This window comes from Aulostomus chinensis, chromosome 5 (genome assembly GCF_037954235.1).
Source record: "Aulostomus chinensis isolate RoL2024-O1b breed Wild chromosome 5, RoL_Achi_v1.0, whole genome shotgun sequence".
Classification (NCBI taxonomy): domain Eukaryota; kingdom Metazoa; phylum Chordata; class Actinopteri; order Syngnathiformes; family Aulostomidae; genus Aulostomus; species Aulostomus chinensis.
The window spans coordinates 25,727,725-25,799,813 of NC_141324.1; the positions used below are offsets into that span (position 1 = coordinate 25,727,725).

At 41.3% G+C, this 72,089-nt stretch overlaps 1 long non-coding RNA gene across 1 annotated transcript; it reads right to left on the minus strand.

Annotated features, from left to right (window-relative positions):
• Window positions 1-1,201: 1,201 nt before the first annotated feature.
• Window positions 1,202-60,220, minus strand: LOC147261920 (uncharacterized). The gene is made up of 5 exons (XR_015115897.1): window positions 60,188-60,220; window positions 15,177-15,285; window positions 14,975-15,046; window positions 8,431-8,656; window positions 1,202-1,420 (listed from the first exon to the last, which is right to left on the minus strand). It is a non-coding gene; the product is annotated as an uncharacterized LOC147261920 (long non-coding RNA).
• Between the last annotated feature and the right edge of the window lie 11,869 nt (window positions 60,221-72,089).

A 72,089-nucleotide genomic window follows, 5' to 3' on the forward strand; every position in this document is an offset into this window, starting at 1 on the left:
TTGGATCAATGCTAAAAAAACCCAAACAAACCAAGTAACTCTGTGGATATCGGATGTTGCCAGTGTGGATGCTGAAGTTTCCACTGGTGTTGTTTTGGAGGACGGAGGATTTTGACCAGTTAATGTAATAATCTGAGGTGATGATGTTGATGGTTTTGGTTTATACAACAATTAATCATCGGCATATAAACTGACTTCATGGCTAAGTTGGTTTATCATATTGATACATCAACAGCAAGATGTTCTAGTTCAACACACTGAAATAATGGCTCAGTACAAATCTCACGCTTGATCGATGTGTATCAGAGAGATACTGTCTTACAGTTATGGAGGCACTTGGACCCGAACGCAGAGCCAACTCATAGACAAGAACAGAAGCCAGACAAGTGTGTTTATGACAAAAAAAAACCAACAATAACAAAAACAAAACACGGGAAAGGAGACTTGGAATAACTCAGGCAGAATAGACCCGATGAGCAAATGACCCAACAATAAGTGAAAGCCACAAGTGGACATCAATAGTTAATGAGAGGATGGACAACAGGTGGTAAAACATGAAGGCAGCCGAGGAACCGATCGCTGTAGAAACATTAGGAACGGGGCTGTGGTGACAAGGACTAACGACTTGACAGGACAAAGGCGCGTGACTCAAAAAATAAAAAAATAAAAAGGCTGGGAAACAGGCAAAGTGGCGCTGTAACACTGCCACAAATACACCAACAGAGAAGAGGACATGGAGCACGCGCATAGAACTGGTGCGACGTAAACAAGCACACTGTAATCCGCCATGATTGCTGTTGTTGGCAGGATTAGCGCATGCAGGTTAAGGGAGAGGCAGGACGATGGCGTCATCGTCTCAGAGGGGACGGATATGGGTTGGAAACATGGAAATGTGAGTGGCATCTTCAGATTCGTTTACTCTGGGAGCCGATTAAAAAAAATTAGCGTATTGGAGCACCCAAAATGCCAGTACCATGTGGACGCTACGCCAACATGACGAAAAAAAAACAAAAAAAACCCACAACTTTTGCGGATACTCCTAAACTCGTCTCCGTGTGGACGGCCCCTATAGCACAAGGACAGAGGAGCGAAGTGAATACAAAATAAAAATGGAACTGACTTGACTAATTAGTAAATAATCTAACTAATCTTGTTGTACAGTTACTGCTCAAGGCGAAATGGGTGAGAACTTAATGTTAACCAGCCAGTATGAAGTTCATCTCCAGGATTTTCTTCTCATGCGGAGTTTCACTAAATGCCTCAGCAGTCCTTTAACTCTGCAGTTCAGCAGCTCCCCCTCTCTCTGTCTGCTCCACTAGTTTACTTATCGCACCTTCTTTTAAAGCGAACACACACCTGCTCTGTCCTGCTCTCAGCCACCTTGACACGCTCCACCAGTGGCTGGCCGGACATCTGTAAACTGTACAGACAAGAAAAAAAACAACAACCAAAAACTTGTCTTACAAATAGAGTAGAAGTTGTTTGGAGCCAAAAGTTACATTTGCTGGAATCTCTGATCTAATCTCACAATACTGGACAAAGACTAGAAGGTCCACTAACACCCCAAAATGTAATACAGAGCTAGACAGATTCATTACTTCTAAAGATAACAAAGATGTTTCAAGGACTGGTCTTACACAGGCTCAGAATCCTGAACTGCTCTTTTTACAATGCAAGCTGTAACCAAATGTAATAATGTGGCTAGATCAGGATTTTCTGTGACTCCTTTCACTGTAAGAATGTTTGTGATTCAGCTGCTTCTTTCAACGCGGGTAGTAGGAGATGAATGTCGGAAGAATGTTTGTATCATTTTATTTCTTTGCCGTTTATTCAGCAGGTCCGTGGCTCAGGTAAGCACAGTACAACAAACGTTGGGTCTTGGGTTGAGCAACAAAACAGTCAGATAATCAATCGGCTCGTGTCACCTCCCATCCAGAACCTCCTGGTTTAATCATACCAAGGGGAAACCCTCCTGGTCCGCATGGCTGTATAATCATCGCTGAGTCACATCTTTGATTTGTCAGTGTGAAGGGAAAAAAAGAAAAAGAAAAAAAAAGTCTGAATCCTGAGCTCAGAACTTCTTCAGCTTTTGGCTGCTAAGCTTGCTTAAAAGCATGTTCATACAGATTTAAAAACAATAGCTTATTCAGGATGGACCTGAATATGTCTCCAGAGACTAAAAGCTGACAGCTTCTTGGGTTTGATCGTTTATCATGACCAGCCTCGCAATATCAGAGTCCTTCAAGGCCATTTAGTCCTAATGCGTGTCTCTCAGAAAGTGGTGCTTCCAACATCATTTTGATAGCACTCAAACCTGTCTAGTGCAATCAGCTTGGAAAACTCCACTATTGTCCTGCTGTACTGTATTATACCTCTGAAGTACTTCGCTACAAAGAGAGCCTATGTGCATTCATTATGTAGCCGAGTGTAATTTATACACACTTTCTATTTTAATGGGATGCAATAGTCAAAAAAACACGAGTTTGGGAGAGAGTAGTCACTCCTCCTGTCTGAATCATGAATGCTAAAATTTTAAGCTGCAGGCACCATGAAATGAAAGATAAATAATTTATTGAAAGCCACTGAGCTGACCATCTGGATGTGTCTGTCTTCCTCAGCAGTAATCTCACTGAATCATTTCCGTCATCTTAACCGTGTCCATCATCTTCCTCTCCATGCTCCCAAACTGGCTCCTCTCAGTTTGGCTTGGCGCTCAACACTTTGGCGCTCCTGGTTCTGCTGGTGAATATAAAGTTCTGGCAAAGCTACCAGAGACTTCACTTCCTCTGTCTCATTCTGAGTCCTCACCACCCTCTATTTTCCCAGACGCCTGCTATTTTGTGGCATTGCCGAGCTCTCCAGATTCCTCCATTTGGTCTTGGTGAGAACTAACTTGGAGCTCCGCTGAGAGGGTGGAGCTGTGGCCTCTCTCCAGCTACCAGGCCTGCCAGGATTCACAAGTCCTCCCAGTTAACGTGTCAGTGCCAGGCAGACAGGGTGTGTGTGTGTGTGTGTGTGTGTGTGGGGGGGGGGGGGGGTGCTATGGAAAAGAGGAAGTAAAGCAGGCAGTGGGATTTTTGGAATCATTTTTTGCTGTGACCCATATCCCTCCGTTCTGCTCTGAATGCCTCAATATAAAAACAACCCAATTACTGTTGACCCCTGCACCGCCTCCAAAACACAGCAGCAGCGACTAATTAAAACTGAAAGGGTTCCCATTCCTTCTTTTGTTTTTGCTCAGTGTGAGAATTGGTGTGTGCAGATATACTTGGATTTACGCAATATATGTGTGTGTGTGTGTGTGCGCATCGTTGAGTGTGTGGCAGTTGAGACAGAGAGAGAGTGAGAGAGAAAGAGAGCAAGATTGCGTGGGGATAATTGTGCTGAATAAATATGATTGTCCATGTGTTACCCACTTGCTCGAAGCAGGACAGTTTAATGGCAAAAGCAAAGCAGAGAATCATCCAAACAGCCTGTTTCTCTCTCTCTCGCTCACTCTCTCTCTCACCAGCCAGACCCTGGGGGCTCGGAGCGACGAGACATCAACCTGCCGATGTGTCTGGCAGTGACAGGAGCTTCCAATCCAATCTCTATTTCATTCAATTATCATCCCCTGCAACAGGCCTCTGCGTTGTTTGCCCTCAAGAGGAACTTGTGTCTAACCTCGGTAGCTACCGTGTTTGGTCTGCGCTGCTCTCTTGCTTCACCTTGACCAAAATCCATTTCTGATCAAACACTTGATTCATATAAACAAACAGTAATAGAAACACTCCCTCAGAGGGATTTTGTCACCTAACAATGAGCCTTCAAACACATTCCTTCTTATTAGAAACACACATGGAGAGAAAAGTTCGTCATCAATTGCTCAAATTAACAAATCTCATGAGATCCGGGGAAGGCAGCCTGTGATCTGTAACAAAACCTGGAGCTCCTCCATCCACCATGAATTGGTGCCTGCGCTTTATTGGCTTACAGAACCGTCTGAGCTTTTACACCCAAATGATTTCACTGGAGTGTTAACACTTGTTAACAGGAAAAAGTGCCCACATCCACTCAAAATCTATCATAGTGGCATCATGGCAACTGTGAAGTCGCCTACATATTCAGTGTCAGATGTCCAAGTAATTTTCTCTTGTTGGTCCATAACAACAATAATGGTAGTTATAATAAAAAATCGTATTGTTTCAGTAAAGAATGTACTGGTTTGCTCAAGGCCACAAGCTGCAGATGAATACAAAGATGCAGATAAATCTCACTTTTGATTGAACCTCAGTAAAGACAAGCTGTCATGTTGGGCAGATAGGAGACACGACACAAAGTTTATCATTCTGCAAGCACGCACTCTATATATCACACGTACTCTGCTTTTTATCTGTTTCTTTTATGATGTTGTCAAATTTAATTTAAAAAGATTCTGGTGCATCGGCTGGATTTGCTTCAGCCGGATGCCAATGATAGACAGAATTTTAGGTTTGTATTTTTTGCAGAGGTGCAATAACCAGTGTCTGCAACACTCTGCTCACTTTGTGCACCAGTGTGATATGATGGTGACCGACAGAGAGAGCAGAGATAGGAAGGGAGGCACATATACAGTACTGTAGGTGGGAGGTTCATCCAGATGCAAGGACAGTTCCTATTTGGTTGAAATTTCCTCTTTGAATAGACATCCATCCATCCATCCACCCATCCATTTTCTTCCACTTACCCTGTTAAGGGTCACAGGGGGGGCTGGAGCCTATCCCAGCAGCCTTCAGGAGAGAGGTGGGGTTCACCCTGGACAGGTTACCAGTCCATCGCAGGGCCAACACATAGAGACAGACAACCATTCACACTCACAGTCACACCTACGGTCAATTTAGAGAATCAATCAGCCTCGTCCCCTCTTGATGTCTTTGGACGGTGGGAAGAAGCTGGAGTACCCAGAGAACCCACACAGGAACAGGGAGAACATGGAGACTCCACACAGAAAGACCCCGGGCCGGGGCTCGAACCCAGAACCTTTTTAATGCGAGGCGACAGTGCAGACCACTGCACCACCGTGCTGCCCTTCATCCCAATCCAATTCTATTTTTTTCTTTTCCCTCCTTGATACCAATCTGCATTTGACCATCCTTCTCATCAGCCCATTTGACTGCTCAGTCTCCTTCAGCCTAGAAGTTTTGCAGCCTGTCAGTCAAATCAGCTACCTATGACAGTGATTTAGGTAAAATAATGTGGGCTGGATTGGGAATGGACAGAGAGGATGTATGTATGTATGTGCTCCTGTTAGTTTTGGTATGACGTGAGTTGGATTTTTAGCAGCTGCCAAGCAAAAGCAGACAGGTTTGTAGGTTTGATTACAGCCCACAGTCGCCTGTGTGTTGCTGCAAATAAAATATTACAGAAACCAGCTAATGTCTCTAAAGCTATTCATTGTTGGATGCTACAATTTTGCTTTTGTTACAGTTGCATTGAATTTAATCTGCCTCTTGTTGTGATGTCAGTGCACTTAGAGGCTTATTCATTACCAAAAGAAAAAAGGAACCTCAGACTTCATTTTACATTGTGCGCTGCTGAGTTGATTCCTTTCATCTCACACAAAAACAGTTTCCTAGACAGTCGAAAGACGTAATAGCGGGAGAGAAAACAGTTTTAAAGCACCTTACAACATCTGATTGTTCAGTAGTAACATCATTCATGAGAAATGAGGTTTTAGTGTGGTACTGAGAACTAATGACACCCCACAGAACGTACTGCTCATTCTAACCATGTTAGCTTTGCTCTGCCACTAATGCTTCACACAGGGAGCTGAAATCCCAGCATGGGCTAACGGTTAAACCTGTTGCTCGTTGCGTGTCTTCTGTTTCTTGAGAGGGAGGGAAGGCAAGATTGCCTGTGTGTGTCAGAGCGAGCCAGGCCCCCCGGAGCAAGGGGCTCTCAGAGAGCAGTGAGGACAGCCACATCAGGGCAGCCCACAGACAGCTGGCTCCGTCAGATGATGCATCGGCCTTGGCATCCGTATTGGCCCAAGTCCCTTAGCCGAGGGGCCTGGTGTTTCTGTGTGTGTAGCCATGTGTGTGCAGCATGTGTCGGTATTTGTTCTTCTGTGGTGCTGGGTATGGCTCTGTTGGTATTTGTCTGATACACATCTACATTCTGGGGCTGCTATTTGCATGTGAATATTTATTTACGAGGTATTCCCTATGTTGAGGGGACATAAAGCTCCCGACACGGTCCCCATGAGTCTCTATGATGAAATCATCATGGGGGACAAACTGTTGTGAGGTTAAGGTAAGTTCAGGTCATGTAAAAGTCAAGATTAGGTTGGGTCTCATTTCCTTGAGTTAAATGCTTGTGATATTTATGTGTTTAACTGATGCCACACTATCTCGCCATAGGTGCGTGTAGCCGCCCGAAGCCTGGAAGTACACATCATACCCCCTCCTTTGCATTTTCACACTGTTTCTTCATCTAGTTGAAGCTATTTATGACATCACGTTTATTTTAGCAATTACTATTGTTTCAAGCACACCAAGAGGATCACACAGTGGCATATAAGCTGTGCTGCAACGAGTGTAGTTGCAACACAGCCACACCGGTGCAGAGATGTAAAGAAAGACTGGCTTGTGGGATAGGATTTATGGCGACCCAGGACAACTATCACCTAAATCCAGCTTTACCTCAATTTAAACTTGCCTCACTTCAACCGCGAGCGTAACGACTTACTTAAAAAAGGACAGGACGGGAGAGGAGAAGTGGAGCTGCTTTGTCTTTTTAGCATAGAATTAAAACATTATGTGCTTCAACCACACTTCTCAATGGATGTCTCTTGTGGGGTCCTGCATTTTGGCTCCACAAAGCATGTCATTCCCCTCAAGTATAGCAGGTTCCCGGTTTTGCAGGCAACTAATTATTGCATGCATGCACGTCATTGTGCAAATAAAGATGTGTAGCCTGTTAATTATTTATCTTTGCTTGTCATGCTGTTTTTGATCAAAGTGTCATACAAATAAAGTTTCGCAGAATTAAACAGAATTAAAATAGTGTGTGTCTCCATGATTTCACGGCATGGCATGAAGCATCTAAGTGTGAGGCCATGGTATTGGAGTGTGTGTGCGGGCTTTTACTGTCAGGACTGATATCAGTGGAGCGAAGGATTATAAACAGAAATGACACGAGGCATTTACATTATCCTGGACTGTGTGATAAATGGAGTTAATTATTGTTGTCATCCTGTCTGCTGTAGAACTGTCCGGCTAGTTAGAGCTGCGGTGCTGGCCTGGTGGAGAGAGAGAGTGACTGTCCTGTAAATGAAAAGGTCACCAGTCTCACCCTAGCAACAGTTCGTGTGTGCATCACTGCAGAAGAGGACATTAAAGTCAAGGCTCGCTGCGAGGGTCCGGCCGCATCGCGATCACAGGAATATGGCGCATGTGTGTGTGTGTGTGTGTGGGGGGGCATTCCGCGACTTGATGTGGTGGTAAAAAGCTTTCATGTGCCAAAAATGCATCAGTCTCGTGAACATCAATATCTCACAGCTGATCACTGTGATTGTTGCTAGTATTTTGCCCCCCCCCCCCCCACACACACACACGCACACTACTCCATCCACAATCATGGCATCCTGTAGTGAAGCTGCAGGCTATAATAGCAATTTTAACATGAACCAATGTTGACTGACTGGAAAAATAGGCTGCGACTTGCTAGGAATTGGAAGTCTATAGTGGACCAATTACCCCTGTAGTGATAGCAATATACTGGTGTAGCTATGGGCTGGAGCTGCTGTGGGTGTAATTGATGTTGCTCGGTGGCTGCAGGAGAGGTTGGAGGCATGTAGACCACAGAGACATTTCCTCTAATAGACCCTGCAAGGGGTCATGGCACACACACTACAGACCAAAGCACTTACAACCTGACCGGCTCTTCAGTGTCTCCTCTAATACACACTATCACTTGTGAGTAGCAGGTTTGTTGTTGTGGTGGTGGTGTTGTGTGTGTGTGTGTGTGTGTGTGTGTGTGTGTGTGTGTGTGTGTGTGTGTGTGTGTGTGTGTGTGTGTGTGTGTGTGTGCAAAGCAATGCAAGTTTGTCTTCCTCTCAGCTGAAAAAGTCTGCGTGATCTCGCTCTGTCAGAGGCATTACAAAGTATTCTGATTGAGAATAAAATGAGATGATTTTGGGGGGGGGAAGATGTGCAGAGAATATTACAAGCAATGTTAATGTGATGTTTTGAGCGTGAAGTTTTAAATTTATTTCCAGGATGTTTGTCCTAAATGTAGAATAAAATTCTTTAAATACATTCAAAAATCGCTGAAACCGATTGGTCGAGTCTCGCCCGTCATCCACTGACTGTTGAACCATGTTTTTGTTTATTTTTTAGCTCATTAATTCATATTTTGGTGTCCCACATCCAAAAGACCCGAAACAAAATGACTCAGTATCAAATGACCTACCTGAGGACGAGCAGAGCTTCATCACGTCGATGGAGACTTGGCTGCAGTCTCTCTCAGGTGATCTCTGGCCTCACGCAGAACTCTCAGGAAGTCCTTGTCACATACAAAAGCCTCCTCTCAACTGCTTCCTCCTCTCCTCTTCCTCTTGTTAATGTTTTGATATTTTGAAGCTGTCAGTGTTGATTGTGTACATGCGACCGTTGTAGCAGTACTCCTTCATTAAAGCCTGATGATGACAAAAGACAAACTCAACCCTGATAAACAATACACAATCAGCAAGCAACAAGGATGAGAGGGAAGTTGTTGTTGTTTTTTTTTTTTAAAGAGCACCTTAATCCCTTCAATTAAAAGTTACAAAACTTGCTATGTGTGAAAATGTGAAATGGCTGCTATATTTCTTTGACAAATAGATTTGGTAATTATGAAATGCAAAATGGAATGACCACAGACTGGCTTGCATCTAATAAAGTATCACATCATCATTTGTACAACAGACAAACTATTTTGCAAAGATAACAACATAGCCCTGTTTTATGAGCACATGAATCATCTAAATATGAGTCCATGATGGACTGTGCTTACGTGGAGACTAATGAGCCACAGATGATAGATACGACATTCATTAAGTGCAAGCACATTTTGAATAACTCGTTTTAGAAAATGATTGATTTTCCTTTAGAAAACCTCCACCTCAGGGGTTTACAATTAACACGCTAACACTGTACCTTGGAGAGCATTTTACAGCTATATTGGTTGGAACACTAGTGAAGTTTCAATGTGTCTATGTAGGATAAAATTAAACCTCAAAGAGAGCCAATTAACCTAACCTTATAGCCATGGCAGATGTTTTAAAATTAGTTACATGTAGAGGAAATGTTCTTGAGTCACTCAAATTCAGACAGTCTTTGTTGGCACGAGGGATGATTTGTTTTTCTCCCGACTGACAACTGACACTCCGAAAGGGTTAAATACCTGCGTTGTATGAAAAGGAAACTTTTAGTTGCGAGTGGAACACAGTTGTGAACAAACTCTCATGTGGTCCTAAGCTGCGGTTCCTGACTGATAGAGGAAGTTCTCTGTGGCTGAGCCTGGTGTGGACTGCGGCGCCACTGCAGCGCTAGGTTAGGAACGCACTGGAGCTAATTAATTGTCTTTTGATTTATGACTCCTTACCTTCCAATATTTTATTCTGCTTTTTTAACCTATTCTATTTATTGTTTACTTCCTCTCCCAACTGTGCTTCTGAGAAGCAACATCTTATATTATCTTAAGGAGGTATTGTGATTACCTGTGTGTGTGTGTGTGTGTATGTGTTTCTTAAAAGCATATCTCAAATAAGGGGACAGATTTTGATGAAATTTAGAGGAAAGGTAGGAAACATTACAAGGAAGGCGTAATTAACTTTTGGACTCTGAATCAAATCCTGGATAATGAAGACTGTGCAGGACATAGCTATTAGCATTTCTTCTTAACATAAAATTCCACATGAAATGGCTAAAATTAGAATTTTTCGTCCTGAAGAAATCAAATTAAGTCTCCTCAAAGACCTAGCTTAAGCATAATGGGTGACATCATGATATTTGTTCAGGGACTTCACTTTAATCAGGGGGATTAACAGGCTATGGATCTTGTTTAGGATCGGTGGTCTATCATCCATCTAGCATCCTTCTGCAGTTGTGCTCATCTTTGAGTTGTTTTGGCAGTTGGATGGAGAGCGCCACAATCAAACAAGATCCCAGACAGACTTTCACCCCTCAGAGGTGATAAGGATTGGGAAGCTCTCTTTGAGGACAGAAAATTGTGCAGGGTGAACACGAGCAGTCGCGTTGCTTAGCACCGTCCCAAAGAGCTGGTAGCCACAGAAGCTCCAGAAAGGTCACACTGTTTCTCTAACATGTCCATCGAGTGCTGATCAACGTCTTGCAGTGACACGTTCTTACCTACTGCGGTGTAAGCTAGATATGACATGACATTTCAGTGAATGTGTCCTTCAGAATAAACAACTTTCATATGAGGGCTTCACATCAAATAACTTACACTGCACAATTTTATAGATTAGCTATCAAATGCTCAAATCCGGGCAACATTTCCTGGAGTCCTTTCTGACACTTCTGTTATTTCTCGGCGTTTCTCTCTCTCTCACATTGCCGTATAACCGTTGGAGGAAAGCTGCGTTTGTGCAGTTACAAGAACCTTTGTTCTCCTCACTACTTAAGAGCGTCTCTAATTTCAGATTTAAGACGTGTTGTGTCACAACCTTCGGAGATGACAGTTGAAAGTGTGAATGCGATTTTTGTTGACGTGACTCCTTCGTGAAAACAATTTCCAACAGTGACCTCATTGCCATATGTTTTGATATTGTTTGTTTTCAGCAGTTGTGGCAAGGAGAGTACACCTCAATTACCATGGCGTGCTGTATTCAAGCCCGCTTCGTTCTAGTCCTTCTGCATTCTAAACCGGTCGACTGCGCCTCATTAACATTTTACTGTGGCGGGTGACCCTGCCATTCATTTACAGACGATTTCTTCCTGACAATGTTTTTTTTGTCCTTCCTCTCACAGGAGAGCAGGACATTCTCTCTAGAATGTAAATGCCTTGTAAATCCAGAAGTAGGCTGGGTTGAAAGGGAGCAAACTACCTTCTCATGTTTTGTTGAGTGTTATTAAAAAATTCAAATTGGGGTGCTGAACCACAGGGAAAAAAAAACAACAACAACAACAACAAAAAAAGCCCAACATTGCCTGCAATGTTGGTGTGCTTTTTTCCCCCCTCCCTTTTCTTCCTGAGAACACAAAGTGGTTTTCTCTCAGCTAAAAAAGACATATTTGCTGGGTTTGGACTTGGCAGAAGATCTGGGCGACAAAGAAAAGGGATTGATTTCAGTCGTCTGCAGGGTGAATATGGAATCGATGAGTGTTGTGGTGCAGCCGCAACAATGGAGAAGGTGCACACGTCAATAAAGATGTCTGCTCGGGAATTCCTATGGATCCAGTCATTATCAAATAGCTTTGGTTTGCCTAATGTGTGCAGAACTAAATCAATTATTGTCGTGATTGCATGACCACACACTTTTACCATAAAATTGCAAACATCAAATTTCATTAACTTACATTAAGAATATTCAAGAGTTTTGATTTAGTTGAAAAATTCTACTGGATGTGCCTTCATTCTTCTTTTCAGCTTTATTACACTACTTAACCCACTACTCTTAGACACAATGTGACATAAAGTTGCTCATAAAATAAAGCATCGGTGAAAGATGGACACAGACAAATGCATCATTAGCAAAGTTCAATTCAAAAAAATAAAACATGACACAAATATCTACTTAATCATACATATTTTTACTTTTTTGACTTTAGAGTAACATTATGCCAAATCTTTTTATGCCCATTTTTAGTTCATCATTTTGGTGAGTCGTGGTAGAATGATGGTGAAGGCGCTAATTTCCTGCTAGCTTGAACTGCCAAGTCAGGACTCGGCATGCAAGCTGCGGATTCTCAAAACAGATATCCTAAGATTGACAGTCATGGAGGAAGCTCTCCTCTCTCCAACAATGAGACATTCAGCGTCCTGTACTTATCCATGTGGGTTCAGCAGAGGCCACGAAAGCTCGGTAAAACAACTTAATATTGTTTTTAAATTGAATTTTGTAAACGTGGTTTGCTACGATCTCGTCCACACGGTCGCCCCCAACTACAGCCACGACCCCTCGACCAAGGACAGTGTGTCGGTCTTCACTCACTTACTGAGCCTTCACACCACTGCTGCTGCGTGATGAGCCCAGTCCTGACAGGTTCAGCCGACAGATCAAACGTCGCACTATTTCTACACAACAAAATCGATTCGGAGAGGTGACATGACCGCGGGTGCGCTACCTTACTTAAGCTTTAAGTTTACATGGCACTCTCACTTTTATTTTGAGACGCAACACATTAGCCTCAAGCACACGGTGCATTCGATCTGAGATTACAGCTGCGTCAAAATCATTTCAACAACAACATGAAATTCCTGCACTAAGAATATTGGGCTGTGGAACGTTTGTGGATGTGGACATCCTCTTACATTACCAAGCTGTTTGAGTTATGTCTTCTTTTTTTTTTTTTGCTTTCATGAGCGTTATTCTCTCTGTACCGCCTCTTATTAGCTCATGCAGAGGATGACTGCGAGGTATCCTGCAGCACCTGTATTAGATAAAGCCTGCCGCTGCACGCCTCGTACTGCCATACATGATAAAAGATAACATCTCTCCCCTTCTTCTCAGTCTCCTATTACCGGCCAGCTTTCTCTTGTTTCCTCTGCTTCCTAAACCAAATCTCCCTCCTGGGGGACGTCGTCAGGCACCCAGTTGCTGGGAAACCAAAGAGGATTGTGGGTCAGAGAAATTATCCATTGAATACCAACAGCAACTCCTCAGCTCTTGCTATGGATAATGATATCAAACCTAAATCCAGGTAAAATGTGGTTTTACCTGATGTTGCACTTTTTGCAGAGGGAACGTGTTAATAGTGAGAGTTTTCTCACGTGTAAGTGGGACTTTTCTCAAATTTATTTCAACGTGTGATTCTGCTCCAAACGGGCATTTGATACCAGAGCTGTTGATGACAGATATTATATCATTACTGGAGTGGTGAAACTACTCCAATCAACACTTTATACTGATTAGACACCAACGCTTCCAGTGCACTTGCAAGGTTAAAATGTTATTTGTAAGTCAACTGCTTGCCACAGTATATTTGAACAATTAGTGACTCAACTGTTAAAATAAATGACTTGCTAGACACGAACGGAAAGTGAGGTTTTATATAACATTTATAATATAATATTTCAAGTAACTGCAGTCAACCTGTCCTGAATCAACTGTATCCACCTGATCTGAATCGCCGCGAGCAGCCATCCATCTCCATTCGATTTGACACGTCTAGCGATTCTAGTGTGTGAGATTCAAAAAAAAAAAAAAAAAAAAAGGTCTTTCAATAAATTTAAGTACAATATAATATTAAGCCACTAGTTGTGTCTAAAGGCATCAGTCTATTGTGGTCAGGCGAGGACTGGCTGAGTGACTCTGGCACTCACAATGCGCATCTACAGTTTTCAGGCTGAATTGAAAGTGACATGAGAAAACACGAGCAAACGTATTCTTCCCTTTCACACATTTCACAACTTGGAGCTTTGACAGAGGAGATTCTTGTAAGTTCACCTAGTTCACTGGACTACGCAATTGAGTTTAGGTGTTCTACTGTCCCTCGTGTGACACTCTGCATTATGACGGAGTATAATCGACTTATCCTACATTCAAATTATCTAACATGGCACAATAGTCATTAGTCAGTCTGAGTTTGCACTTTAAAGATGTTTTATTTGAAGATTCAAATGGTTCTTCTTTCTTCAAACAGAGCAATTCATCCAAGCCTCTGGAAATCAACAACCCTGTCTAAAATAATAGTGTCAAACGTGTCGATCTATGATTTATTTGTGCCTGTGGGGGGAGTCCAATCACGCGACATCTCATCACGCCATCACAAGTCTCCAACATTCTTACCAAGTCTGACACTTAACATCAAAAATAAGCTTGCCAGACCAGATGGTCATCCTGCTGCTTATGATTACTGGAGTCATTTAAGAAGGTAGCGCTTCCAACCTGATGAATCTTAACCCCCTTGTAAAGATTTACATTTGTATGTTCATGTAAATGTAATAAATTGTGTGAGCAAGAAATACATAAAACCTACAGCTGTGAACATTAACGCCCATGATGAATCTGCAACCCGTTACGTGTTCATTTTAATTTAATATCAATTGACTGCCACTTCCTCGGTTCAGTTTAGATGTTCATCGAGAGGCACAAGCGTCTGTGTGTGTGGCGTAGCGTCTCGCCGTGATGGCAGGTCTGACAGCGCTTTAGACAGCTATCGTGGTGTCGTTAGATATTTCAAACAGGGGTCACTGGTCTAGCGGTAGCCTAAAATCAACCAACTCCAAAAGACAAGCACAACAAATGTCAAATCCAGAAACTCCCTGAGATGTTTTACTACTCATCAAAGCTAAGATGTTGATAGATTAAAACACAGGAAAAATGGGTTTCTCTATTATCTAACCAACAGATTCAGAGAGAAAAAGCATAAACCAAAATGGTGGTATTTTAATTTTGCAATCGCTTGTAATAAATCAAAGGATATTATTGTGATTAGCTCAATTGAGTATTTTAATCAATATCCAGCATTAGTAAAAACTATTTGGAAAATGATTAATGTTACCCTTCTCGCTCTTGACAAGACTGTAAATGCCGATAGTATAACAAAAGGGTTCAAAATTAGTTAAGGCCACGTCAGACTTATTGTAGCTGATCAAATCCTCCTTTCAGAGAAGAGTGTTTTGATTAAAAAAACAAATGCGTCAAAACCCGAATTCATACTTTTTACTAATTGTCTTCATGATACAGTTACCTCAGGAAGGTTTTGCTACTGTTTTTGTGATGAAATAAAGCAAAATTTGAATTTGAAGCAGCAGTGATTCAGTTTTTGAAGGCGGATATGGAACTCACCTGCCGTGTGGGCCTTGTATGCTCTCCGGTGCAGATGACATTAAACTTCCTTTCACATCATTTTAACTGCATCTAGAAGACGTTGGTCACAGCAAAATGAGTTTCCTATCAGTGAAGGGTAGCAGATTATTATTTTGGTCATTGCTGTGAACAGCAAGAAACAGCAAAGAGACACTGTGTATTTACGTCCAACCTAACCTACCCCAATTGTTAACAGTCCACTTGAACTGCCTCAAAGATCGAACAGTTGATCTCGTTCGATAGGTTGATGACCGCTGCCCTATCATTAGGATCAGTTTTCAGGGTTGAAACTACATGGGAAACAAGAGGGGAATTACAGACCAACTAAATAAACCATTAGTTATTTCCAGACTTGTTTTCACTGACTTCACTGTGCAGACAGTAATAACATGCTGGGGGAACAAAATGAAACTCGGAGGAAAAAAAAAAAAAAAGGGTTAGCACTTACTGGAATAAGTGTAAAAACTATGCAAGTGGTTCTACAAGCTCCAAGTTCCAGAAAATACTGAGGACTTGGAGTGTCCTCAGGGGCTGGGGGGGTGAGAAAGTTGTAGTGGTGCATCCCGAGTTGAGAAGAGCAATCCAAGCACCGTGAAGAGAAATATTCATTAGAAATGTGTCCATCAAATAAATATTAAATACGCTGCACATGCTAAGTTATGTCTGGTTGTTGTAGCAAATTTATGAACAAAGTAGAGCTCTTTCAACTGTCCTCGTACATACTTCTCTGCGAGGCTACATCATCTTCATACTGGAGCCAAGGATCGTCTGCTGCTCCACTTAAGCTTTCTAATCAGGGGGCTTTAAATCGGTGGTCCAATCAAGGGACCCTGGCTCTCACCAAGCACAGGCGGCCCTCAAACACGTGACCACAGCCACTTGAAAAGAAACGGCCCCAGCTCGGCAGCGTGCCATCGCTCCCAACGTCTTTGTAATAGCAGCAATTGTGCCATTTACCCCACAAGATCCACTTTGCTTCCATTCGTTTGGCGCTTTAGTTGGGCACATTTGGGTCAACCGTTTAAACGCTTTTACCTCACTGAATGAGTGTTTGAACAAAGAGCTTCTGTATCTTTCAGCGCCCAAACTCAAAAGAGGAGCATAAAACCTCCAGAGAATCAAGGTCAGTTTTAGATAGGAACATGCTGCTGTAATCATTAAACAATGACAACTATGTTGCCTGAAGTCTCTTGAGAATTTTTGAAAGTTTTATACAGAGTTTCAGGTGAGAGGAAAAAAAAAAGAAAAGACTGAATATTCCCCTTGTGCAAGAATAATGACTAACTGGAGTTTTCTTACTGCTACCAGACCGTAACCATGAAGACTCCTACGCTCTAATTACATTGTGTGTGGATCTACACACACACACACACACACATTCCTGTGCTACATGTGTGTGCATGTTTTCGTGTGCACTGGACAAACTTGCATCAGCAGGAGAGGAGAGTGAGCATGAGCGAATATGATAATATTTGTCTGAGTCAATGAGTTACTCACTCGGAGTTACTAAAAGCCTCACAGCTACAGCGGGGGAGGCTTTACTTGTGTGTACTTGGAATGTACAGTATGTACAGATGGGGATATGGACGTGCTGTGTATAAGTGTGTGTTTGTGGTGTGTGTGTGTGTGTGTGTGTGTTCGGGGGGTGGGATTCGAGAAGGGGGCACTGCTTGGTGAAGCTGAAAGAAGAGAGATGACATGCTGTCAGTCTGAGTTGACGGTCACCGCTCAATGCTTTAGTGCCTCCTGACACTTTCTATTCAGACCAGGGAGACCGCCGAGCGCCCCCGGCATGCCAAGGGATCCGGCCTTTTAATTGAGCCTTTACCCAAGATTCATTTCACTGTGCACCTAGGGCCCCACTGGTAGCAGACAAAACCATGAGAGTGACAAAACTGGGCCTTGAATCGTTGGGGCTTTGAGGCTGCTGAAACCTAGACCTACATAAAAAATTAAAAAAAAAAAAAAAAGTTAACCTTTAGAGACATTATCCCAGTTTCGCAGGCGCAGAAACCTCACTAATCTGAACCTTCAGCACATGAAAGTAATTTTGTAGTCAGAGGACCCTATTCTAATGCACTAAGACCTTCAATAGCCAATATAGCTGCACAGTTAGAGCGGGAACCCCTGTGCTGAGGGATATTCTAGATACCGGACTGAGAAGACGAAGAAGAAATGACCTTGTATAAAACATGTAATATAAGATAAGAAGGTAAAGGACAGCAGCTTCCTCTTAAATGCAAAGATTTAGTGTGTTTATTATGTTTCATGTCCTCTTCTTAGGTTGATTTTCACTCTTTTCTTACATTTTACAAACAAGTGATTAACAACAAAAAAAAAAACATTAATTACCTGTTTTGCGCTACACGACTTGGCCACACATTCAGCTACTGGGACTCCTACTTGTTTGTTTATGAGGAAATATCTTCATGCTAATTGTTAGCGTAATTATATACAGCACATTCCATGAAGTGGATGCCAGATTACGCTACGGCCCATTTCACACAAGCAATCACTTGGAAATTCCTATCGAGTGTGAGCAGTAGTGGTCGAATGACGTACGGTTTTGCTTCTGTGTTCTTACGTAACTTCACTTCAAAAAGAGAACTGGATGTCTATGCGACTTAATCTCTAAAGCCTGTTCTGACAGTGGAGATGAGAACCCACCAAGAGTCCTCGCAGGCTTCATTAGCAGCAGCTGGAAAAGAAAGGATTCACCTGCTGTGACAGATCTCCTCAGACCTCTCCGAGCAAACAGCGTGCTTCATTATTCCCCTCCGACGGCGGCTCCATTGCACCAGTGTGACGACTGCCAGCCACAGAACAAAGGCTGCTAAATGAACAGAGATATGAAGTAACGCAGTACAAGTACTTAATTGGTGTACTTCAGGCATTTTTACTTTACTTGACCATTTATTTTTCTTGAAACTTTGAACATTCGATTCCTTACATTTGAAATACAAGCTTCTTACTTGAGGCTTGATGAACGATCGACACCAGCGATGTAAAAGACATAGTAAGAGAGCGGGTTTTGTCTGCAGGAGCAGATAACTTGTTCACTCTCCAAGAAGGGTGGCAGTAGTACACGAAAACATTGGTTGCCACTTGTCATAATGTATCAAGGAAGGAGATGATGTACTGCATACGTTAGGAAGGACTGAAGTACTTTATTCATGTCACATTTTACACATTCTTTTTCTCATTATTTAAAAAAAAAACACATCTTCCAGATTTAAGCTCACAAAAAAACTCATGTAAATAGAATTAATGCATGTTAAGTCCAATCAAAACCTATTATACATGATTGACAGATGGAAGGAACAGATGATTTCAAGATTTGATATTAACGATGAAATGGACAGTTTTGCAGTATAGGGACAGGGGCAATTTCCCTGGTGACAGACAGCTCAATAGTGATCCCTGTCTCTATGTCGCCGTGTGTGTTCTGACTCCCTGCCTGTTAATAAGCAAACCTCCCCAAAGGCACAGCTGGCTTCTCTGTTTGCCTTGTTACTAAGTTCTTTCCTATCAATACTAAATTTAATGGAGCTGCCAGGATGCAAAGTGCACAGCACAGGGATTCTGAATGCATATAAACAGTGTATAGATACGACCAAGTAGGTGCCAAGACAAATGCAAACACCTGTACACTTGAATGTAATGGCTCTGCAATGAATCGTGTATGAGCCAGAAATAGAAGCCCTTTTTTTTTTCCACCATTAGAATTATCTTTTGACACGACTACAGTAATAGTCAACTGCTGGCAGCATTATGAGGCCGTAAAATTGCACAGCAGAGCTTTGAACTAAATATGACTGAGCAGTAAAATGCACAGTAGTCTTGGTCATTTCTGTTGCTACTCAATCAAAAGAGTTATAAAACACATCATTTGTGTACATTGTGAAGTAGCTCGGGATCGTGGGGGTCTTCATTGCTAAATGGCCACCAGTGAGGGTGGTGAAACTGTCAGAAAGAAATCATGTTCATGAACGAGGTGATGGAGTAAACATCACATCTATTCATGATGTGTCATTTAACTGCTGCCAAAAGAAACATTTGCAGATGAAATGTTAAGTTGCTGACATACCATCAGATGAGCCCATGACCCATATAACCTGTTGGAGCAAAGGCAAGCGAATTCAGTCTGCAGTCACCCAATGTTGTTCCCCACGGTCAGTCGTCACAGAGCAGGCCCTCGGGCCTCCGAACAAGGCTGCCCCAAAATTGAATGGATTCCTCCTTGGCTCATTCTCCTTCCTTCCACCAGGCTTGGTGCAAATCAGCCACATCGATTTAGGGCATTCTAAAAACATGACTTCCTTTGCAGAGGAGGGGTAAATAATGCTATAGAGGTCAATTAAAAAACTCATCTTGACCTTGAGTAACATTCAAGAATTCTTCCGCTTGAACGCAGTAGACAACATAGGGGCTACATCAACTCCCAGAGGTCTAGTCAGAAATCTTACATAGCTGAGTCAACATGCAAACATCTGCTGATGGAAGAGGGCTAAATTAAGTAGCTGGTTAGCATTGCATTATTAACACAAGCATGGAATAAATTCAATTCCAACCTGATGATTGAGTTTGATGAAAGGTCAAATGTCACTGCAGTCATTGGGATTTATTGATTTCTGCTTATCAAAAATGCCTTTTATAAACTCTGACCTGCTGATGGTGCAACAACAGACGAGAGAGATCGAAATCCAGGGGTCACTGAGGTCACTAATGGTTTCTCCTCTGGGAACCGTGAATGCATACACACTGCGCGCTCACCGTCTGGATCTCTTTTAGGACAGTCTATTACTTTTGTCCTAGCTAATTCGGGAGGGTCAAGCTGCAGACCTAAAACCTCCCGTAACTACGTCATAGAGGTAACTTTGTAACAGAAAAATCCACTGATTCAACTCTCACCAGCACGGTAACTCTGTTTTCGTCAAGCCAGTACATTCAGGCCAGTATGATGCTAAATTGAAAAGATTTGAATTATTACTTCTGGAGCTGAATTTGCAGCCTCACATTGTAGTGAAATATAACAAAGTTGACCATGCATGCAGTTAAAGCCACACCTCTGACTCAGTGGCAAAAGTAGCTTTGATTGCAGAACGGCCAATTGTGTTAAACTGTTCTGCAGTAAATTAATTCCAGAGCTACTGTATTCACTTAAATTTTTTTTCAGATTAATAACAAAAGTGTTCTAAAGTAATTCAGCAAGATATAGTCACGCATTTCAATACAAATGATGCAGTTTCAATGGTTTCATCATTAAAATTGCTCAACTTTCCTTCCTTACACTGACAAATGATTTCATACCTCCACATGTAATTGTAAAGGTTGTGTGATTGCTTATTATATATCACAGTGCAGTATAGTACACATTTATTTCAGCAATCAGGGCAAATAGGAACGTTTTTCTTTGCAAATTGTATTTCAGTTAAGTAATGAAACTTTACTTTTTCATACCAGTGACTTTTTGGTGAGAAGATTTTTCATTATGATGAGTCATGAGCACGGCAGCCTGAGGTGCCGAGTCAATTCATGAGGCTGCGGCAATGACTTTTTTTTTTTTTTTCTGCTAACGGAAACAGGTCGAGCAAACTTCCATTTTCCTTCATTTTAGCAGTTTCCTTAAAAGTCGTGTCATCCATCCTTCCCTCCCTCCTTCCCAACCCTCTGCTATTGTGATTCTTTTACAAATGAGGCGGAGGAAGAAGCAGGAATGAGTAGTTACCTGCATGTGTTAGTGTAATTGGAAAGACTCCTTGACTTCTTCAACATCTTTTAGAATCAACTTAATCCTTCGTGTGCTCTTTAAAACAAAACATGAAGCACTGTAAGACCCCCTCCCGATCCCTGAGAGGACATTGTGTTTTGTAAGAAAAATAAAGGAGCAGACACAAACACACAAAGAGGCATTAATATTTACAATGTTGTGTGGAGGTGAAGATGATCTTTGTTGAGTGTCCCTGCCATGGCTATGATCTAGTGTCCTCATCTGACAGTGTGGAGACGCTGCCAGGCTGCCTCGCTATCCTTGAGGTGCTGCCCATCTCCAGAAAACTCATGCCAGCGGACATTAGTCTCGGCCTCATCCCTCTGTTTGGGATTTATACCCATTAATAATTCATTCCCTGCTGTGGACTTAGGAGGCCCCCTTTTTCCTTACTGCGCCATTTACAAGCTCAAAAATGATGCACGGTGGAGTTATGTGCAGAGCCCTTTTAGGAGCGAGGCCGTAGCGTTTAAGCTTGGAAGAAAGAAAGCAGAAAAAGAAAGACGAAATGAAAAAGCTTGCACTCGCTCCATCTCCCTTCACACGCACGCACGCACTCACACACACACACACACACAGAGTTGCTAGGCTACACCACAACTAATCACCAGGAAAATTTGTTCCAAACCGAATCTCTATCCTGTGTGAGGACATACAGTATTTACCCTGCAGGTCAGATTGAAGATATGGAAAAGAATACAATTGTAAAGCAAGCAGGATGGTTGTTTTTTGAATATACTTGTGTCCAGTGGTTAAGGATGATTTAGTTGACAATATGCCTAAATAAATCACCAATTCGGTGCTTATCAGTGTTCTCAAATTGAAGTTTAATATCCTCTGCTCCCAGCAATTTCCTACATCCCTGAGCCTTGTGTGCTGCCAACCAGACACCCAGGACTTGGATGGAAATCTTTCCCATCACCGTTCACCACCTTAGAGGGAGAAGATTATGAAGATTAGATTTGCCTTAAATAGATTTTTTATGGCAGCCAGAAACAATGCTATCTCGGAGTCACTCTATATGCAATTCACTCTGCCGAATGCCTGACAAAAAGCACTCGCCTTTCATTGTGCGTGAAGCATGGCTTTGTGTGCTGGTGATTGAATCTTGCAGGGGAAGTAATGGCAAATGTTATGACCACTGACGTAAGGGCATGGAGACTAATACTCCTCCCTGCCTTCTTCAACAAACCAAAAGTCTGCGCAATCTGTCTGCAGGCCATGAAATGCAACACCTGCAATGAACTAGTGTAAGCGCTGCATGGTTGTACGTGAGCTGTACGTGTGTGTGTGTGTGTGTGTGTGTATGAGAATGGACGTGACATGACACGCACATGAAAACGTAAGCGGATGCGTAACGTCTTTGTGCTTAATTTTGCTGCCCATTCAATCGATTCACCTGATGACAGTCTGATTTTACAAGCTTTTTTTCTTCAATGATTTCTTTTTTTCCAAGGTCACGCAAATTAAAGACTAGATTACTTTCATTCCAAAGCTTCTTAGATTAAAAGGAGCACTGGAGCTGTGTGATAATTATGTTTTATAGCTGATCAATTTTTATTGAAATTGTAATCACATTTTGTATCGACGGAAAAACAGATGCTGAATAAACGATGACAAGTGTCTCTGGTATTTACTGTAGACAGCCAGCAAACACAGAAAAATATGGTTGAGTTTGGAGACATTTACAACCATACATCACACGTTGTCACTTCTCACTCATTCAAACTTTTGTATTTGCTGCTCACACTATGCCACGGTTCAAAGTTTTTACACATTTACAGAGTAGAAACAACTGATCAGTCATGTGACTCCAGTGTTTGCATTATTAGAGCTCATTCAGAGATGCTGCCACCTCCCATTTAGCCCATTAAAACACACTTGCAAAAGCCCCTAACGTGGGCTTTAAAATTTGTTGTGAATTGGAGTTTTATTCCCCCTAATTTGGCCATCTCCATTAACCTTCTCTGAAGTACTACTTCAAAATGTGCAAATATGTTGACAGAGCCAAACTGCTACCGATACACATGCTGTTGTACGTCACAGTTAATTGGACATAGTTTACTGGCATTTCTTACAGTTATATTTTTAGAAGAAATGACCCGGGGTGGCACGTCTCAGAGGTAGAGTGGCCGTCAAGCAAATGAAGCATCGCTGGTTTGTACCTCACTCCCCCCCCCCGGTGACCATGTCCAAGTATCCTTGAGCAAGACACTCAGCCCCTAATTGCTCCTGATGGCCCTGTGACGGACTGGTGACCCGTCCAGGGTGAACCCCACCTCTCACCCAATGTCAGCTGGGACAGGCTTTACCCCCCCCCCCCCCCAATGGATAAGCAGTACAGAAAATGGATGGATGGAAGAAATGACCCAAAAGAACAAGTCCCACAATGGTAACGGGTCTAATAACTATTACTCATATGTTGCCATGGTGAGGGAGCTGTTGATTGTTTCTTAATGGAGTCTAACTGTGTCAGTCACAGAGGTGACTGGTACAACACCTATTTTCTATCCCGATGCGCTGGTGTTGGATGGTTCACTGGAGGCAGCAGGGTTTGTTAGTGTCCTGTGGAGGCAGAGACGGGTAGACATGAGCCAGTGAGATGTAATGACCCTTGCCATCAATGACTAAGCCCCACCAGCACCTCTGCATGGCTGAGAAAGTACACCTGATATTAATGACAGCAGAGCTAAAATAACCACCGTCACCTCACTCTCTTTGCTGGGGAAGTCAGGTGGCAGCTGGTGTGTGAGAGAGAGAGAGTGTGTGTGTGTGTGCGTGTGTGTGAGAGAGAGAGTGTGTCTGCACCTGTGTCACACTAAGACACAGTTTCACTGTGTGTGCAAGGAGCGTTCACTATTCATATCCAGAGGCACTCGCATGGAAATTTTTGATTTCATTCAGATGAGTGTGTTTTTATTCATTCTTGTCACTGTCACTTATTGTTTATTGTTAGAGTTTCATACTAGAATAACAAAAAAACAACAACAAGGCATTAGTCTACCGTCTTCAAGAATCTCACAACACTCAAACACACCACAGCTAAGAGGGAGACTTCAAATGTTTCAGCAAAGACAAAGTGAAGTTAATTGTAGAGATTATGCCTAAAGGGTTGCAAAAAAAAAAAAAAAAAATCATATTGAAAGGTTTGTTTATAATGGTGGCTGTCATTCCAAAATATAGTTGTGAGCAGAGATTATGGAGCCATTCAGTCCAGCAGGACAGAGTCGCCATGGCAATGTGATCAGATCATTTTTAAAAGCATTGTCTGTAAACACTGATAGCACGTCTTACATCATCTGACGTAAGATTGGTTGTAACTCAGACAAGAGCTCATTTTTGCTCCCTCCAAGTACAGATAAAACTTGTTTTTTTAATATTTGGTCTGAAGAAGGCATCTCAGGGCCACATGCCCAATTTGATGTCAGTTACTTCCATTTAGATGAGGGGTGGTGGATGAAATTTTGAAAATCTACTGCACAAATTGTGCCACGTTTGATGAAGACTAGAAATGCTTTATGGCCAGAGAAACATTTCTTTTTAACTATTTCAATAAAAGTCAGTATGGTTGACGGGACAAGTTCTCATGTGTAGTTTCAGGACATCTGAATCAGTTGTTTTAGGGACACACGTCAACATTTTATTAGCTAAAACACATTTCGTCACACAGGGTCTCTATGAGTTGCACACTTTGCAGTCTGGTGTCAAAACATCAAAGTGCAGCTGAGATATATGACCTCATTTCATGTTTGATGGCTTCTACTTCTCATTGGTTGTGACAGACAGTTTGATGTAGTTTGTGAGGTTTAGTCAGAGGACCATAGTCCCAGTTTTTATTTGATAGAAATTGGACAAAATATTTGCAAAAAAATGTCGTCATTTTTCGTTGAAACCAATACGGAGGGGAGCGTTAAACTTAAATTGACCTGAGAAACCCGATACTGCCTCTTTTTTGAACATTAGGCATACAATTCAAAAGTTAATGCAGCTCTAACTTTGACTCATTGGTGGTGCTCAAGGTGCAGATATGAAATTTGGTGAGAAGAATGGCTTTCACTTTCAGCAGGAGGAAGAAGAGGAGGAAGAAAAGGAAAAGAGGACAAACAATAGGGTGCTGCATCACCCCAAATACACAGAAGTGTTCACACTCTTTGATATTTGTAGAGTAATACAGGGATTCTTGGACACAAAAGACCATTGAGTCATCAAAAAAATAGGATGTTCTACCCCATCAAAACCTAATGTGTCCAACAAAATTCTGTTTTATTTTAATATCTTGTAATATCTCCAAGTAAATGACTGAGCTTGCAAGTGAAAGTCGTTTAAAAAAAAAAAAAAAAAAGAAAAGAAAAAAAGTTCAAGAACAGAACATTACTGTACAATCATTTACAGCTCACTGTCTTCTGGATGAATGAGGTAAAGCCCGGAAGCTTATGATTATCCCAAACCAAGAGAGTTCATTACTTCAAAGCAGAACCTCATTAGTTTAGATTTGCCTTTCAAGTTCACTTTCTCTCAAGATCCCCGAGTTTAACCGTTAATTACTGTTCAATTAATTAAAGAACCGTTACCTCAAAGGCAGGTAGTGATATACCACATATAACTGATCAGCTTATTTCCATAACTTTGAGTAATATCCCTACTGGAAATACTAAAGAAAAAATAATAGAGTACAGCCTATATCATCAGACTGATAGGGCACAGTAGGAGCAAATATTCCTACAGCATTCCTGCTGTTTGATGTAAATCTTGATTAAACATCACAGTTATTAATTTCAAGGCAGACCCTGGGTGTATAGTCAATTACTAGAGCTTTGTTTCAACAAGACTTATGTTCTCCCACAATTAATCAAGATAGTCATAAACTAAGGCGGGCACAAGGATGCCGACCGCCTTTCCTCACACAAGCAAAGAACTGGCCTGTGTCAAGAAGATACGGGAGAGTAAAAAGCAGTTCTTGGTTACATGTGTGACTAAATTCAAATGAGCTTGAGCTGCCAGATGGGAGATTTTGCCATAATTGTAGCCTCTTGCAACCCCCTCCCCCTCCCAGGTTGTAGAAAGGCCAGGTTGGAGAAACACGTGCCGCTTTAAAACAAAGATGTGAAAAAGTAGATGAATATACAAGCCTGCAAGCTTTCTTGGCTTCTTACTGCCTTCATGCAACACAAGTGAGCTGCAAGCTGTCGTGACAGTCCTACCTCCTTGTGTTTCATGTACACGACTGTAGAATGTGCTCTTGCTCAGCAGGGGAGACTGATTATGTGCAAAGATTAGATAAAGGGAGAGGGAGATAAAAACCTCAAAGAACATTTTCCCCAAATCTCTGCATCTTCGGATGCATCACAAGCAGAAGTGTGGGTCAGCGTGCCCCAGCTATGGAACAGCTCACTAAATCTTCTTTATCCTCGGATGGTGACTTGATGTGGCAGATTGGCTGAACCACATCCACTCATCTGTCTGTCAAGCACAATGACAACCTCTCATCTTGTTACCTCTGGCTTTCCTAATAATCCCACCACTCATCCTGAAGGCATTGTCTTTGAAAATAAGATATGCACTGAAATAAGGTTTCCAAAAGCCATGAAAATAATCTTCAAAACTACATCTCATGTCATGGCTCCTCTCAATCAAAACTCTCATTACCTTCATCTCTGTGAATGCCTTGAATGGCTTCTCTTGTTTTAATCATTTGCATGTGACAGGTTGGGGTGTATTAATTTGATAGATTCCCAGCACGATTGCTTGAATCACACTGCTGCCTCCAGGCAATTACAGGGTAAAGAACTTGACAAAAAGAGTCAAAAACGAGGTGTTATTTACAGGTTGCCATCAATAGATGAGTGGTTTAATTGTCAGATTCCCATCAGCCGCATTAGTCTGTCTGAACTGTCAGACAAGTAGAGGTAAAGTGCATTCTTCTTTCTAGGTAAAACGAACAGCACTTAACTGAGAAATGTTCATTTAATATACAAAAGTAAATCAAATCACAACCTCTCGCCCCCCCCCCCCCCCCCCAAACAAACTCATGAACAATAATTTGTAGCGGTCATCTACAGAGGGACAAGCAAGGATCATGACAGTTATTTAAAAAGGCAGCAGACAGCGGGGACCTCTCCTATAGTCACTGAACGAGTTGCAAATTGGTTAATAAGACATATCCATCATCAGACCCAAGAAAAAGAAAAAGATCTATTGATTATCTGGCTTATCTCAGACTGGATAGGGGTGACAGCAGGGCAACCTGGATGTCACTCTCCCAGGCAATGCACTCCAGTTTCTCCTGTGGGACCCCAAAGCATTCCCAGGTCAGGGGCCATGGGGCCTCTTACATGGATGTGGGACATGCCTGGAATACTTCCAACAGAGGACACCAGGGAAGCATCCTAATCAAATGCCTGAACCAGCGCAGCTCCTCTGGATGTGAAGGAGCAGTGGATCTACTCTGAGCCCTGTGCGAATATCTGAGCTCCTCATCCTACCTCGAAGGCCCGGCCACCCAACAGATGAAATTCAATTCAGCCGCTTGTATATGTGATCTCATTGGAGTTACTCTTGAATTGGAGATTGGACAAAGCCTCTTCTCCAGCACTAAGCTTTTCTCCAAGGCTAAGCGGTGTGATCCCTATGCTACTGGAATGGTCCATCTTTTTAAAAATGGGAACCAGAGCTGCGAGTTCCACATGAAGAGTCCTGAACCTCGATGTAACATTGAGGGGGTGGGGCAGCCAAGACAGCCTCATACTGCCCCAAACCTTAAGCATCTCCAGGGAATCTCATCCATACTTGTGACTGAGGAGCTGCAGCTTATCTTCCTCCTCCGCCTCGTCCTGGAGAATGTCAGTTGAGTTTAGGAGTTCCTCACAGGGCTCTTTCTGTTGTTTGATAAAGGGCTGTTTGCCAGTCAGGTTGTGAGTTCTATCTGCTGGGGGACAATAATGATTGGCAGTATAGATGACTTGGCTTCAGGCTACATAATAACTCAGGAGATGGACCGGCGGTGTGATCCCCTCCCTTCTCAGAGATTCGTGAAAGAGAGGCGACACTCCTCCACAGGACAGCAGGAGAACAAGACGAATCATACTGTTTTTCTTTTCATCTCTCGTTTGTTGTGCTGCTGCATGTTGTGAGGATTTTGCTGCATGCCGCTCATCGAGCTGAATTAGTGTATTGGGAGGTGTGGCTGAGTGGGATTTAATTCTAGATTTTGTGTTATACTGTATATATGATCATATCCCCCATTTGTCAAATACAATTTCAAAATTCTTGTCATTGAATCACTGAACAAACCATTCTGACAAGACTCACTGTGATTAGTATTCATTTTATGGAGTTAAAACATTTCAAAATGGATTGTACTTTGACCACATCCCCAGCTGTTATTGGCCATTGCATGAACATTGTCCTTTATAAGAGAATTTCCATTCATTGCTCAATCTATCAGTTGAATTTGCCGTGTTTCTGCGTTTGCCTGATCTTTATGATTTTTTCTAGATTGCCTCCATCCTCAACCCCTTGACCAGTTTCTGTGTGGACCAAGCAGTCTGTAGTCTGGCCACCTTGAGCCAGTGACCTCATCAACGTTCAACACAAAGGAACAGGAATGACAGGCTTTTCATTATTGCCCAGCTATTGTGCTAGAGGGGCAAATCAATTATAAAAACACGACTAACAGCAAAGATAACAGCAGTGTCCTCTATTGTGTTGGAACGAACTATCTTTTTTTTTTTTTTTTTTTTCCTCAAGGGTCTCTTGACCAGTCCAGCATCACCTTGGTGCAATTTGCTCCCCATCTCAAATCCCATTGCCTTTTGGAATTGGATTTTCCTGACTCATTCACACAGTGAATGGACTCTCCTTCCAGTGAGAGAAAAAAAGGGATTCTGTGTGAAATTGCCTGAGGAGTCAGGAGGTTTTGGATTCGTCAGGTACCTCTCCCTGTCCGCCATTAACCTTCCAACAGGAAGAATGTCCTCATTACAGGGAGGGACTGGGGGCCTATGGAGGTGCAGAGGAGGAAGTGAGAACAGAGCCGGGCACTGGAACAAGGAGGGGACATGTGAACATGGCCAGGAATGTTAGTGAGGAGGATTAATGCATACCTTGAGCTTAGGGATATGCAAATGATTCATTTAAATTGTTTTTGTAATTACACCACAACTGTGAGCAGGGGTGGAATGAGTTACAACTACTCACTTTACTGTGATTAAATACGTGGGGGGTTTTAGGGAGGGGGGTTTGTATTTTTCCACGGTATGAAAAGTAATAGCTACTTTCTGAGTCACTGCTGAGTAAGTCAGTAATTTGGTCTGAAACCATCAGACCAAATAACAGAATCAAATAAAACACCAGCTAGCAGTCCACAGTCCAGACTGGTTCACAGTCCACCTACGATTTGACATCCAAACATATCCTCTGCACTTTTGTCCCCCAATCAGGGTCCCAACTGTTTGCAAACAAGCTGACGGAATCCCTGAAAATACAGACAAAATTAAAAATACTGCACAAGGCAGAGAATTGGGGAGGCGACCACTGACCAGAACCACAAAGGAGATCATTTAAATGACAAAGACAGAGGAACCATGTCCACAGTCGGCAGAGAACGTTATTGTACAAGTTAATAGTAGGACAGGAGTTCTACACAAGTACGGAGTCTTTTTAGTTTGTTTTTAACAGATGTCATCCTTTAAACCTGTATGTGTTTTGTGTCAATTTTAGGGAATTCGTTTAGTTTGTATGTTGAGTTTCTGGTTCACGCTGTGCAGCAGATGGTGGCGGTAATGCACCAAAAGCTGGACCATAAGCCAAGCACCATACGAAAAAACAAAACAACCAAAAAAAAAAAGACAAGAGAAGAGGACATCCCTGCTTTATCTGTAGTCTCGCATCTCTTCATAAAACAAAGTGAGTTGGTCTAATTCATTAAAACTTCTGATCATTTATGAAGGAATTTACTAAGTCAATATTTTCTGTGCTGATCTCCTGTTTGATTCAGCGCCGGTTAAAAAGTAACAGCTGGCCACTCTCATGAGTTCAATAACGACTCTAATAAAAGGTATTACCATGTCCCCTTTTGAAATGAAAAAAGAACAAAAACAATAAAACAAGGCAAGTGAGAGCAACAAGTTTTACTGTGAAATTGAGGGTTTTACGCCCACCACAGTTTGCGGTTTTCATGATCTTTTTCTAATGCAATTCTTCCAAATGTGCATCAAAATACATTACTGAGATTTCCAGGGCATCACGAGGGATGGGCATTGTTGGGATTTTTGATGACGATCTGATTCTGGTTCCTAAAGGTTCCTTATTCTAACCCCACCCCCCCCTCCAAACAAAAAAAAAAAAAAAAAAAAGGCGAAAAATAGGAAGCCAAATGCATATTTAACAAAAGACACTTTATTGCAAACTAAACTACCGGTTATATTAAATGTTAAAATAAATTTTGGAACTTTATTAATTTCCCACTGTCGCTGCTCTCTCTAGAGAAGTAAAACCACACCTATGACTGCTTTCCCCGGTCCATGTCTTGTTGCTAGTTGGCTATCTGCTGCTAGCTCCTCTGTCTGCAGTGTTGAAAACGTGCTGTGTGCAGCATCGTGTAACGTAGGAACCGATAAGCAGAACCAAAATTATAATTCTCCACTCAATAATTTTAATTCAGCCCCAACTTGGAACCAAATTTCAGTATCCAACCCTAGTCATCACCAGTTGTTTCATTAACTGCATTGAAATACACAGTATGTTTCGTCTTATATATATTAAAAATAAAAAAAATAAAAAAAACAATCTCACTAGTAAAATAACAGTAAGCTATAAGCTGTTACACAGACTGTTAACCTGTTAGATTTTCCCAAAAACCCAAAGTAATTGGGTGTTTTCAAGATGAATGTCAGTTGTAACACATATTCTTTAAAATGGCGTGTATCCATACAAGGAGTCTCTTTCTGTGCTGAACAGAGATAACTAGTTGGCATGTAGTCAGAAACAATTATCCACAATAAATGTCTTTTATATTGCATTTTTTTGTAACCCACAGCTCTGACTCTGTCTGATCCTTAACACTCCCTTTAAACACACTTGTCTCTTTTCTCCCTCATCCCAACAACTTTGATCCCTGTGACCCATATCCATCGTCTCATCTCGCCTATGGGTTGTTTGTTGGTTTTTTTTTTTATAGATTTGATTCAAGTGTGTTCCTTACTCACACTAGCAATCAGTTGGCTGTTTGCCAGCCAAATGTGCAACCTGCTTTCACTGGAGGATGATTTTCCTGCAGGCTAGCTGTCACCCAAAGAGAAAGATAATTGGCGATCGAAGCTGCTAATTCTATAATCTTTTGAGGGCTAGTTTGCTCTTATCCCACCGGAAAAGTCCTGTCAGATTAATCAAAATTTTAGCCATCAGTGATGACTGTATGGGAGGCAAGCTGCCCCCAAACAATAGCTGTTTACCATCAGCATTTGTGTTGGATCCAGATTGAAACCAAACATCAGCTCTAGGACTTATTGAAGTTGACAGGATGTGACAGAATAAACAAAGAAGTTCAATACCTCTTCAGCGAAAAGAAAACCCACCCACGGGCATTTGTAGAAAATTATTGTAATTGTAGTCTTCTAGATTAAAAGCTAACATAAAACTAAATAGGTTTCATTTGAACAATCTAGCACTGTTATTGTCATTATTTTCTACTGCATATTTCTCCATTACAAGTGAAGTAATATGTTGTTTGTGTTTCTAGCGGTTCAATTTGCTAGGCAGGAGAAGAGTCATGGAGTGGAAGAGATGCTGTGTGTTTCAGCTGCAAAGGCAAAACATCAAGTTTGCACTCAGTGTTGTTCACTTCAAAAGCCTGTATGTTGGTTATTGCACCAAAATTCCACTGCAGCTCACGAATGAGTGAATGAGTATGAATGAGTTCATGAAAGAAAACCTCCATTCAACTCATACTTGGAATAGATATTTCAATAATATCGCCAATAAACATTTTTGTCATGTAAAGTCAAATAAAGGCTTCATTTAAAAGGCAAAGAAACGTGCATCCAAAAATAATGCTGCTGTTACTCCACCTAGCAAAGATTGTGTGCAAGCCTAAGCTGTTGCCCTCTGGTCCTGCTTTGACTTTTACTTCTCTCCAGCGCAGTGACTGTATTTGTGGTTTCTACTCACCGTGGGAACAGAATCAGCCAGCTTTATAAAGACAGTTTACTTAGGTTAAAAAAATAATAATTTTGCATTGTCTCCAGCAATGCAAATGCTAAATCTGACTCTACTCCTATCTATGGTTGTTGGGGTTATATAGGAACACACATCCAGAGGGAAAGGTCTTACTTTTTTTCGGGAGAGACACAAACAGTAGAGTTTCTCTCAGCGTGATAAAAGCCAAAGCCTCTCAGACTTCTGGCATGTTGTTTTTCAAGACGTATTATTTAAACGCCATTTAAGTCAGTAGTCACTGCTATTAATGTCATTCTAGGCTTCATCGTGGTGAGAATATGACAGGCAAATTAGTTTTATTCTATATATACGTAGAAAGCTGGAGATCTCTGTATAATCTCATCAAGAAGTAGCACGCATTCAGGCACACACACAGACACAATACAGCCACAGGCCCCCCTGGTACAAAACAAAACAGATGTAGGACTAATGACCCACTCACACACTAAATGACAGTTGAAATAGGTTTAGAGCAATCTGGAATCAGATAAATGGACCTAATCTCGTTCTGGTTGGGACCCTGGCCGGGAAATGGCTCCTGACACCTGAGACCCTGCTACACGTCAAGGCTCAATCGAGGCTGGCGGCGCGGGCCCATACATCTCCATTTTAGATGACAAGACACGTTCTGAGGCAGAGGAAATCCTGGGAGGGTCAGTTGTGGTTTAGTGTGAGATTAAAGGGAAGAGAAAAAGAGGTGATGGTGGTGGTCAGTATAAGGTATAATGTGTTTGTTTTACTAGATAAAGGTGACAAGAGCAATGCTTCTAGTTTAGGCCTCATTAGAGCAAGGCTTACATCTGAGGATGAGCCAAGAAGGGATAGCAGGCAATTATTGAAATCTGCAGGAGGCCATGTTTAATTACAGCACTCCAAAGTACAGTTTTTCTTTATGTTCTGGGATACAAACATGTACAAACCACTCAGATACTGTTTACTTTATAGTCTGCGATGATCAAGTTACTGAGCGATTCAGAGTAATGAGAATTAATGTTTTTAAAAAAGGCCAAACATCAAAAAAGTTGACTATTTTAGGTCGAGTGTGTGAAGCGTACTACAGAGATATGGAGGAAAGTGCACTTGTAATGGCAACGGTGATGTGTTCAGATGACACAGAAATGTCGTGATATTCAAGTCGACACCTTCAATCACACCCCAGACACACCTCATCTGATGAGAGCCAAGCATTTTCTGGCTGAACCCATCAACATGCGAGGCAGATCAGGCTGGAGATTGAGACGGTCAGTCCCGTGACGGAGTCCTCCGCCAGGTCTTGTTTCACTGGGATATCCACCACTGATACTATTAATTCTCTAAAAGGTCGATTAGATCCAGATCATAGTTAAGGTTAGAGTTGGTGTCGGGTTTAAAAGTAAACCATTCAGCAGTGAAACTTCAAGTCAATGCTTTTTGTAATTTGCCTTTTATCAGCAGTAGAAATATCAGTAGTTTCACTTCCAACATTTTTAGAAATGTCACATTTGCTAAGGTTGATTAAAAACACCAAGTACTTCATCTGCACAGCATCCAACATGGCCGTTACTAGCTGGCATCAAAGAATTTGCCCAAGTAAAAGCAATTCCACACAACTTCTCTTCATTTTTCACTGCAGATGACAACCTCGTCTTCTTCTACTGTGTTTGCGATGGTATATTATTTCCTACATCGCCATCTTCTGATGAATTTGTGCATTTCTCAGCCTTGTTAATTCGCTCCAAACCAGTTGATGGAAACATTTCTTTTCTTCACAGTTTACTCAAAATTTGCTTGACGGTTAAATGAAACGTGGTTGCTTCATTTGGAAATGACAGGTTGATGTCAATGTTTCAGTCACCTAACTGTTACTTCATACTTCATATCCACACTGCCCTTTTGTATTCCTACTGTTCATTTTTGTACATATACTGTCTATTTTGTACATACCACTACATGTCATTGTTTTTCGTATCATTTCTTTACCTAACTTATTTTCCTCCCTGTGCAGTGAGCAATGCCAACCCGGTAACAAATTCTTTCGTTTTTTTTTCTGCCTTGGCCAACAAAGTGAGTCCGTATGAAATGTTGCAAACAAACGGATCATATCACTCTCAACCCCCTGTCTCCTCTTTAGTCACCGTCCAGTTTTAGGCCAGCTTTTTAGTTGGTTTTAAAAGAACAGCTGGCTTGATGCCCGAGGTGTATGGCTGAACTCTGAACTCAATAGGAGCTAGTGTACCAGCTTTAGAGCCTCACATGTGGCCCTCCTGGTCATTCCAGCATCTTGGCTTGAAGATAAAAGTGACCCTGCTGTTGGTCCTACAGCAGCTGGACTTTGGAGAAACTTACCAGGGAAGATCAAATGTTGAACTTAGATTTAACTCACATCTCTGCAGTTCCCCCCCCCCCCCTTACACACACACACACACACACACACACACACACACAGTTTGGTTAATCATCTGTTGCTCCTTGTTTAATAATGCCATCTTTTTAAAAATTGAAGAGTTAGATATTTGTACTGTGAATTATTGCCTTCACTTATCAAAGTGTATTTTGAACTGCAGTACTGAAAACATCCTTTAGTCACCTATAAAGGTATCTTGGTGGTGAGAACGACAATTTTCAATTTGCACATCACAGGTGATAACTACACTATCTTTTAATTAATGCATTGAAAAAAGTACTCTCATTTTGTGGCCATTTATCCCCCGCAGTATTCTGGTGTCCGTGAAATATGTCACTGAATTCAAATGAAAGGAAAAGCATCCGTTTGCCTTGAAGCAATCTTTAATAGTTACATAAACAGCCCGATGTGATCATTTGTGCCCTGAACTTGATTGAAAATTGATTAAGAATCCTTTAATTTCACATCTGCTGCAGGACGCTGGGATTTAACAAGGTCAGAATCATGCAAATCTTACAGATTAATAAAGCAATAAATTGAGTGTTAAACTAGAATTCCCATCAGATGTTGTGATTGCTTCAGCCCTCACGCATCAAGCATACGGCCTCTGTTTATGAACACGATGCTGGACCTATTATGTTGTGCATACATTCAGAGTTGAACTATAGTCACCCCTTTTATTACAACCTTAGATTTCCATGAAGAAGCTGCAGCATTTTCCAGTTGTTCCATTTAAATAGCTGCTGTGTGTTAAAAGATACACATCACGTTTATACCATTCAACAAGGGGGCGGAGTTTGATAAACTTTCATTAGCTTTGTTGCCTTTGCGATTGGTCACACAGGAGTATGGACTCAAATGTTAATGGAGAGAGTGACACGTGGGGGTTATTGTGATTTATTCTTTTAATTAGGACGTTGACTGTTGCAGATTAGTTATGGCAATTACACGCTGATTTGAACATATGTAAAAACAACAGATCACTCTTCTGATGCATATTCCTGCATGTGTGGCATTATTAAGCATGGGAACTGCCTTAATTACAAACTAAATATTTTATAATGTGCAGTCTGCTGCACATAATGTGTAATTCCACCATTTTAGATGATATAAACATACAGTAAAACAGAGAGAGGTCTGTGATTGTCGGTCAGTTTTCAGTAACTCGTTAGCTTATGATGATGAAAAGTGGAAACGATACGCCTTCCAGCTTCACTGTGCAGTGTTTTTGGAGTGCCTAATGTACAACTGAGTATCATATTCCAACAAACAGGCAGATATGTTCCAGTTCCTCATTAGAGACAAACAATACCGGGACTCAAGACTGATATCACCCTCCAAGCTAATTGCAGTGGAACACTGAGCCGTCTGGAGGAAATGGACAACATATTCAGCTGCATCTCAAACCCCATCTACAGCACAAGAAGCAACTCTTTCATCTCTTTTGAAATAAAAGATGTCACAGAACTTTGATGTTTGTCTTCGGGTTGATGGTGTACATTATGTTTTTTGCACGTGTGCCCTCTTTTTTTTCTCGTTAGGGGGTGAGGTCCGCGTGCATGTGTGTTTTTGCAGATTTGAGGGTGTTTTCGCTTCTACAGTTGCTTTTTCTCTCATCTAAATGAGTTGACGAGTTTGTAAATTTCCATTGTTCTCTTCTTCCGCTTCACAAGGACACAAATCCAAGCAAACTAAAAAAAACTGGTCAATTTGGTCTAATAGAGCAAGACACTAATGTGAGGAGGTGGCCTTGTGTTCCGGACTGGTGCATAGTTCTACTACTTCCTGCTACACATTCTACTTTTGTCCTCCAGTTTGGATGCTTTGAAATGTCTAAAAATGCGTAATAGCTTTGTCCTCTCCTGCAACACCTGGTTGGAAACCTTTTAGGCTAACACCTGCCAATCATACTGACAGTTGTGTCTGGCCAAGGTCGGGTCACACTGAACAAACCACAAGACAAACAAATCACTGAAGTTGGTTTGGGATGGGACTGAGACCACTTCATCAAGGTCTCGGTCCTGGTGCTCACCCGAGGAGGACCTGCTGTGTTCACACCTGCTCAAAATAAACAATGTCAAAACGGAAAACAAACCAGATCAAAACAAAACAGGGACAGAAGATGGACCCAACAAAAGAAGTTAGGCATCACATCTAGAGTCCAATTGACAAGTTAGAAACAAATTAATATCAATTTTAGTTCAGCTCAATTTCACAGTGAACAAATTCAAGCGAAAAAAACAAAACAAAACAAGGACTCATTGACCGGACAGCTATATCAAGGATCAGAGACTGAAATGTGCTTTCAGACATTTTCAAAAATGTCCCTGTACCCTCACGTAACCCACCTCATAAATGGTGGTTTTATAAAAATACCTCAGCAGAGTTGATGTGATAACCTCATGTTATTTTTATTATAATATTTGGGATAATCATCCTGTTTAACTTGAATGCCGATGTTGAAATGTTCCTTCATTTTGTTCTGTTGTTGGTCTTAGAATGATATAAAGTCAGAGTTTCCTATTTCATTTTATTATCAGACACTGAATGGTCCAAGTTTAGATACGTTCTTGTTTTAGATGATTTTTTTTTACTACGCTTTTCAGCAGTTGTCAAACACTTTGTGGCAACAACCACTAGGTGGCGGCTGCGCAGTGCAGGGGTTTTCCCTCTCTGAACCTGCTGCAGAGAAAGAAACACCGCAGCTAATGCTCCTGAAGAAAATGGATTATCGTCTGAGTCTGGGAATACTTTTTTTCGTGTCTGAAATCTTTTATTTCGCTGAAATAGCTTTGATTGTGAGTGGTGACGCTGGTGATCAGGCGGGGAAGGTCGAGAGTGATTCATCCAATATCAGCGCTGCAGGAACGAGGAGCGCGTAACTGGTGGAACGAAGTGTTGGACGCTGGACTTGAACTCTGAGTTTGGACTCCATTTTCTTCTTTTTACAAGTAAGATCTGTCCATCACATGGAACTTAGAGAATTGAAACAAAAACTTGAGGAAACTCAATTTTTTTTTCTGGCCAGATTTGATTTTATTCTGTTTTATTCTGGGACATTTACAGGGGTGGGAAATTTACACGCTTGTGAAAATTTTGTTCAATTACAATCGAAAGAAAGGAAATGATACAGTGAGCGTGTATTTCTTTTGCGTGTTCTCTGTGTGAAGTCGATTCCTATCACGGCCGAAGATGAGCTTATAATAATCATAATTTTATCTTCACTTACGAACCGGGGCATCACTGGAAGATGTGGTGTCTCTAGACTTTCGAGATTTATTATATTTGTTCTCTACAGGAAATTGGTTACACTTACATCTTTCTTTACCACCAGGACAAATTTGTTTTGGTTGGATTCTTGCAATTGGGCCAGAACAGTGAGGGATTGTGCTCTCGCAGCAGTTGGAGGTTCCCATTTGGAAGCGGTGGTCTGGGACCCTTTGATTCAGTCTGCACCAGAGTAAGATCCCAGCTTCCATGAGCTCAAACCTCACCAGGGTTCAATTAAAACAGTCTAACTGCTGCTTTGTGAAAGCACCTTAGATACAACTGTCCAACTGGGTCTTTACATATAAATTGACATGCGATTATTATAATAAGTCTGCGTGAGTTCCACCAATTTCACGGCCATGACTCTTACGCAAAGTTTGAGGTAACAATGTATACACACAGACATCAATGTCGCTTTCCCCCCTCCCCACTTCATTAAAATTAATCGTATATCTCCAGGGCACAGAGAGCAAGAGAAGCGGGCTGAGGCAAGGATGGCTGTAATCTGACATTGATGTACAGCAAAAATGGAAGTCCTCGTTCACCTTCCCTTTGTTCCAGGGAAAGGGAAGTGGTGTGTGAAAGGGTGTAATTAATGAACCTACAAATAGCTCCAGTTTCATTTAATGACAATCTATGTGTTAAGAGGCAGTACCCTTTGTTACTGTGGATGTGTGAGTGCTGGCAACACTGGCTCCCAATAGAGCTTTGACAGGTAATTCTGCATTTTGAAATGGTAATGAAGCAGAATGCATCACTGGATTACACCTAAGGGACTAACATGTTGAGTGTCCTTCAGGGTGTAAAATTGTAATGCTCTTGATCAGGAACGAGGCCACTGGCAGCTGAGTGTTGGTGGGTGTGAAGGTCGGGAACTGTATCTGTGTGACTTACCCCAGAGCCTCGCCAATGCAGCCAATTTCTAATTGCTGCTCTAAACGGGGCAAATGAAGCTGGCATGACAAATTGCGTCAAAACAAGTCTGTAGCCTGGTGCTCAGTTAATTTCTGAGACACAGAGATGTATTTGGTGCCAGGAACTGCTCAAGCATAATAAATATCATTTCCCAGGTAGCAGCTAGCAGATGATGTATTTTAGTGCTCAGTTCTTTGCAAGACTGGCAGTTTGCTCCATGTCTCATTTAAACTCAACCTGGACACTGCAGGGTCTATACTGCTGCATATGATTGTCACTGACTTAAAAAAACAAAAAAACAAAACATGAATATGATGTAACAGATCTTTAAATTATTTCTCCTCCTGAGATATTTTACTTATTCAGGGTTTAATTTTTCGCTTCAGACGAAACCATATCTTAGTTTCTTATCTGTGAACCCCCCCCCCCAAAAAAAACAAGTAGCTGGCACCACCGCTGCTCATCTATTTTCACAATATGCTTATCTCAGTCCTTGAAAGATTCTCATTGTTCTTCCTCTAATCCTCCAAATCTGCTGCATGATTCAGAAGTTAACCACACGCTTGTGTGCCAATGCAATTCCAGTCTGTATTATCCTCCAACAGCAGCCGCACCCCCCCCCACCCCAACTCCCCCCTCCCCCCAAAACAATGCACCCAAAATGACTTCTTTTCTGCCAAACAGATGATAAAATGCCCAGCTGTGAGTTTTAATAATGTTCACTGGCACACACACACGCGAGTCAAAGGAGCGGTGGAAGATATAACAACGCACTTTGGTAAAAGGAAGCTCATTGTTTTACACACGAGCAGATATAGAAAGCATCTTTGCATGGTTATTTGTGGGAGCCACTCGGACTATAAAAACCAGCAACCAGACCAGCAGAAAAATAATACAGCATGCGCTTCTCCTAAGTAAGAAAGGGAAGATAAAGAAAGCTAAATAAGGTCTGTATCTTGCTGGCTGCCTCAGAGCATGTTATTCTTGATCCCTGACCAGACAGAGTCATTCAAAACATTTTAACACAATTGAGATGGATCCATGGGAATGTACTGGGAGGGGCCGGCGATAGTGGGAGTTGCACGTTAGCCTTCACGCTTATAGGAATTTAGCCATTATGGAAAAGGATGCTGGCAGTCTTAATCCAAAATCATGGCAAGCTGTGACATTCCTTTACCAATGTAGGTGCTTTTCAGCTTGGCCCCTAATCTCCAAAGTCTATTTTGGACATCACATTGGTCCCTGAGGCCCCCTTACCCGGGTGTCTCTCCATCTCCATCTGACCAACTGCACACTGTCACATAATACACTGTCTGACTTTAATTACTGTCTGGAAGTATCAGGGTTAAGGGTCACACATTCCAGTGGGAGCATCTGTGTGCACGTGTGTTCCTGTACATGAACATGCTTGGGTGGCTCCACTCAATGTGCAAGCATGTCCCTTGTATGACAGCCGGTGTATTGAGGGAAGTGCCGAATTCCACAACACATTTTCCCCTTCGCTCATCACGTACCGCACACCCTTGACCCGCATCTACATCAGCACCTCAGACCTGTTTTAGGAGTGCAAATGGTTTGCAAGGAGCCACCAGGAAGCACAGAGAATGTGACAGAGCTGTGATTACAAGTGTCTAATTTAAGTATGAGGAAAAATTCTGAAATGATATCGGACACAATTTAATCCGTCATGATATGCAACCCAAACCCAGAAAAGGTTTGTTGACCTTGAGGTTAAAGCTCTGCTATCCCTGGGGCTCAACTTATACTTTCCCTGACAAGAGACAAGATTAGCCAGCTGTACTAAAGACCCAACTGCTCTCAGCAACAGCAGCTAATTTAAACTCTTATCTACAAGTGATAAAGGAGAAATTATTTTCACATAGAGATAAAAGCCTGGTTACAGGCTTTAACAGGAAAATATCAGCACGAGTGTGCCAGGCGCTACATAAACTGTGACGCAGCTACATATAAAGAGGCTGATCACAGACAGGAATAAAACCAACACCTCAGTCAGTAATTTGACTACAGATATGATTGCATAAATCAGCTGGTGGCCTTTCATGCTCTTCTGTCACATGGAAGCCATCCGTCTGGCCAGACTATAAATTAAAGCAAACAAAGTTGGTTGTCGGGCCACCGTAATTGGGTTTGCTGTTGTTATATTTTCCTATCTGGCGAGTTGTTATGTGTAATCATAAAATTCAATGACTAAACATAATGGTGTTTTCATGATGGGAAGACAGGCAAGCGCAAGGGAGGATTTGAATGCGCTTAGCTGAGATTTAGCAGCTCTGCCTCCGGCGTTGTGACCAGCATCATTTTTTATTCAGTGTTTATTAAATGCTTAGAGTCGCCAGCGCATTTCCACATGGGCAGAAATAACATATTGTTGAATGCTGATGCGCTGCTCCCTGAAAACATAATCTAGCGACTGCGCAGGAATGAGCTGTTTATCATGGGATCTGTTGACTTAACTGACTCAGACCATTAAGCAGAACGATACTGATCACTTTGGGGTGGGGGTGGCATCAATATGCAAATGCTTAAATGCTTGCACTGAGGTGTAAAGCCACGATGTACATTCTACTCAGTCAGAGAGGATGTAAAGTTTGTAGGGTTGGCAATAAATCAATATACAGTACTATATCGCGATTTTTTCCCCCCAATGACATTCCAGCTGCTAATATTGGTATTTCAATATATTCTGAGGAACATAAAACAGGTCTAATTAATTGGACATAGAAAATTAAATGAAATAGTTTTGTTTCAGCTCATCTGTTGTATCTATATACTGCTATGTATTGTACACATCCTTGCCTTTGCCTTGCCTACAAGGTAAATTTATTTTCAGCTCAGTTCTGAAATTTCCAATACAATATGATGAGTATTGCAGTATTCATGGAGTCATATTGTTATAAAACTCTACCTTGACTCATGTATTGGGATTTGTGTAGTATCATGAGGTTCTTACCAGCCCTAAAAATTTCCATAATACGACAAACTGAGAATTTTCATTATGAATGTGTGCCCATCAATCACACTCCCTGGTTATTCAATATACAATGTAGCATATATAAAGCTGCTGAATTATAAATGATGCACTTTAAGTGAAAACATGAGGACACCTATTGATTAGGCCACTTACATGTGTCATATGACCCACAGATTATCACATGATCCGCACAGATTGCCTTACTCTCAGGGCTCCAGTGGCGACAGGGATGAGCAGAGGCCTGTGTTCTTCGGATTAAATGTGTTGATCCATTGATGAGTAATCCTCACAGCTTATCAGATTCCCTTGACCTTGACCACAGGCAGGGCAATATACAGCCGCTAATGGAAACGCCATATAGACGCATACAGAATTGCAATGCATGAGCATGCAAATGTTTCAATTAAGCCAGTGCACAGCTGAGTTATTGTATGAACCTGTCAAACAGAGTTGCGACTTACATAATCAACAATTATTTTTAATCTAATAACTGTCTGTTCCATTTAACATCACATTATAGTTGAGGTAAAAGATTGCTTGATGTATCAAGTCCAAAAACCTTTGATTTATTCAATTTAGAGGGGCATGAAACATAGAAAAATAGCAAATTTCATTAAAGAGACTGATGACCCAAATTGTTTCACAGCCCTCCAAATGACCCCCATATGACAACTGTTTTTTGAGTCATCAGCTGGAACAGAGGAGAGTCTTGGCACATGTCATTTGCAAATTCCAAAACCCCAATGCCACTACTTGACCACTCAGCGACCAACCAAACGGCAGAAATCTTAGGAAGACCCTTAGAGGGGAGGCAGCTCTCTACCACGGACACAGAAACCCAATAGACCCCCCCCCCCCCCCCCCAGGTACTGAGCAGATAAAAATAACTAAAATAGAAAAGAAAAAATGTACATGATATTAAACCTACATGATGATGGTAAAAAGAAAACACCAGACTGTTGGTAAGAGCAGCGATGTTACTGATGTCAAAGTCTGACACCCCCAACCCCCCATGAAGAGATTTTTCAGTGGCACCACAACAACATCACGCTATTTCTGCCCCTGGTCCTGACAGTCAACACTCATTATTCACATGACCGCAAAATGCCCTTGCTAGGAAAATATAAACATGGGAAGCTGATACACTAAATGGCAGTAATGTCTCACTAGCGTATTAATATTTCAGATTCATCAAAAGCGTAGCTGTCAACACTCTTGGCTGATTGTGTTTTACTACGCAGGTTTACAACAGTGATGACAAACAAAAACACAGAGAATTTTTTTTGTTTTGTTGCAGAAACCATCATAAAGGATCTGCCAGAACTAGAATATTTGTTCCTCAATGATACATCACTCCCTACATGTTTTCATGAAGCAGAGAGTAGCACGTGTCATTCTGATACACACAAGGGCAGGATGATAACAAAAAAAGTCCTGTCAAGCAGATATGGCACACTGTAAAGCTGCCACCTCTTTTCCTTATCCAACCAAAGCTTAGGTGTCTTCTCTCCCGCTGAGTTGCCTTATCCTCCTAAAGCATCTGTTTTGGAAGCCAGGCGGCTTAAGCAGAGATTAAAAAGGAGTGCTAAAGTTCTTGCAGGGATGGCACAAAACACAAGTCTTGGCTTGTATTTTGGCACCAGGACCTACATGTAAGGGGGTTTACAATTATCAGCGACACATCTATCAGGCAGCTGAGACAGCAGGTTTACTTTGACTTATCTCTACTCCATTTCCGTTTGGATCATTTGCTTTCGTTGACTTTACTGGAGTGTGTGTACTGTTAATGTGCCATTACCACTTCCACTGTTTTCAAGAAATGCTGAAGCAACCGGCTGTTGTAGATGGTGCTAGGACTGGCATTTATTACCCAATCAATATCTAACTTAATCTAATTTAGTGGGAAGTAGTGAACTCTTTCAGGTTCCCTCCCCCTCTCATTGAGCAGGCTAGAAAGGCCTCTCATTCTCCCTTTCTATTGCCAGGCTTTTCATCCCACAGACAGATACAATGTTCCCGAAGCCCTGCAGTGACTGTTCTCACGCTTTCTCCCTCTCTGTTGTGGAGAAAACAAAAAAGAGGGGTCTTTCCAGAGTGATTTCTTTCTCTTTCCACCAGTGTGTGTGTGTGTGTGTGTGTGTGTGTGTGTGTGCGTGTGTGGGTAGAGGGTGATGCTGGAGTGGGGGCAGCCATCCAGCCACCAGCCCTCAAGTGTAGCTGTTCTAAAATCTACCCAATCACAGCAACATGTGCTGGATGAAATCAGTGTTTTGAGTCAAAGTGAAAGGGTAAGATCTGAAGCTCTGCTGTAGAGCATGTGCCCGGACTACAAGCCCTGTTTAATCACATATTAAACACATACCATGTAACATTCCACAGTCTGGGACCATGATGGCTAATTCATCATCCTAGACTATTTTCAGGAAATATAGATTGCAGCAAAGCCCCCCCTGAGGGTCAGGTCTAACTACGTTTATTTCTAATTATCCTTCTTTCCTGTTGCTGTTGCTGATTTATTTACCTCCCTTTTAACCAATTTGTAGTCCCCTTTCATTTTTAATTCATACACTCTTCATTGCATCAGCGGTAATGGGGGCATCGCTGGACCACATGCTGTGCTACTACCAACTCAAACAGGTAATTCCTATGCAAATCTTACATGAGAAGTAAAGGCGGCAGACAAAATCCATCTCAAAATGTTTTAACATCAAAGACTGTTCGCGGAGCTCTGGAGTGGCCACGCAGAGCGAAAAAGATTATTGTAAGATATACATTGTTCCCAAGGTTTGATTAATCAGTAGCCAGACATGGAGTTCCAACTATTTGATTAATTTGTGATCATAAGATGTAAATTATTTCCCCTTTTGATAAATTGAGAACAACATGGCTATAAATTAATCAAAGCCTGGAATCTAATTATTTCTTTTGGCCACTGGGATATGTATACATGCGCGCGCACACACACACACACACACACATATATACATTCACATAAACATACACACACAAACATATATACATACATATACTCATATGTGTGTATATATGCCATCTGTAATCTTGTTGATTGGCTCACAGATGGCGTGGCTATCAGCTAATAACCTCAGCCTAATGGTGCCAGCTTGATGTGACAGTAGGGCACCGAGCTCAGGAGCAACCATCTATCGACCTGTAATGCTTAACCCCACCACCACCTCAAGTTTTCACACGTGTCAATTTACATTCATCAAACAAGTATAACAAATACAGATTTGTTCCAATTTCCACTGATTTCTTTGCAGAGCTTAGTGGATACTGATTGCAGTTCAAATTACCACTACTCACTATCATCAGCAAAAGCTGGTTACCACCTACGGTCATGTCTGAAAATTACATCCAGTGACATTGTAGTGCATGTCCCATTTACTTTTCTTTCTTTTTTTTTTTTTGCAATCAAGCCTAATCTCCGATTGCCCTCGTGGTTGGTTGGTTGGTTGGTGTGTGTGTGTGTGTGTGTGTGTGTGTGTGTGAGAGTCACGCCCCAAATGAAGCTGTCAAACATACAAATCAATAGGTTGGAGTCTGATATGGTGTGTTTGACTCAAAAGCAGCTACACGGAACCATTGTTCTGACTCCAATGCTAAGACAGACAATTCCTCATTGTCAGTTGGTGAGACATGACATTCACAGCACACCTCTGACAAAAGGACTTTGTGTCTTTTGCTGAGGACCTGAAAACTCTTTCAGGCAGCTGATTTTGTCATAGATAAAAACTGTCATTGCTGTTTATAGAGTTATTAAATAATGTTGAAAAGAGCAGTCACATCCTTTCTACAAAATCAACAAGACGGATTACAAGTGTCATGCTGTTTCCTCTCTGTCCTGCCTCCTAGAATAAAACAGTGAGGATATGTAACCAGTTCGTCATTATAGTCTCTCAGCTTTCAGCCACAGATTAAATCTGTGTTGTTTGAGTGCTGCTGAGAGTCTTCCTACATCCTTTTTTTTTTTTTTAATGAATTAACAACACATCAAATGTTTTAGTTGATATCTTCTCTTTTTTCCCCGCTTGCCCCAATTTCTATCCGTTTCAGAACTTGAAGGGTTTTCTACTCGCAGGGCAACCTTTGGCATAAACAACCTGTCATTTAATGTCACTTTAACGTTGACACTCCCCCCTTCTATTTTTGTGTCATTGTTTTCACGCCTGCACAACATACTTGACCTAGGTAGCTTTATTTAAGATGTGAGACAATGGATATTTTTTATACAAAGAAAATAAGATTAGCACCCATCCCACATATTCCCTTTATGAGTGCTTTAAGTACTTGAAACCTGCACTAATTCCCCATGCACAGTACAAAGATCAACCGTATACATAAACATAAATCGTGCTGTAATTATTTTTGTTGGATATTTTAGTTGTGATATGAATCATTGTAGCATTTCATTTCCAATGACAGAAGTTAAAGCGATTATGTATTTATGTAAATGCTTTGATGGTTTTGATTTCATGATACGTTGCTATAATTTTAAGAATAAAAAAAATGCAACTCTTGTCATTTGGATAAAACGGAGCTCTAGATTGGCTATAGAGAGAAAAAAATACAAACATCTTGTGGCCTCAAGATAGAATTTGGCCACTCTTGTAAAGGTTATTGCTGTTTTGGTAATATTTCAGTGAATTGTGCAGCCTTAGCGCTTGTTAAATCTTAAAAAAAAAAAAATTTGAGGCCACAGGTATTTGGAGAGATTTGAGAGATTTTTAACATCTTAATCTGGAAACTGCATACACAAGGCTTTTAAGCCCAAGTGCAGGACCACACATTTGGTCTACACACAGTTTCTGAGAGGGGAACCTGGGATCTCACCAAACCTTGAGTGATCAAACTTCAATACAAACCAACACAGAGGTGGGCTGCATGCATCAGTTTGTTGCACTTTGTTTAGCACCAAATACTCAACAGTGGATGAGGTCACGGCCGAGAGGACGGCCTCAGCAGGTTCTATGTTTTGCAGCAGGGCCTGGCGGTGCATTAGAAATAAAGTTAGATTGTCCTGAAAGGGGCTTGTGCGAGTTACGGCGAGCTGGTCCTGCTCCTGGTCAGCTCACGCTCATTGTGGGTCTTTGAGCCCATCATTGCTTTGCTGTTCCTTTCACAAGATTTATTTCAAAATGTTGGACCATCTGATCCAGTCAGCAAAATTAAGTTTCTGTAAAACTCTCACGCAACGATCATTTCTGCAGATAATCAGTTCCAACCAGACTCCAACTGTCTGGAGCAGACAGTGTGCACCAGGTTTAACTGTCAACGCACAACTTTAGTCAATGTACAGAGTTACTGCACTATCTCCCAAACACCTTGATGAGATGTGTAGTGACTTGGGTTTTTGAACATATTTTTTACATCTGGCATGTAAAGAAATCTAGATCAAAATGCTCCAGAGATGAAATGAAAGTACATCCATCTGTGGCATATATTCCACACTGTATACTGGAAAGGAGCAGCTGTAATATCTCCCTGTACCAGTCTCCCTATCCCATCTCTATTAATATGCAAACATCTGCTTCCTCTCTTTGCAGGGTGAAAATTTTAAGTTCGCTCAACAGCATCTGTAAGCCAACAGTCTTCAGCTGGGATTTGACCTGCTAAACACCCACCAGCTGTTGACCCTGTATGGATGGTGTGTGACAGAGCACCACTGGAGATGACAACTCTTACTACATTGGTCACTTAAGTCTGTTTTCCCAGGAATCTCTTTATTCATTATACCTATATTCCCTGTCTCTCTGGCAATCTGAGGAGTTGTGAAGGTCGCGCATTGCTCCTTGACGTAATCGTGTTGTCGTCCTTTCTTTCCAAGGTCACAAGCAATTGTGTTTCTGCCAAAGCTCAAGAGATTGAAGAAGAAAAAAAGCTTTGTGGTATCTTCATTGTACAGAACAAGCATGTAGAATGCAATACAAAAGGGGTTCCTTTCATTGGCCAGTGACAAACTGCTGTTCGTGGAACCGCAAGGAAAAATCAATACAGTGCAAATGCAGCCCTCTGTCCTTTCACACTACCACCTGTCCTCCATTCTGTCATTTCTATCTCTTTGGAGCATTTTGTCAACACTCAGACAAGCTCCACTGTTATCACCTCCCATTACTCTGCCCCAGCTTTCATCCACATGAGTTCAAGATTTAAGTGCAGTCCGTGTTTTTCATGTTATGGGACCTTCCTGCATAGATGTGTTGTCTTTCTGACTGGAGAGAAATTCTGCGAGTTGTACTGCTGTTGATGTTTCCTGCTGATCAGACGCATAATTTCTGGAGTCTCCCGCTGCGATGGTGATGAATATGATACCAATAGTTCAGGCTAGAATTCTTTGTCTTTTTGCATTTGAAACAAAGTTCTTTTGGCCTAATGTGCTTCAAAAACAAACCCTTTCCCCAACAGTTTGTCACAAAGATCACATCCAGTCCAGATATTTGGGATCACAGTTCACAAGACATGGAAAAGCCTAAATCTTAAATTCAATTCCAAGTGGCTTTAAAAAACAAAACAAAAACTGGCCTTTAGCTGTGGTAACCCTGAAGAAGTAGTTAGTGGGTTCATGAAATCCTCAGGTCAACACAGGAGAGTTGGAGAGTTTGCCATTGATTTGATGTATCATTCCCTCCTGCCAGACTTGCTGCTATTGGACATGCCTATGTGTTGTCATTTTTCAGCTTGGGCAGAGAGCACGCGCCGATAGCAATCCCCTCACAACTGAAAGGGACTGACGTCCCAGGTCACCTAGTATGTCTTATGTGTAGGGGCCTTTATGTTCATCAACCTGCACTATTTATTGGCAGGAATATGAAATGTATTTCATATAGTCTGACCAGAGATGGGGATTACACTGACTGACCAGAAATTTTTATCCTGGTCATGGCCTTTGAAATAGATGCGGCTTGAGAGAGGAGTTTTTCATTTAGATCTGCCTGCTGAAAGCTTTTGCTCAGCAATACAACAAGAGAGAGAGACATGACTATCACTGGCAAGCAGAGATGGGGTGACAAGGGCTGAGGTATGCTCAAACATAAAGCAAGACTGTAATTGCACAGCAGGAAGCATGTGACAACGTCTCTTCATCCACATTGTTTATGCATGTATTTCCAGCCCTGTGCTGTTGAACACTTTGCATTCAAAGTTATATAGGCAGCAGTCAGCAGGATGGACAGAGATGTGGATGCACCTTTGTTTCTACAAGCAGACTTGTCAGTTAAATGGTTATTTACCTGCATATAATCAGTACATGGATTGGTACCTGACTCAGGAACAGGAGACATGTTATGTACCGGAATACAATTTCCTGAATGCACCAGCAATTTAGCCTTTGTGTTATTGGACACTGTTGGTCAGGGATGCATTGTACGCTGCCAATAATTTTTGGTGTATTTCAACTTTTCCTGACATCGTCATTCTGTGTCCTCAAATTGTTTTTGTGAATGTCAATGACTATGTGTACTTGTGTTTACAAACTTGCTTGCCTCAAATTGCCCCTTCTGAGATGTATTTTTGATTTGAATTGAACTGAACTTTCAACGGCATGTTTTTCTGCAGCTTTTTCAAACTTCTCATTGTGATTGGTTTATGAACCAGATTCATTCTTTTGACTTTGGAAAGAGAATTTGACAACCAAAGTCCAAACCTACAGTACAGTCGGCTATTGTGCCAGAGTCTCCTTCTGCTGTGGAATATAGTTGACCTACCCTAACCTAAGGTTAATAATGGCATTTAGTTTCTAAATTTGAAATTAACAGGATGTGGGACTTAAGCTCTCAAAATGGTGGCATGAAAAGTACATTAATTCTTTCAATAAAAGTTTGACTATATTTAGATCTGTTCCTTGTGGAGGTGCTAGAAGGCATCAGACATCATTTTACCCTTTTATTCACTTCACGGTGTCTTGAGGTGCCACTTTGTAGGAAAACAGAAATGTCATACCACAACACTTTTGCACCACGGGGTTCCTCGGTTAAATGGCCTCATATTCCTTGGCTTGTTATACGACCGTGCAGAGCAATCATCACATAAAATGCATCCCATGTCTGCAGATGTGCCACCGTGTTTAACAGCTGGTACTAATTTCAGTGACCTGGTGGAATCCTTTGGTTTTCCCCGTCCACATGGTGGGGAAAAAGTAAACATTTATCTTGAGACCATGTCTTTTTTTTTTTTCTCGTGTGCAAGGGTCCATGTTTTATGACTCTTACATGGGCAGTTATCCTCAAATACAATTAAAACCATATGCACCAGACTTCTCAAGCCAAAATGCAGCTTGAACTTAGTTATTTGATGAATATATGTTGTATGCTGTTTAGTAATATTCACTTATGTGACACTCTGCTTACTCTCTCACCATGAGTGAAAGTGGAGTTTACTTGTCACACAGGGAGTTGCATCTCTTCATAACAGTACAAAAACTTGTTTGGATATATTTTGAGTAATGTCATGCTAGAGGTTATGAGAAAATTGCTTCTCCTGCAAATACTGTAAGTGTGAGAAACTTATTTATTCATAACTAACCCACATTTTAAGTATTTCCTCAGCTAGAATAAGGGAATGATTAATTTCTGTACTTTGTGAATGGTAAATGAACTCAAACTATGTCAAGTTTTTTTTTTTCTCTACCTTTATGCCTATCAAAGTGCTTTACAATGATGCCACATTCACACACTGGTGGTGGAAGCTGCCACGTCAGGTGCCAAGGCCTTCATTAGGAGCAGTTTGGGGCACAAAGTCTTATTCAAGGACACTCTGACTTGGTTCTCAGGAGACAGCCTTCTCTCTGGGACAATTGTTTAGTATATTTGTTGCATTTATCCTTGAAACCTTCCAAATGAATCAACCTTATTAAATGACCGAGACAGCTTGCAGGATGAAGCTGACTCCTCACTGGAGATTTATTTCTCCTCCCTGTGTAGCAGTGTCAACTGTTATGAGAAAGTGATTCATGTTTCAGATATTACAATAACTTCTGTCCTTTCTTTGACCTTGCTGCATGTTTGCCTTGTAATTGTGGTGTGGGAAACTTTGAAAAAAAAAAAAAAAAAAAAAAAAGCTCCTCATTCCAAGTCCCAGAGGAGGCCAGGAACCAAGGGAGTTTCCTTCTCAAACCACCACTGATCAGAAACCACATCAGAACTCATCAGATTTCTCTGAATCGCAGAAAAACACAACTCTAATTATCCTTTGAAATGTGAACAATCTGAAGACCAAAATAAGCTGCGGGACTTCCTATTTTTGCTTAAAGATCTGGTTTAGATTGATGGTGGGCTAGAGCTTGCCAGTGGAGCCAATTTTAGTGCTGTAACATTGGTGTTGTTTATTTACCCATGTGCTCTAACCACAAACTTCCCCCTCTTGTGTCCAATAAGTAGACTTAATAGCAAATGTATCTCAAAACTGTGCTATTTTCAGTCCTTTTTATTGGGTTTTATGGCAGAATGTTTGACCATATACTTGTTTGTTTTACACTGACAGGAAATTACAAAAAGCTGCAGCTCTTTTTGCTAAAACTCTAAGATTTTAATTTTTATATTTCATTGAGGAAATAACAACCTAGTTATATTACAGAGAATGGTTTGTTTTTGTTTTTTCTGTAAGAGGGACATCCAAGAGGATAAACACACCAACAGACAGGGCATCCAATCAATGATTTACAGTATAAAATAATTTAAATAATATTTCAAAGAGTACATTATTTACGAGCTTTATAATTATTCTAACATAGTTTACACAGTGTTTCATGCTAGTAAAATGACAAAGAGGTCATTGGATATTACCTTTATCATAAATCATTATAACAAGCTTATCCTGGATCTACCACAAATGATCCAATCACATTATTGCTGAGGTTCAGCAGACAACAATGCAAATCTTTCTTGTGTTTTGAGGTGGCGCATTTATTCAAGATAAACTAAAAACAGGACTGGTACAAAAGAACGTCCAAATTAAAAGTCCATAAACTAAAAACCTTCATGGTCCAAATGGGACTGTAAAAGTCTCCTCAAATTACACATTTGTGGCTCTAATTTACAGCTTATTATTTGGTTCAGTTGCCACCAAACTGGTTTAATTTGGTCCGATTTTGTTTGGGTTATTGACAGACAATAACTGCGGGATGCATGTAGCATGCATATAAACACCCTGGGCATATCAACCACAGCAGCTCCAGGGCTCTTTGACGTAGATGCAACAGGTCTAAAGTCTCTAGGTGCTTAGTCGGACTGCGATCTGGTTAATGTTCAGGTGGTAACATAAGACTTCTATCATATTTATACTTCTCAACAAAAACATGCAATGCCCTTCAGAGCTCTGAGGACAGAGGCGCTGCTATCCCACAGCAGACAAATCCATCCATCCATTGTCATCTTCCTCTTATTCTTACACATTAAGGGTCGCGGGGGGGCTGGAGCCTATCCCAGCGTCAACGGGCGAGAGGCGGGGTTCACCCTGGACAGGTCGCCAGTCCATCACAGGGCCAACATAGAGAGACGAACAACCATTCAAACTCACATTCATACCTATGGTCAATTTCGAGTATTTTATCAGCCTAGTCCCCAATTGCATGTTTTTGGACTGTGGGAGGAAGCTGGAGTACCGGAGAGAACCCACGGGGAGAACATGCAAACTCCACACAGAAAGATCCCGTGCCCGAGCCGGGACTCGAACCTGGAACCTTCTTGCTGTGAGGCCACAGTGCTAACCACTGCACCACCGTGCAGCCCAGCAGACAAATCATCAAGCATAATTAAGGAAACCAAAACTCAAAATTGAATCCTCTTTGTATACAGCAACTTTGTCTACGTTTGTAGCGATCACAACGCAGAACGATGGAATTGTGGTTCTAACTAGTTACGACTGCTACGGTGTAAGACAAAAACAGAAATACATGCAAACCTAACACTTAATTTCCTGAAATCATGAAGGAAAGAGCCAGACAAATGCATCTGGATGATTCTTGTACATGTACATTTTTGTCAGTGTGATTTAGAATGAAGGACCCAAATGCACCCAAACCATCCAGATACATTTCTAAAGGATCATTTGTCATGTTCCTCAAGTTTAATCTGTCACCTCTCTGTATCTTAGGTAAACTTCTGATTCAATTGCAATTTCAGAACAGAGAGTTATGGGTCAATGTTTGTGTGTTCCCTGCAGGCTCTGTCTGCAGTCTTGCTGAACCCACCTTGCTACTCTTTAATTCACTTTCACCATATGGATCATCAATTTTGAATAATGCTCTAGCTGAGTCGAGATACAACAGCCTGGAGTTAAATGCTGCCGTCTTGTTGTGTGCTGATTGACAGGTTTCACCTAAAAATAGCCTAAACATAAAAATGCCACAGACCCATTTGAAAGACACATAGTGCTTTTATACCATGAAATTTTCCAGCAGCGATACCGAGGCCAGTGAGTATATATTCTTATTTATGCCATCACGTTTTCTGATTAGGGCGGATGTGAAGTATTCTTCAGCGCAGGTAATGGATTCTGTCAGTGTGTTCGCATTCTGGCTACTTATTACTCTTCACACATTTGCCCATCAATATCAAAAGGCCTCAGTGGTGAACAAAAATACACCGGAATTTCAGCAACTTCCACAAATGTCTCAAAGAGCTCTAATCAAAACAAGTCAATATACATCACTGCTCCTGAGGAAAAATGGAGGCCTGCAATTTTCTGTACAAATTGCGTGGGGGGGGGGGGGGGGGGGACTTACAATATTCCTCAGAGTGCACATAGCGTCTCCAGTCATCACATGTTCTATAGATAGAGCACTGGTGTTTCATGGAGATCTGTTGATTGCACAGTACAGAGGAAGGGAACATAACAAGTTTTTGAATTAAGCAATATACTGCTCAGTTCTTCAAATCTATGTAACAGAACAAATTCTCAAGTAGCTCCAATCAGCGTATGCTCATGAAACATTTATATGACATCTTACGGAAAGTTATGCACAATTTTTCATGCATAATTCTTTGAATGTCCAGTAAAACAAATGCCTGCTCAAACCCCTGCAACTGGACCGTCAAGCAAAATGTCAAACATTCCTTTTATTCTTACTGGAAAATGCAATTTTTGAGAAGTTACACATTATAGGATACTGTGGTTAAGGTATAGTTAGGACCACTTGGTTAGACATAGAGAAAAAGAATAGTTTGGATGAAAATAAAAACATATACCGTACATAACAGCTTCAAAAAGATGGCTGCATAAAAAAAAAAAAAAAACGTTTTGGAAAGTTTTTCTTGCCAGAAAATCAGCTGTAAATGTCCTAATATATCACTAAAAACACCCAGTTCCAGAAAGACAAATGCAAAATTTCTGATGTTTTACTTAAGATATAATTTTTTTTCACCCCAAAAGTGGCTCTAAATGTACTGACGTTTTTCTTACAATACATGGTATTGATACAAAAATGGTTGGAAATGTACAAACCTCTTACTAAAAAAAAAAAAAAAAAAAGTATCAAAACATTTTATCAAATATTTGGCTGTAAATACATAATGTCTTGCAAAAGCACTTTGTTTTGTTGCCAGAAAGATAGCTGCTGTTACACCTGGTATTTATGGCAGAAAGGTGGCTGCAGATAACGCCTCGTTGAAAACACAATTTTATCAGCTAAAATGTACGCATATCTTGCTAAAAACACGTGGTTCTGTCACCAGAAAGATGGCTGCAAATGTCTTCACATCTTGCTCCGGACTCTGACCTTTGACTTGACCACCGCATTAGGAAATAATTGAAACATATGGAGGAGAATAGACGGCTTGTCCCACTATTGACCATTGCACAGAAGAATGTGAATGACAGTCACGGTTTCCATTGTTGGCATGTGATTGAGGTCATGACACTTTCTCATTAGATCTTATTTCATGTTTGAGCACTCTGGGAAATTGATTCATCGATGTGATGACCTGGAAGCCCACCAGTGGTGGTTGGGTCGGTGGGACATATTAAACAGCTGTTTTGTATCGCATGAGAGAGGAAACAAAGGCAGACTCCAGTGAGGAATTGTTTCCACTGATATAATCAAAACAACAGATTAAAATGGAAGTAAGAAGGTTAGCGCTGACGTCAAAAGTCATCAGTGACATCCTGCGTAATGTCCTGCACTTTGTGAATGACTCTGGTAAGACCAGGAGTTTGCGTCATCTTCTCTAGAGTGGGTACAAAAAAAAAAGGCTTGCCTTCTGCCAAGATGAGCGGCTCTGTCTCAATAAATTGTATTTTTGTGTCAGAGAGGCATGTGGGACCCTTGCCTAATGTAGCGTAAACGTTTCTTTTGTGGAGCCTCCAATTCATTGTATCAGCCTGTCAAAGCTAAACTGGGGGAAATCTCAGTGAGCAATGGAAACAGAAAGGGAAGAGAGGTCAGGGGGCTGAGCTTGTTCCAGAAAACAACATGTGCTCTTTTCAAAAGATAAAAATCTGAGCTTGACTGAATCTTGGACATTTTCTTGAGATTTTTTTAAGGGAGATACATGTGGAGTTGATTCAGTTTTGGGAATAATGGATGGAATTTTGGGGCTTCCAGTGAACTGAGCTGATATCAGGGGCCAAAGCTTCCCCTTCCTTTTATTGGGTTGCATTTACGGTCCAATTAGCAACTTGAGACACAAGAATGGCATTTGAATCTGACATCATCAGATTGAGATCAGGATCAATTCCCTTGTTCCTCGACTTTCATCCAAATCCAGTCACATTTTTTGACTTAGGCTGCAAGCACACAGACAAAGCAAACTGGAGTGCACTTGGAGCGCACATACCTCCGGCAAGGTCACGTCAGCCAAACCCAATGCAGGGAAGAAAAAAAAAGCCATTTTAAATAAATCTGCCCCAAATTGATGTGGCGTCTTCCTTGGCCTACTCTACCCTTCTGTCATACTTTACAAAATCCTGCTAACTGCCAGACAAACACATTCAATCCCATCACTTCCTTGACAGCAGTAATAACTGTCACATGATATCAGATGGGTTGAAAGATTGTATTTCAGTATTGTATCATTGTTTGGTTTGTTTTTTGCTTTGTTACCTGCATGGAACCCAAGCTGCTCACTTCAACAATACTGTCCCTTCTCATTCATATGCAGATATGTTAATTAAGTTCATACAATAAATTTCATGCAGCACAACAGGACAGAGAATGATAAGTCTTCAAACAACCTGAGTGGGTGTGCCCACCATTGCAGACAAATAGCTTACTCTATATTTCCATATCAAGACAGCTTCTCCATCTCGATTGTTATTTTTCAATATTGCAATGTCACGCCACAGCCATCAAATGCACAAGTATTATTTTCTACTTAAACCCATTTAAACAGCTTTAATCTGGTATTCTTGCTCGTGTTGGAGAAAAAGTCAATTGTATTTTGTCTAGTTTAAAACAACTATTCCGAACATGAGTCCCATTACATTTCCTATTCATTTTGCTTCCTACAGTCTAAATCAAATTCAACCTATTGACAAAGCAGATAGAAAGGCCTGGTAAACAAAATAAGATGTTGTGCTCTGCCCCCTCATTAAATACAACGGGTCCATTGAAAATCAACAATGTATTGATGGGAACATGCTACTTGTTGCCAGACAGTTGGCTTAAAAGAATTAAAGTTGAAGTACTTGCTTTTATTTTAATGCATTTTAAAGTCAATGACTTCACCATAACAGATTCTTTTTGCTGAGGATGAAATGACGAATCGTGCCGCCTGTAATATCACCAGAAGCATGTATGTGGTGACTCCAGATAGTCTAATGTAGGAAGAAACCCCATGCTGCTGGTATTCCTCCCTGTCCTTATTATTCCAATATAAAACCCATCAGCTTAGCTCGGAATGCAAGACAGCGTTCTTTGTTGTGGGAGATTGTCGCCATGCTTGGGACTGATATGGTTGTGTGCTTTTATTTTACCCAACACTCCAGTGGGTCCATTGTGATTCAGCAGTCATTATCAATGCCCAACACATGTCGGCCTGCCTCTAACTGTCCTAGTAGCACACTGACCACAACAGGGAACCAAACACACTAATCCACTGCGGCCTCCAAATGGATCCTGAACAATTGCTTGGCATTTCCAGCACTCACATGAGATTGCTAAGAATATGTCTTATTCTGCAGAAGGAAATAACGGGGACAACAACATATTTTCGCCCATTTCTGAATGCAGGATGGATTAATCTGATGATCCTCTCAGCATTTCAACAGCAAACACTTCATGGACATATACTTTGAAACATTAGTCATGACATATTTCAATCCACTATTATGAGATCTCTACATATTAATGCTCCAAGACTCGAGGGTTGCCCTTCACAATCCAATCGCCCTGTTCCTGTCTTTGCGTTTACTCACTGGGGAGGGTGTCAAAATTGAGCCGATTATTACGCTAGGAAATCAAGCCATCTGACATGTCGATCAATGGCTGCCTTGACTGATGGGTCTCCTATCTAGATGAACGGCCCCCTGGAGGGATGCTCGCTCTGACTCACTGCTGTTACAGAGACGGGGGATTAGGCAGTGCTGATTGTCAAGGTCGCCTCGCAGCCACAGAGATGATGTGATGTATCAGACCAAGCCGAAGGTGATGGTACAGCAAGACCTGACCACTGACTGAGGGGTACAGAAAATAAGGACTCCTCTTTACAAATGTTGAGGTTTTATGTATAGAGAGCAGGTTTTTCATGACAACTGTTGTTCATTAAAAAAAAAAAAAGACCCATGAGAGATCTGGCAAATGCCCTTGTGGTTTCTTGAAGACCCTCGGGGGCGAACTGCTCATTGTGTTGTCCTCCAGCGAGCACAGGCCAGATGTCCCTCATTCTGGAGAAAATATATGGGGAGAACTTGACACAGAATCTAGCCTGGAGATGTTTGGATTGTACACTGATAATACTGGTCATCTGTTGGACTTCAACATAAAGGTCACATGGAATAGCTCAAGTGAAGTCAGTACATTGAACGGATAAGTCTATCATACATACTGTATGCACACAAGGACAAGTTAGATAATACACAGAAAGAAGGATTCTTCTTTAGATGGATGCTAGGGGCTATAATGACAGCACTGTTGGTCAGCTCCCTGGTCTTTTACAACTTTAATCCATAGAGCCACCTCATTCTTTCTTTGTCCTAAAGAGCCATTACTGAACCAACATGCAACCGTAAGATGGTTAAAAATTATATCTGCTTAACATCAGCATGTAAGCATCATCAGTAGTGAGCATATGAGGATGCTAACCGTAGCCTCAAATAAGCATTGCCTAAAAGTCCTGATTCAGTTGCAAAATACACCTGTATTCAAAAAATTGTTAACTTAGACATAGTTGGCTTAGAAAACAGAGTAATGTACTGCAAACTATCATGACTGAACATGTTCAGGGCACATTCACTCATGCTCAATGTGCAGCAACATGCGCCTCCCTGCAGGATGAACCTCAAGCTAAATGCTGGACATTCTCCTCAGTGGAAAATGCAGTATTCTAAGAAAAGCAAAGCAGCAAACATCCTCAAGTTATTCAAGAAACATCTTTTTGTCTAGAGACATCTTAATCACAATTGTGTGGATTATCAATAAACTATATACATTTTACATGCAAAAATTAGTTCATTTTCCTCTTAGATAACTAGAAAACGAAATGGAGAATCATCTCGAGTGACTTTACAATTTACTGAGCTCATGTTTGTTGCATAGCCCAAAACTGTCAGTGCACTGTTGCACAGTGTTGCTGTTGCTGTATGCACTAAATTGCTGTGTTGCGTTAATTAATAAACACCATATTTCTTCATTTTCTGTCTAATTATCAATTGCAGGTCTAGGCCTATGATTAATGCATATTTATTCTCGCTTTAGCCTAGTTTGTATGAGTTTCATTTGTTACACGTTTGGTAATGTCAGAGGTAAATTCAGAACTGCAAATTTTGATTCAGACAGTTCTAGCACAATAAATGACACTCTTCACTTGACTCCTTTTATAATTTGCATGTATGGTATTTAGGGCAGAATGCATCACATCTGCCACCTGGAAAACTGGTGCAAAATCCTCAGTCATGGCTTTTTTTTTTTTTAAACACAAGCAGCACGCACAAAAAAAAATGTGTTCTGCTAATTTCTGCCGTTTGAAGTGATCACCTCCTCTTGGAATCCCCAAACCAGGACAGAAACCTTCAAAAATGCTGAGTGTCAGTGCCTTGATCTAACTGCATGACTGACAAGAGGGGGTGTTAACAGGGTGGAGAAGTAAACGCAAACTGTTTGAAGAGTTATGGTTTGGGACTCCCTCGGTTCAACTCGCTGCATCTGCTGCTTAGTAATTGACATGACATGAATTATACCTTATAGGATTGCTACAAGTTCAAAGCAGCCATCTTGGTACAAACACGGCACCGTTACAAATGCAAGCTGACACTACAAACATTTCTACACTCTCTCTCGCTCTCTCTCTACTGCATTCATTGTGAACGGCTCTTCCCAGGTGCTTATCCTGGTCTACACTGCTGCCGACCATGTTCTTTGTTTCTCCTTCCCCTTTCATTCTCCATCGAGAATAAATACAATTATCGCATAATGGGATCCCCTTTGATAAAAAGCAGTCTTCTGTCATTCTGTTGGAAGTGCCAGAGTGTTGGATGGTGAGAAACTCCAGGTTAAGTACTTTCTTTTATCACTCCTCCTTTTTATATGCAAATCAGCCTGCCCGCCCATCTATTTACTGTTGCAGGTATTCAGACAGGACCTCAAACCGTGCCAGCCGCAGACCGCAGCCTGCCATCCAGCGCCAGCATGGGACTTGAAATAGATTTGATTAGGTTTCAAAAATACGCCTTTGATCTCACGTTTGTTAGGCAAATGCAGCCACATGACAATATGCTTGAGAGGATGGAGTGATTCTGCTGGCATTTACAAAATAATGGACAATCTAATTGTACTGTAATGCTGGGTGTGCAGAGTTATTAATTTGTGAGAATCAGTGAGCCAGAAACTGGCTTCATTTGCATCCAGTTCTGACAGGTTGAGAGAAAAGGCAATGATTTGGCTTCAAACAAATATGCTGTTGCCTATAGATAATCAGCACTCTGCTGCTGCTGCGTGGCACAAACTCAGTACCTGCTGTCAAGATGAATAGACTGTCATTTTGTCAATAAATATGAAATGCAGGGCCAGAGGTTTTCAATAATTAGATTTACTATGACATACAAGAATGCTCATTGCTGACCACACTTCTGTAAATTCACAGTACTGGAACTGATTTGGTATTTTCAAGGAGCGAGGGAGAGAGTAAGTGAGTGAGAGAGCAAGAGAGAGAGAAAACACTTGCTTTCAGCTGCAGTCATTGAAATTCAGGCAAGGGTGCTGTCAAGAATGAGCACAGACAGACCAATATACAAAAGCATAATAATTCTAGCAATCTGACAGCTACCATTACAATCTTTAAATGACACACTTTTTGTCCTTCCCCCTTTCAAAAATGTTCACCAGTAACACCAGAAATGAGCCACTGTCATTTTAAATGTTGAATGATACATTATAAACTGCAATGACCAGACCGTGAGACAAGTATGTGTGTGTGTGTGTGTTTTATAAACATACAGCAGAATATATTATTACAGGCTATAGTGGAAGGAGGCAGGACTCACCACAGGGAGCTCAAATCAGGCTCCAGACCTAGTGATTGAAGTGAAAGAATTTTATATTAGGTACCAGAAGGACATAATGCATAACTTATTAATATGATTTGGGTAAAGATGGGATTAAGTAGCATTGAAGAATTTTACTGTTTATCAATTTTTCAGGAGTCCCAAACTGATAAAAGCCTTGGAATAAACCATAATGTTTTAGTAGTTGTAGTCAGAGGTCATGGCAAAGCGATGTTTGGCTACTTTGGTTAGATAAATAAAAGATAACTACTCAATTCAGAGAAATGCCGCAAATTTTCTGGGAGCTGAGCAACATTTATTGCACTCCATTGAGGGAAACATCCAGGAAAAAAAAAACATGCCAGGATCTACTGCACAGTTTCTACCTTTACTTTAGGAGACAGCGGGGGGAGGCCCAAGGCATAGCAGGCCCATTACAAGACCATTCAGTCACGAATATAAAAAATAAACATTTAAGTGTATAAGTGCAGTAACAAACAGAATCAACAGTGACAATTTAGAAAATTGCATACACACAATGTTCAGGCAATTCATTGATCTCCATATTAGCTTTGCCCGTCAACAACAGCCAGGCTAACAGCTGAGTCTGAACTAGCTTTAGCAACAGGTGTAAATAGCCTGTGGAGCTAGTTAAAAAAGCCTACCAGCAAAGATTCATGACCACTCAGACAAACAAAACAGTACATAAAACCTTCTTGCACCAACAGTGTGGTACAACGAACAAAACTTTTACCTGGTTTCCTGTCCTGCGAGGTGCTCTTCCGGTTTTAGCTGCAGCAGCTTTCACCGCAGAATCACGCCAAGCGAATCTCCCTCCGCCCGGTATAATTCATTAAACACCTTGATTCGTGCCGTGAACACACCGGAAGAGCTTCAAAATAAAAGACTCATCACATCCGACAAGGCAGTAAAAAAATATATGAGGAAGTGGTTACACCTCAAGAAATACACTATTTGGTGTGACTGAAGCCTTTTTACATTTTTTTTGACATATTAAAAATATATGTGTAAACCTATAGCTGGACAAAAGGTCTCAAGCTAAAATGCGTATGAAGACAGTTATATTTACTTTCTAGATAAGTTAAGTAGTTTTGTCCACCAGATCTCTCCTTTGAGATCATTTTTTTATGATAAGAAAAATAAAAACTATGATGGATTATGATCGTTTGTTGGTTCATGATAATCAGCTCCTTAAGGCTTATCCCCCCCCCCCACCCCCCCAAAAAAATGGAAATTTCATTTTATATGGCCTCAACCTTCTGCACATGTATGGATGTGACAAAGCGAAATAAGTACAAATAATCTTGTGGAAATATTAGAAACTTCTGTTTTAAAGGCACAATACCATCGAAAGAGATGTTATCAGTGGGTCTGATCTGCTTCCCTTTTAAGTGTTAACATATTTAAGTTGTACTGAGTAAACCATTAAAATGAATATCTGTGTAAAAGTCCATTATGTATTCATCCTGAACAATTTAGCATGTAATACCGTATGCTGTACGGCTGACTAACACACAGTGGCTACAGATAAAGTCTCTATGCTGACTGGCAGCTGGTTGTGTATTAACACTAACCTTGTTTGTCCAAAATAAGGTGTGAGCTGTGCTGTGATTGAACGCATAGCACAAGGTTACTTTTAATTGGCCAAACCCACCAAATCTACCCTTGTGTGACATCAAGAGGCGGGGCCTATGTTGACTGGCAGGCTTGCGTTTAACTTTTATAACACAGCTGAGACCGAACACAATTCGGTATTATTTAATCTGACAATGAAGCGTTTTATAGCTGCAGATCCTGATTCTCTTCGCTCCCATCTTCAATTAAGGCTGCATTCTACATCCATTATTAACTCCTTTATGCTGTTTTTTTTGTTTTGTTTTGTTTTGTTTTTTTTGACTAGCTGCAATACACTGGCACAGCTGGAGAGGCCTGGACAAAGATTTCATGCTGGTGGAAATTTTCAGTCTATTAAAAGAACTCTTCTACATAGGTAAACAGGCTGAGATTAGTAGCACCTGGCTAACTCAATTAAATTGTTGTGCTAGCACAATGACAGTTGAGGTTCCCTTCTCCATCCTCAGTCACGGGTAAACAAGAGCCTATTTTTTGCTCTTTCGGCATCAGCTCAGGCTGACTGGAAAAGCACTCCCCCCCCACCCCCACCCCTTTCTTTAAGCTTTTTCTGGCTGTAATTGACAACACTTGATGCTCAGGCTTTGGAGGAGACGGTGGATTTCCCTGGATTAGAGTGTGAGGGCCACAGTTATTCCATCCTCTGCAACTGGATTAAATCACTTGATTGGTGAGGAAGCTAAAGAGACGGCTGTGGAGAATTGCCAAGATGTAACATGCTCGCTCTGCATTTAAGGTGAAAGGTTAACCGTCCAGTCAAGAAGGGCTTCACACCATTTGGCCTTGACCACACGGGTCAGAGGATGGCGGTCATAAATCACACACCAATGAACTATGATCAAAGTGGAGAATCAGGCCACTTCACATCCTGTTTTAGCTGACAGCTGGAAAAGCAGCACATTCTTTCTGTATTTATCAAAAGGTAACACTTCTAACATAGGCAACAATTGACACGTGGGCATATCCTCTAACACATCACACAAGATATGCTCAAAGGCACCCAGGCCTTTCATTTATAGCCGATTTCACACAACCTTGACACGTTTCTTCCACATCAGTTCATGGTCTTACACCATATGTCCTCTCTCTCTGGATCGTCCTCTGTACCTCGGCCTCCCTCAGGCACAAGGATTTGAAAAGCCTGGGGCAAACTTGGACTCTGCTTCGAATCTCATTTCATTATTTTTAATGTAGTGGGCCACGTAAGGGTCCAATCCAGGACAGCACTGTTAGTACTTATGATCTACAACATATCATTTCTGGCTCAGGCAAAAAAGCTCCACTAACATCCACAGAGGCTGTAATGGTCCTACTGGGAAGCCTTTGACATAGCGTTCATGTCTGAGATATAAGCAGCTGAATCAAACAGTGATTTTCTGTGCTTAGACCATTTCATTTGAGCAGTTTCTGTAAGCTTTCACATAAAAAAAGAGAGTCTGATAAGAAGTTTCTATTATTTTCTAGCCTGGATATCAGCTTGTGACTCCTTAGCTTCATTTCGTGACTTCTTACTGGCAGGGCCTCATTTGTAATATGGACCACTGATCTGCTTATTTCTATTTCTCCCTTTTTTTCCCCCCGGAGGATCGTAGAAAAATGTTCCTTTTTTTTTTTTTTCTCCCCATAACATTTCAATAACTTTTCGTTAATAATTTAGACACATAACTACCCATGTGAAATCTAATATTCATAAATACATTTCAATTCATTCATAATCACCTTAAACCTTGAATAGTGATGCTAGTATGAGCCTTTTCCCACTATGATGCATTTACAGAGGCTCAGGGTGGAAAAACCTTCCTGCTGATAGTTTGCTCCGATTTGTCGTCTTGTTGCTTTTTTTTTTTCAAACAATTTGGAGTTGAGTGTCCACTGGAGTGTCTGATTAATCCAGGAATAATCTTGATTGTATTCCATTTTCAATAAAATTGTTGGTCTCTGACAAATGTCAGCATATTTTGATGTAATGGCGTGGAGAGTGCTCTCCATAAGAGATCTGGGAATCTTTTTTTCCTCCTGCAAGTGAAGCAGTACCACCTACCACTGCAGGCCCTCTGTCTTTGCTAAAATATTGTTCATCCGTCATGTGTTAAGGAGACAAAAAAAAGTCAGTGAAAACCAGTAGACTCCCATGACACCTCAGAGAGCCATTTTCACATCCACAGTCGCCACAAGTGATCACGCGGACTTGTTTTGGCAGTTCTCACACAGTCATTGTCTCGAGGGTGATGAACGGCGTCCATCAGAGTCACAGCCAACCACAGCCCAAACTAATTATCATAGTGGGCCTTGCAACCACGCATGCCAGGTTTCCTCTCTCCCCCACCGACATGAATTAGCCATTGACACGCAGCGCTCAGTGATAAAGAGTAAAAGATGTAATCTGATGATGGGGGGGGGGGGGGGGGGGGGTCTGTAGAAGAGGAAAGACACCACAAGTTTTTCCATGTTGCATTTCTTTTTTTCTCCATCTTGTGAGCCGGGGAGAGTAAGATATGATGTGGATCCAACCTCTGAGCCATCATTGCCTGTTTATGCCTCACAGAGCCAACATTAGGTGAAAATCTTCAAAGGGACTCACTGTGCTGCCACTTAAACAGATAATATGCTCCCCTATAAAAGGGCCATTCATTGACATTTAAATACCATTGCATCCCCATCATTCAGCACAATGCCGAGGAAATGCGGCTCTTTAATACCTCAATTTCTGTCGATTCTAGTTCTTAACTGCACCAAAATGTTGGTATTAAACTCCATAGTAATGGAGTATATAACCGCTCTTTCTCTCTTTTTTTTTTCCTTCCCTCCTCATTTCTTGTTGAGTCAGAGGAACTGGAGGAAAGTCACATTTAACTTTATCCTCCATGGTCCATCTATTTAACACTGTAAGCAGACTGAAATGGTTGGAGTGAAAGTGTCTGGGGAAATATCAGGGGCCGGGAAGACGTCCAATGATGCTGTGATTTATGGTTTCATTACTAGCAGGGAGAGATCCCTGTCTGGATCTCTGCTCTGAACATTTCTGGACGTCATACTACCTATTAATATCACTCACAACACAAAACACTTGTCAGGCCACCATGGCAGAGACCAATCAGTCACTCTCATCCTTGAGTGTCTTGACCTCACTTGTTTAGAGAATTAACAGATAAGCTAATTAAGATGATTATCGTATCCTCAAGCCTGATATTTTTTGTCTTAATCACTCATGTGGGCACTGTTAGGCCACATGTCACAAAACCCACTGAACCTTTACAATCTTTCCAAGCTGGGCAGGTATCACTTTTGGTTCCCTTCCTCTGGAAGCCATACCGGATGACTCATTTTTACAAAATGTGTAATATCTCATATGCCTTGATGGTTTTTATATGTTATGACACGAGATCGTTTCACTGATTAGCAGGAAACAGCGATTGAGGATGAGCATGCTGAGATACACCTGACAGTTGAATGTAACACTCACCGTAACAACTTAAATGTTGTGATATAATGATACAGTTTGCAGCCATTTTGAAAAATAACAATTATATTTACACAGGCATTCTGCAAGGCTGCCCTAAGTCAAAGAAGACGAGCGCAGAGCAACCCTGCTCTCACTCTTTTATCAACTTGTTTCAGCTTCTATGACAGTTCGTCGATCTGGTGGGTGGATGTTAGTTCCTGTGATGGACAGCTGGTTCATCCAATCGCCTGCCAAGTGGCAGACTTTGTTGATGGTTCAGTTAAACTCGCCGACATGTCAGGTTAGTGGCATGAACACAACATCTTTGTCGAGACAGAGCTGTGGCCTCACTGTCTCTTTAATAAAGACTACTGGCTGTTACAACCTTTTAGCCCCCCCCCCCCGACCACCACCACCGCCACCCCCATTCAGTGTGCATGCATTTTTTATTCAGACAGCAATGCGACGTAATATTCCTGCCACAAACGGGCTGCGTAAAAGGACCTAATGTCTGCTGAGCCCAGTTAGCTTGTCAAAATTCCACTTTATCACACAGCAAGTCAAAGTCAAAGAGGAGAGGAGGAGGAATATGCTAACTCCTCTGGAGAAAGCCATGTCTGACAAGTTGCATTTTTTTACCCATAAAACATTCATGCAATGAATCACTTAAGATATTGAAATACAGGAGAGTTGGCTGGCTGCAGAAGAATAGAGTCGTATTTTATTCCTCTGAAAACACACAGCCATATAACTTACTCTTAGAAATGAAAGCAGTGAAGAGGAATGCATAATAAAGCTGTAACAGGCTGAACAGGGATGATACATATTGGATATTCATGCAGAGCTATGACTTTGTTATTGATCGATGTATCAGAGTTCCTCAAAGTGCTGTCACTCTGTTGTAGCCACCTATAATCTAGCCATCTCGTCTAGACTTTGTCCTGTATTAAATTACACAGACCTTGTACAAACATTACAACTAAGAAAGATCTACAGGATTAAAATACAACTTTGTTTGCAAGGATAATTAAATGTGCCCATATTCATAGACCCGTTGTGACAGTTCATTCAAAGTCGTTGCTCCAAGCCTCACATTATGCCCCATTTCACACATGGACTCATGCATCTATACGTGCTAAAAGGTTAGATATGTTAATGAATATGTCAACTCTTATTATGCATATGCAGCGGAACAACAAACCTGACTGTAACAAGCCTTTACACGCGCAGACATTGGTATCAACAGTTACAGTACACATTATACACATATACACATACACACAAATGATATTTATTCACACATAGAATGTAATTAAATGACATTTACAAAAACACGCGTGTGAGACCTGTATGTAAACACATCTAAGAGTAATAAAATGTTGCATGTTTAAATGACGATTATTGATACGTAGTTTATAAATCAAAATTATGAACGTATTTTGAGCAAATATTGATCAGAAAAGGATGTCTATCACCAACCCATGATTGCTCAATCATCAAACATTTATAAACAAACCATTACTACATGTTTACCCGATGATTTGCTGATATATTATGAATGAGGGCTGTTCCAAGGCTGATAAATGATGTGTGAACGTAATACTGAATCTTTAATAAGCCATGTGCATTTTTATCCTCTTAATCTAAAGTGTGAAGAATTCATCCTACGGTACATAAACCATCACTTTCAGATTTCTCGCACCCGTTACCGCAAGACTGCATCTTCTAAAAGATTTCATGTAGTTATGTTTTACATTGTGCAATTTTAATATTAAACTGTTTATGTTCAAAGTAATGTCATACTTTTGTGACTCAGTGGCAGACTTTCTTAAATAATGCAGCAATAACGAGAGATAATTGTTAAAAATTTTTTTAATTGTGAACGGTTGTGGAGATCAATGGAATGTCCGGGTATGTTACTTTCTTTTTATTTTTTTTTTCAATCAATGCAACACAATCACTTTAATCTTCCTTTGAGTGTGATTGCTCATGTTAAACATTTGGGAATAAGTGCAAAAGTATGCAAAAGTATTTATAGATTACTTTCAATTCACACATCATTTAACAGATGAGGATAAGACATCCCTCAACAAACCCTTCAGCAGTCATTTACTAATAATTAATTCATTAATATTGAATCAACTTTCCACTTGTGGATGAATACAAAGTATTTTTGAAATTTGAATGCCGTTAATTAACCCTTTAAAAAGTTATATGAGTGTTTTTTCACGATTTGTCAGTCATAAACTAATGGCTTATGCATGATTTATTAAATCTGTCAACTTTGACAGCAACCTCATTTTTTTCATGTTGTTTGTCTGTCAGCACGATTATGGATAAAATATGAGACCAGTTTGCATCAAACAAGTTGGAGAGCTGGAGAATTGGACAAAGAGAAACCCACTGAATTTTGGGTTAGATTTGTTACAGCGGCACCTGCTGGCCAAAGGAAATGACTTGTTTTTTTACAATTTGGTGTACCCCTCCCACGGTCGACCAGATCCATCTCAAATTTGGTCGGAAATGTTTTAAGAACTGGGTGACGGGTTACTGGGAGTTTTTTCACAGCTGTGTTACCATGGTGAGGCGGCCAGGAGACTGTTACTGGACTCCACGTGATCAGATGTTTCCAAACTTCATGCTGGATAAAAGTCCCGGCTGAGTTTCAAAGCAGCGCCTAGTGGTTGCAGGAAGTAGGTCTGATGTAACGTCACAGTTACACTGTGTTGTCTAATAATATATCGCAGGTATATGTTCTCTTGCGCCATCTAGTGGATCCAGTAACCGATAGTTGCACCACAGTGCAGCACAAGTCTGCTCCTTCATGCACAGTGAAAATATGATCAAGTTCAAGTCTCTCAAGCTCTATGGAAAAGCCACACCTCCTGATGTGTGTATGCATGTGTGTGTGTGTGTGTGGGGGGGGGGGAGTGGGAGGGAGTGGGAGGGAGGGTCCACCTGCCTTCTATAAAGTATTTCCAAAGGCAAGTGTAGCTTTACATATTTTACATGGATGTCTCCGAGTTGTTGTGAACAGGACTGAGCTTTCTGTCTCACAATGGACTGTATCTTGTGTTAGTTTGTCAGCTTCAGGTGAACTAAATGTGAAGTGCCATCAAGCGAATATTCTGCTTTGACTTTGACAAAGACAGGACCCGACCCTCACTCTGTTTGTCACCGCAGGCGCTTTATTGATGCTGACACCTTAGCCTAGGTTCAAAACCTCAGAGGAGCATGACAGATATCCTCAGTGGAGATGTAACCGTGCTGTGGAAGCAGACTCACAGTTCGACTGCAGAAATATCTCTTAAAAAACTGAGAGGAACAGCAGCAGCAGCAGCAGCAACAGCAGACACACTCCTCTCTGATCACACCACAGAGACATACACACTCCTGGGAATATGTTGTTGTGTTACAGAATGAAAATACTAGAATAAATTCAGAGTTTTCAAAACAGCCAAGATCACTAAATGGTTTGACAAGTATTAAAAAAATATATGTGCATCCGATGCATGTTCATCCCTCCAGTTGTGTGTCAGAGACTTAGAGATTCTTTGTAGAGAGAGTCTTCTTCTCAAAGCAGTAAAACCACATTAAAAGGCTCTTTATAGACATGTTTACATTGACTTGAGTTGCATCATGAGATGAACTTTAGCCCATGACTTCTGTAAAATAATTGAAACTTAAATTGAAAAAAACAAAACAAAAAACAAACATATCCACTTGCTCATCACCTTGAAGTGCCTTTTGGAAACGAGTCAGATGCCATTTACTCATAGTGTGCAGTGTTTTTCTGTAAAGTGTGGACTGAGTTTAAGGCACGTTGTTTTTTTTAATTGCTGCATTTTTCATCAAAGTGATGATGAACTTCTCTTGATTTACACTGAGTTTTGTCTGTTTGCATGCGTTTCAACTATTTGCAACTCTCAGGGCCGCTGTGACGACCCTGTTTAATCAGCACACATGCAGCTTGATAATTATATATCATTATCTTGTGACACTGACACGGTTATAATGTGTGAACCATATGTTACACGCTGAGCAGCTGTTAAATTAGAGATTTCTGCTTCAGATGGTGACAATGCAGTTTCATACTGTGAATTTGGTGCCTCACACACTATAGAGAGTCACATACTGGACTCATTTTACCAACGTCAACAGAAAGAGAACAGCTATGGAGGCTAGCTGGCCAGAGAAGCTGTTCTATGACTGCCTGGGACTGCTGAAGAACACTTTTTCTAGAAATGAGTCATCAGTCCTTCACTGTGAACAAATCCTTTGACACAAGGTTATGTAGGTTTTCCTCATTCCCTCATTTAGCCCAGAGCAACGGATCCCAAAGACACTGAGGACATGTGTTGGCATACTTCCTTGTGACAGCTCCATCTGGACGCACCACACGGACCCATCTCATGATCACAGAGCAGGATTCCCTCTTAAGAACCCACTGCTCCTGTATTGAAAACTGACCAGCGTGTACTTTGATATGCCTTTAATCAGGATTTCCTCTCCTTTGATTCCAAGAGAGAGTTGATCTCCATCTCTGTGAAATATACAAGATATGGTATTTACTTCACACTGTGTGTGTGTGTGTGTGTGTGTGTGTGTGTGTGTGTGTGTGTGCGTGTGCGTGTGCGTGTGTGGTGGCAGTGGGCTTTGATTGAGAGATGCAACAGTGGTTATAGTGGGCCACATTGGTGGGGTTTTTTTTAGGCTCCTGTCATCACTGCTGGGTGGCTGGTTATCTCTTGGTAGTGGGTGCAGTGCAGGTTTCTATTATTTTTGACTCAGTTCCTCCGACATCAGCCCACTACACTGATGTCAGAGGAATGTGCAGCAGAAGATAACAAAAGCTGTTGACAGACACACACCGGCGAAACCCAAGTTACAGCAAGAACTGCACAGCGTTTCCAGTTCAACACAAAGTGGAAGCTCTATTTCCACATATGTAACAACTTGCAGCATCGAGGTTATGCAGGCTGTTCTCACTCACTGATTGTACTTATACCTCAGAGGAGTAATCTGTATATAATGCTCCCTTAAAATGGGGTCATTGGTACAGTGTACTCATTCATATGAACTCCTTGCTCTTGTGGTATTCAGGACCTCTGAAGGGAAAATTTGCTGAGAGCTCCGAGTTCACAAGTCAAGACTTCATATTATAAACACTCTTAGCTCAGGAGCTCGCTGTAAAGGCAGCGCACTCCATGTAATGGTGAGCGGGGAATGAGACGTCAGGACATTTGAAGCCACATTTCTGGCAACAAAACCGGCTGCTTTTAACCAGACGTGAGGACATTTTCAGGTGCAGTTCTGGCGTCAAAAACGGGGTGTTTTTTAAGTCACATTTGCAGCCACATTTCTGGTGAAAAAAACCTGACATTTTCCACTGTTATTATTCATATGTATGATAACAACCATCTCTATTGCATTTTCCAGTGAGATGAAAAGGAATATCAAGGATTCAGCTTGACATTCTCGCTGCAGTTGAGCAGACAAGCATTGTCCCACTTGGGCTTGAACTCATGACCATAGCAAGGGAGGTAGATGAATTAGGGAGGAGGCTCAATCCCCTGAGCACCACCGGTACGTTTCCAAAGGTGTTGGGAAGTGAAGCTTTACTCTCTGCCCATCACTGGACCAGCTGGCTCAAGCGCACTGATCACCAGTGTTGCCAGTACATTGGTAAGGATTATGCACCAATAATTACATATAACATTTGAAACATCTCATCCCAATGTTTTATGAGGATACGCTGCGTTACGTTGCTGTCCCAAATAGATGGAGACCCGCAGGAATATATGACTGATGGCCAGTGAGCTGAGACCTTTGGTAGATGCAGATACTCAGTGTGAATGATGGCTCTGACCCGCACATCCATCATTCACAATGTGACAGAGGGGGACAGCAGTCGTAACCTGCAAGTCTCTAACCTCCATCCACCGCTGGCCTCTTAGGAGAGTCACATCTTCACACCACTGGGGAGAGAAGACAGTCCTGTTGATCAGATCCAAACGTGTCCCTTCTGGATTCTGAACTGAGTTTTTTTTTTTTTTTTTTGGAGAAGCTGTGGATGAATGATGCCCTCCCAACTGAGCGCACATCTTATAGGATGACGCAGACAGGTAATTTGACAAGCACAGTGCAAACAAAAGTGACACGGTTCAGGTAATACATTCATGTTGTAAATGTCTTCCATGAAAACAACTTTGCAATGTTGATGCATTTATTTACATGATGAATCACACCACCATCAGCTCAGAGGGTTCAGTGAAATTACATCCACACAAGCCAAGACACAGTAGGCTGCATGCAAATGAAACAAGGAGTATTAATCAATGCTTTATTTCCTGTCACTAAGTGAAGCATTAACTGTTGCACTATTTCAGGAACATGACATTTGAATAAATGTTTGATTAAACAGGAATAGAGTACATGCATGTTTGTCAGGATGATACGTCACAATCTTGGGCGAATGCAAATCGCATTTTACTCTGCTGTTAATAAGGGAGGAGTTGCTGTGTGTGGCACAAGTGGAACCACTTATAGACATGCCAACACATTGTTTTTGATGCCTGTCAAAAGCGTGAGAGGAAGAACAAGAGGAATATTTAGAAAGGCGGGTGGGTAACGTGATGCAACCGTTGTAAACTACAAGACAGAGCAGTCCAAGGTTCATGTCTTCTATCCTGAGAAAGAAATGACAGTCTCTGCAGATAACGGTCCTCATATGTTTTCATTCTTAACAGCCCATTGTTTTCCTATGCTTGATTACCTTACGCTAACAGATGAGAGCAGCAGAAATGT